Source organism: Ovis aries, chromosome 11, assembly GCF_016772045.2.
Source record: "Ovis aries strain OAR_USU_Benz2616 breed Rambouillet chromosome 11, ARS-UI_Ramb_v3.0, whole genome shotgun sequence".
Classification (NCBI taxonomy): Eukaryota; Metazoa; Chordata; class Mammalia; order Artiodactyla; family Bovidae; genus Ovis; species Ovis aries.
This window is the reverse complement of record NC_056064.1, coordinates 34836006-34889491: the sequence shown is the minus strand read 5'-3', so window position 1 is coordinate 34889491 and position 53486 is coordinate 34836006. Positions and strand designations below refer to the sequence as shown.

The window sequence follows — 53486 nt, the reverse complement described above, 5'->3', positions numbered from 1 at the left end:
CTCAGCGGACCGCTACCGGGCCCCGCCCAGCAACCACCCTCCCCTGCCCGCCAGTCCCTGCGGCAGCCCAGCCGGCGCAAACCAGCCCTGTCTCCCCTCCGCCCGCGCCCCTCCTCGGACGGCGGGAAGTCACCAATTCCCGTCAGAAGTCTCCTCCGCCGACCAATGGCGGGGGGACGGGGCGGGGCCTCCGCAGCCCCACCCCGCCGAGCCAGCCCATGGGGGAGGGGCTCGCCTAGCGCACGCGCGCCGGCCGCGATGACGTAGCGCCGCCCCGGCCTCGGCGACCTGCAAACGCCTCGCGGGCGGTGCCCGCCTCTCAGTCGCGCTGCTCTGCTTTGTCCCGGGCCCGTCCGTCAGCCGGGCCGCCTGCAGCCTCGCGCCGCGCTGGCGTCGTCCTCGTCCCCGTCAGCGCCCCGGCCCGAGCCGGACGGCGAGGCCATGGACGCGGAGCTCGTGGTGACGCCGCCGGGCTGCGCGCACCTGGGCAGCTTCAAGGTGGACAACTGGAAGCAGAACCTGCGCGCCATCTACCAGTGCTTCGTGTGGAGCGGCTCGGCGGAGGCCCGCAAGCGGAAGGTGCGCCCCGGCGGCGCGGCTCCGAGGCGGGGGTCGCGCCTCCGCCGTCCCCTCCCCCGCCGCGGCGGGGGTGGGTTGGGCGCGGGCGGGCGTCGGGGGCGGTCTTTCCCGGGGCTGCCGGGTGGGAGGGGAGGGTCTCAGACGTCGCCGCTCGGGGCGTGTCCTGGGGACCCTCTGGTGGGGGCGGGGCGGGGACGCAGCCGCGGAGGGTGCGGCCTGTGCCGCCCACGCTGAGCTAATTCTCCGCGGTTCTGGCGGGTACTTGGGGGTCGCTGGGCCGGGGACTGGGGGTCGGGCGGGGTCCCCGGGACGCGAGTACAGCCGCCACGCGCCTGGGGTGTGCAGAGACGCGCGCCACTCATTTCAGCTCTGGGCGCAGAGTTCACAAGGACGCCCTCCCCCCATTTCAGCTCGGGGCTCAGAGTCCACAAGGACGCCCGGCCCCCCGCCCCCATTTCAACGCCGGGCGCCCTAGGGACGCAGGGTCCACAAGACACCCAAACCCGCCATTTCAGCGCGAGGGACCTCCCTGGCCCAGATCAGCGGGGACTCCCGCTCCTCCATTTAAGCGCGGGCCAGAGTCCGCAAGGACGCCCACCCCACCTCATTTCAGTGCGGGGCGCCTCCCCGGCCCAGATCAGCAGGGACCCCCACTCTTCCACTTAAGCGCGGGGCTCCCTCGGGTCGCAGGGTCCACAAGACGCACCCCGCCCCCCATTTCAGCGCGGGGCGCCCCCGGCCCAGGTCCGCAGGGACGGTCCAGGATGCGGCCCCTCCCTCCAGGTGTGAGCGAGCGCGGATGCGGAGCGCCGCTGGCTCTGCGCTTCGAGTCGCATCGCTCTTGGCATGAGGGGTATTTGCAGGTCACCTGTCGCTGCGCAGGAGCAGTGTAAGGGGGGCCTGTCTGACGGCACGGGGGGCCGAGGTGCTTCCTATCTGACGCGGGCGCCTCCCGGAGGGAGCTGTACTCAGTGTCCTGCCTTTGGGCTTGTTAGCTATTTGGAAATTAGAAAATGGCGTTATTCCCTCCTCCTACCTGAAGAAAGTATGTTGTTTCGTGTATGGCGATTTTGCAGTTCGCAGCCCGAGGGCAGGCGCCGTTAAGCAATGTCCACCTTGAATAACATTTTTTATGGTAAAACTAACATCTGCTGAGCACGTAGGGAATGTTAAGCACCAGTTTTCTTTCTTTTTATCAGTGTGGGTGTTGGGAAGAACTGACTCTTTGGATGAACCGAAATCGGAGATAAAACAGGCTTCTGCTAGGATGGGAGTGAGGTTCTTGTTTATGGGGTTGTGTGCCTTTAAAATGAATCTTGGTTGATTCTGTTGTAAAGGCGATAATTTGTTACTTACTGCTCCATGTTGTTGGTTAAGATGTGTAATTTTTCAATATCGCTTCAAGGAGTCAAGTTTAACCCCTCGTTAACTTTGCCGAATTTCCTGAGGAAAGATTCACTTTTGTTGTTGTTACGTGTGACTTGGATTAATCTTCTAATGTTAATTGCTTAGTTTGAAAATTGTTGACACACGTCTGTATTACTCGCTAGTGAACTTGAGCTGCAGAGAGACAAGAAGTGAGGTATTAGCCTCTTTCAGAACTCGGGTCTGTCCTGCTGCCATGCATTATGGTCATATACCGCCAGTGAATCCTTGTGTCCTCCATCCATTATTCCTTGAATTTTGGGGACACCGTGTACTTCTAGAATCTTGGTGGCCCAGCCAAGGCGGAGTTTGGTTTGAGAAACAGTAATGTCCGTTTGGTAATTTGCAGAGGTTTCTCAGAAGAGGTGCAAACTTAGTAGTTTGGTTTTAACACTGAAAAGTTGCCTATAAAATACTTAAACCTAAGTGAAACTTCACTGAAGTTGCTCAAAGAAGCTCCAGTGAAGTCTAAGCTATAGTGTAACAACTACAGGAGTTCAAACCCTCCTTTAAGTAGAGGTGGGTTATGACTTCTGTATCCAAACTCTGCTTCTTCTCTTGGTGGGCTCTATCAGATTTGAGAATTGAGGACTCCGTGCTGCTGTGCTTTTCTGGCATGGTTCTTGCCGATTGAGGGATCGTATGCGAAGACGGAAACCAGCAATGAGGACAGCAGAGATTTTCAGTTCCCCTGGTGGTTATGAGTTAGCCCTGTCTGTTTTATATTTAAATATATAGACATTGGGTGGGGGGATAGGTAATGTTTTTTAAGCAATCATTTCTCTCTCTCTGAACTGTTTCTGCGATTCTGAAGTTTTCCAGCAACTTTTCCTCAAAAAACACAGCCCTTTTTGTAGTCATGATAAGTGTTTTTACTGAAATACTTCACCACAGGTGAGGAAGCATCAGCACTCGGGCCTTTACTGATTCTGGTGTAGTTTGGACAGTAATCTGGGGGATGGCAAACTACTTTTGCAGTCTTCTCAGTACAACATTTGGTGACAGCATTCCTAATCCTTTGGGTTGGAAATCTCTGAGAGGTTTTTTGAGAAAGGGGGCTGGAACCATTGTCTTTTTGTTTCTGGGTAGTCAATATTTTAGAAGCATGGTTCAAGGCTTTGGTTGAGGGAGGCATTTAAGATGGAAAATGGTCTTATTTATCTTGAGTCAGTGTTACTTTACTGTGAATTTTAGAAAAAGGTTTACTCCAGGGTTCTTACTGGTCACCTCTTTTAATCAGTGCTGCTTCAATTCTAGAGTCAGAGATCTGAATAAATCTCTTATGTTTTGAACTTTTTAGTAGAAATCATCTTTGGAGAGTAACAGTTCTGCTGTCACTGGCTTAGACAAAATACCTGGAGTGACAGCATACAGCATCTGGTAGATAGATGGTAGACTTAGCTGTTAAATGTCCAGTGTTACTGACTGCAGTGACTAGTCTTTTTCGACCAGGCACTTGGATGATGGTGAGAATGCTGCAGACAGCTGTCTCCTGTCCATTCAGTTTTGGTTTTTAGTTCATTGTTTGGATATGTCCATTCTTTTAGGTATAAGGTTTTCTTTTTCAGAACTTCTTGCTTTGAGGAATTAACTTGTGCTTTACTTATTGACAAATTAGTTCTTTCAGGTTAGTACACCTGAGCACTGCAGCACTCACAGGGAGCAGGAGACAGGCAGTTCCAAATAAAAGATCAAAAATGAAAACATTGTTCCTTTTGAGGTAATGTAGATTAACCTGCTGTTGTGAAAAATAGAGAACCTTTGGGGTTTATCCTTATGGTAACATCTAGCAAGACTAATTCACTGTTAAAACCAGTTGCCCACATGGATACAATCCACAGCTTTATTCATAATTTTCCTGGTTTCCACCTTTGCTCATTTGTGTGTGTGTGTTTAGTTCTGTGCAGATTAATAAATAACAGTAGGTTTAGATTCAGATTTTAGGTTTACAGAAAAGGTACCAGAAATAATGCAGATGGAGAAGGAATGGCAACTCCAGTATTCATTCTTCCCTGGGAAATCCCATGGACAGAGGAGCCTGGGGGGCCCCAGTCCAGGGGTTGCAGAGTTGGACACGACTTAGCAACTAAATAACAGCAGTGACAATGGAAGTTCTAGACAGTGTACGAGAACAAAAAGTTATAACGAATTGGGAGTTGGGGCTGAAACAAAAATCCTGTTGTTTACAGATATTATCTATTTAGGAAAACCAAAATGTAAGCGAATATTTTTTAAAAAATGATAATACAGAGAGGTCCTGTATCAATCCCTGACATCTCACTGATGGTGAAGTTTTTACATTTCTGTGGTACGTTTTGTTACAACTAATGCACAAGTTTGATATATCATTATTAATTAAAGATCATACTTCAGTCAGCTCTGATTATTTTTTCTCTCGTCCTGTCTCAGGAGATATTTAGTCCATGTCTCCTCAGGCTCCTCTGTCACCTCTGCTTGTGGGATCGTAGTTCCCGGACTAGGGATTGAACCTGCACCCCCTGCAGTGGAGTCCTAATCACTGGGCCACCAGGGAAGTCCTTTAGTCTTTCCTCTCCCCTGTTTTCCGCCCTCAGCTCCTCTGGATTGTGATGGTTTTTCAGATTTGCCTTTTGTTTGTTTTTAATGACCGCAGTGGTTTTGAGAAGTATTGGAGTATTTATTAATCAGGTATTTTGTAGGACGTGTCTCAGTTTGGATTTGTCTGATGTGTTCTCAGGGTTCGCAGCTGTGGTTCCAGGTTTGCAGGGAATCCTGAGCCCTGTTTGTGAATGTCCGAGCTTTGTGCGGCCGGTGTAGGGTCAGAGCGCCTCCCCCCTGCCCCCACCGCCCCAGCCCGTCCTCCCTGGGTGCTGCCCCAGTGCGGCTGTTGTGTCTCGGTCTCCTTGACCGTCTCATTCCCACAAGGACCTGCTAAAGAGCTCCCGGCTTTGCCAGGATCATTCCCAGGTCTGGATTTGCTGGCTGCAGGGTTAGGTTCCATGTTTTGTTCTATTTCCTGTAAGCTGGCAGCCAACTCAGAGCCTCCATCAGACCTGAGCTTGGTCCTCTGGCAAGATCTGGAGTGGTGCTGTGTCTTTCCTGAAGGTTCTACTATCTTGAGTACCCATACTTAAGGGGGCTGGTGTCCAGCAGATGTTGAAAGGTGAGGTACAAATAAGGGAACTTGGTTTCTAGGGACCGAGCTGACCTGCCTCATCTTAACCTTGGCAGCTCCTGTGGCAGTGGGCCTGTCAGTCACTTTCATCACCTGTTGAAGGTTCTAGGGAATGAAGTGGGACCAGCAGGTTACATGAGGTTCTAGGAGAATCCAGTGGCTCCCTGGAGGCACTTGTAATTGACAGTGGGGAAGGTGATCAAAATGTGAATTAAGGACTGATTGAGGTGGTCAGTACTGAGGTCGGAGGGTGGGTGTTTGCCTGAGTCTTGCTTCTGCCCAGGTGTGTGGCCTTTGACTTTGTGTGGTCCCACATCTCTTGGGTTCACAAATTCCTCATTTCTAATACTTCTACGTTGTGTTTACATAGTAGTGCTTTTCATCTTACAAAACATCTCTCACAGTATTACATGTTGATTTTGGAACTCAGGTTACAGTTAAGTCTCCTGACCTGTTCAAGGTTGCAGATTAAATGCCAGGTTTGGGCTTTGAAATTAAGTCAGTCTGACTCTGAAGTTTGTGATCCCACTAAATTATTTGGACATGCTTTCCAGCACAACCAAGTAATTGTCCAGTCTATACCAACACCAGCTGGGTGTCACACAAACCTGGCCTAGTCTGACTGTGCCCACCTGGAGTTAGTGTCTGATTCTGCAGGTTCCAGCGGACACCCCCACTTGAGTCTCCAGTCATAAGACTCTGCTCCCCTCCTGTGGCTCACAAAGCTCAGGGAAACATTACTCAGTTTTACATGTTTGTTGTAAAGGTTATTATGAACACAGATAAGCAGCCGGATGAAGAGATACTTGAAGTGAGATCTGGGGGACCCAGAGCAGAGGAGCTTGTGTCCCAGTGGGTTTGGGGTGCGTGTCCCAGTGGGTTTGGGGTGCATCCCCCAGCACAGAGATCCATTCACCTCCCCAGAAGCGCTCTGAACACCATTATTTAGGGGTTTTATGGAGGCTTTATTATGTAGTCAGGATTAACAGGCAGTGATCAAATCATCACACAGGTGTGGCTGATAAAATTATAGGCTGATGAGAGGGTGGAACTGGACATCAAAAATGAAAAGATAATGAGCAGAAGAGGTCCTTGTTTTCTGGTGTAGCAATTCTGTGTTGGTAACAAAGAAGCAGCAATTGGTTGTCTTACAGTAGCCAAGTAGCCTAGCCTGTGTACTAATGAATGAACCATTGTGCAATGTTGGTGGCCCACAGCTGTTGCAGTCCTGTTCAGATGGTGGTGTTAGAAACATTGTTACATTTATGTAACACCACGGAAAGACTGTGCAGTGTGTGTGTTGGTATAATTTCAGAGTGGACTTGGGTATTTTGTGTTGTTGGGTGTATAATCCATTCCTTTTGTTACTCATTTTTATTCTCAAATGGGGCCAGAATTTCCTCTGCTGCTGCTGCTAAGTCGCTTCAGTCATGTCCGACTCTGTGCGACCCCATAGACGGCAGCCCACCAGGCTCCCCCATCCCTGGGATTCTCCAGGCAAGAGTACTGGAGTGGGGTGCCATTCCCTTCTCCGAGAATTTACTCAGGGAATTCCAAAAGCAGCTCCCATTCCTTCTCGGGCCCAGGAGCGTCAGCTAGAGTCAGTGGCTTGTAAGAGGTGCAGTTTGTGTTTGTGTTTATTTGCGGAGCACCAGTTAATCCAAGAGTTGTTTACTCAGGGGTATGTGGCAAATCCTTGGTGTTTACAGGAAATGGATTCGTGCTTGGGACTGCCTGCCAGGGGAGCCCTAGTTGTAAAATCTGAATCAGGGCCTTAAAATGAGTCCTGAGCATGGGCTTTATTGTGTGTGAAAAAGACTTAGTCAAATTGTGTGTGTGTATTTGTTACCTCAGGCCTTCTTCCCCTGATCTTCATAGTTCAAGGATGTGGCCAATTTCCTTCTAGTTGTAGCCCATCTGCCTGTGTTTAATTCTTGTAGTTCCCTTTTCGTGTAGCTAAAATTCTTGATGCCTTTTTTCTTTCAGCAGATTTTTCTTTTGGGAGGTGCTGCAAAAGAACAGGTGACGCAGATTTGGATTTAAAATTCAGGGGTTAAATTTTTATCTGTTCTTAAAACTTGTGTGTGTTTTAAGGGGAAATAATGTGTTAAAATTATGTACTTAACCTGATATGCTTGTATTTTAAGAGTCATGCTGGTCTTGAGTTTGGCTTTTTTTTTTTTTTAATAAACAATTGGATTTTTTGTTTATTAAGGTCATAGAAGAGGGGTTTTTTTGTTTTGTTTTGTTTTGAATAAAACCATGGTCATACATTTAATGTATCTGGAGTGATAAAAACAAGGAATACCTTTTAATCTTTTCTTTATATCTGTAGCCATTGGGAGCAGTAAACAGATTCCAGGAGTCTGTTCCTAACCTTATTTTTATAAAAGGAAAACTTCCAGACTACTGGGAAGCCTTCATTGTTACACATCAAGTAACCATTATGTAACTTAAAACTTCCCTTGTGTTCTGGAGAACAATTAGAATTAGTTAATTCCTTAGATTGATCTTTGGCAGAATAAATAGGAGATAGAATTACTTTTTCTTGTATTGCAACATTTCAGAAGTCTTTCCTTTGAAGCTCCTACTCCTATGGAATTGCCCTGGAGCAGGGCTTCCTGCTGGGAGGGGAGAGATACTTGGGTGGAAGAGAACTGTTTACCACGGTGCTCATGATTGCTGAGGTTATAAAACTTCAGGTTTCTGTGGTATAGTTCTCACCCACAAACCATTCTTTTTCTTGTTTCTGTGTATTGCTTTGATTCATATCCCTGTTGATTGATTATAGATTTGCTGTGGTCTCGGAACCTGGACTATCAAACTTGAAACGGTGTGCTGGTTACGGGTGCCCTGGGGGTGGCGGGGCCCTCGGATGCAGAAGGACCTTTTCTGCTCCTGAAGCTTCACATGCTTGGTCTGAGTGGCTTCGGATTGGTGGTTGAGACTGGGCTGAGTCCTCTTTCAAGAAGCCAGTCTCAGCTAAGTGACCTACATGCCTTTTGGGTCAGTTGACAAGGAAAAGATCTTTTAGGTGGGGAGACCTTGAGAGGAAACCCAGGCTTCTGCTTCCTCTCGAGCTGCACCTGTCGGAATCACCTTGCTCCGGTGACTCTGAGAACCCCGGGTTCCCGGTTCTCTCTTCTGACTTTTAGGCGAAGTCATGCGTCTGCCATGTGTGTGGCCTCCACCTGAACCGGCTGCACTCCTGCCTGCACTGTGTCTTCTTCGGCTGTTTCACGAAGAAGCACATTCACGAGCACGCCAAGTCCAAGAGGCACAACCTGGGTAAGACCCTCCTGACGCACACCTCGGGGCTTTGGGGTCATCTTCCCAACTCGCCTCTTTGACCTTCCGCTCTCCCAGGAGTCTGCCCTTATCTGAAGTGGTCTGTGCTCTCCTTGGAACTCCTGTGGGGAGGGGAGAGAAACTGAGCCCACAAGTGTTACTGTCCCGCTTGCCTGAGGTCACGTAGAGCTGTGTGACCCTAAAGGACGACTTTTTCTGAAGAGTGCGTTTCCTGCACGTCGGAGACTTGTCTTTCCTTCTGAAAAGCATGGTTAGGTGTTAGATTAGGCAGAAATCTGCAAAGGCCTTCCATGCAGCTTTAGGTTATTGGTGTCATTATGGGGTTGGGGGCACTGGATGAGTTTAGGGCTGTCTGTGAGGGATTTGCCTTGTTCGTGGAGAGGCTGGAGGTGCTGGCATCAAGATGGGGTTACACGAAGCTGAGTTTTGCTCTAGTCTTTATTTTCTGACTGCTGTCACTAAGTTTTTCTCTCCTTGTTTTCTGTCAAACAATGGTGAGGTGGTGAGGATTCCTGTAAGGAACTCGCTTTCACAAGGTCCAGGCCACAAGCCCTTTCCTACAACACAGCTTCCTGTGACCCAGTCTCCCTGTGTAGAGATGGCATCCGAACTCAGTCATTTCCAGAGGTCGTGCTTCATCTCTAGCTGAGAGCTCGAACCAGGCGGGGGAGGGGCAGCCCAGGACGAGGTGTTAACTGGCCTTTTCGGAAGGAGAGCCAATGACACTGATGGTGCTTCAGAGGCTATGGGTGGGTGGCCGCCCAGTAGGGTCAGCAGTCAGCAGTGGGATCTTACCTGGAGGAACCAGAGAGAAGGGCTGATGGTCGCGGTGGGGGGGGATCCTCTGGTGTGTGGTAGAGAACTTCGTGCTTCATTCCATCTCACTCTCAGACGAGGCCATGTAGGGTCTCACATGTGGGCTGCAAGCCTCTGTGGTTACAAGGGTCGTGCAGTCTGACTCTCGGACCAGACCCACGTAGGGCTCTCACATGTGGACTGAGAGTCTCTGTGGTTAGGAGGGCTGTGCAAAAGTGGGAACACTTTTACGCTTAAAAGACTGAAGAATCTTACTGAAGCCCAGTGTCGTCTACAGAAGTCACTTTAGAAACGTGCTATGTGTTCACGTTGTCAGCCTGCTTGGTAAGCTCTGCCTCTACTTTTGCCAGAATGAGTCAGTTTTAGAAAGTTTGCTTTAAGAGACAAAAGCACGGAACAGGAGCAAGATCCCGCCCACTGCTGTGTTAGAACGCGGTTTACAGAAGAGCGTGTGCGTGTGTGTGTGCGCACGCGCGCACGCGCTCTTTAGGTGCTTCAGGTTTACATGTTCACAGAAGAGGGAGAGAGTGTGTGTATGTGTGCGCGCGGCTCAGGGGCTCCAGGTTTATGTGTTTACGGGGGGGAGAGAGAATGTGTGTGTGTGTTCCCTTCAGGGGCTCCAGGTTTACATGTTTACGGAAGAGCGTGTGTGTGTGTGTGCGCGCGCGCGCACGCACGCGTGTTGGGAATCCCTGGGCACGGGTCCAGGTTGTTTGCTCGGTGGCTGTGCTGCCTGCATCCTGGCACAGTGAGGGCTGCTAGGCGCCCGGATCACAGAGCTCTGGTCCCGGGAGTCTCTGTGGGCTGATAGGAATGCAAGTTCCCTTGTTTCACAGGAAAGGCAGAGGGTCCTGATACCCCAAGGGGTTGGGTCCTTTGTAAAGTACGGACAGGGCGCCTCTTTCTCCCTCAGATTGCTCAACCCTTGAGGGAGCTTCCAGGGAGAATTCACGTGCCTCACCTGCCTTGGACACACTGTCTGAAGCGGGGGCACAGCCTTTGGTAATAGTGGGATTTTCTGGTTAGAGAAATGCTACCTAGAAAGCTTACGTGTGTGTTTGTGTCTTGAAGCATTACCTTTCGATCTTTAACTTTTGTTTCTTCTCTCCTTTCTTTCAGCCATCGAGCTCATGTATGGAGGTATCTACTGCTTTTTGTGTCAGGACTACATTTATGACAAAGACATAGAAATCATTGCCAAAGAGGAGCAGCGGAAAGCTTGGAAGATGCAAGGTTTGGTTTTCCGGAGCTCTGTGAGCCTGGTTGTGTCTTAGGCTGCGTCCCCTGTCCCTCGTCTGTCAGGGCACGCGGGGAGAGGGGAGGAGCCCCCATACCTGCCTGGTCCCTCCTGCAAGCTCTGGAGGGGCCCGGGGAGGCACTGTGGTGGCCACAGTTTCCTGGACCTGTGCTTTTGCCTGGGTCCTCACAGGCCTGCGACTGCCCCGAGGGGTTCAGCCCTAGTCCCTCTGCTCAGAGATTAAGGCCGAGGAGATACGGGTCTCAGGACCGCTGACACCCCTCTGAACAGGTCCTGCTCTCCTCTCCTCCGGGAACGTGGCTTACTCAGGGCACATCCTCTGAAGGAAGCTCCTTGAAGTGTCTGGAACAGGGTCTTAGAAGGACCCCGCATTACCCCATCTTTGAAACACTGCCTAATAAACTGCCACCATCACGCTGGTTCACACACGCGGTGTAGCTAACAGCACCCTCCACCGCTTAGGTGTCGGGGAGAAGTTTTCAACGTGGGAGCCGACCAAACGGGAGCTCGAGCTGCTGAAACACAACCCCAAGCGGCGGAAGATCACGTCCAACTGCACCATCGGTGGGTGGCTGCATGCCCAGTGAGGCCTTAGGGGTGTGCCCAGCAGGGCAGAGCCCACAGGTGGGGCTCTTCAGGAAGCGGTTGTGAGTGTGAGCAGTCTCCCTGGCCCTGCCGAGACTGCAGGGGACGCGGCGTAGCTGCTAGCTTGTCGGGGAGACTTCTCTCTGACCTGTGCCCTTGTTACCGGAGGCCTTCAGGCAATTCTGCCGGAATGGTTGATGCTGAAGTTGGAGGCTGAATACTGGGGTCAGCACTCCTCGGGGCCTTTTCCTATAAGAGGAGCACAAGCCTTGGAAAGAGGCTCCGTTCTTCTCACACGAGCGGGACCGTGGGCTGGCGGGGTCCTGATGCTGGCTGACCCAGCCCTCTGCCGCCAGGTCTGCGCGGCCTCATCAACCTGGGGAACACGTGCTTCATGAACTGCATCGTGCAGGCGCTCACGCACACGCCCCTGCTGCGCGACTTCTTCCTGTCCGACCGGCACCGCTGTGAGATGCAGAGCCCCAGCTCCTGCCTGGTCTGCGAGATGTCCTCCCTGTTCCAGGAGGTGCGGGGCAGGAAGGGGGTGGAGGGGGGTTCTGTCACCTCCCCTGTGGTGGGCATCTCATATACGCCTCTGTTGTGAAACCACGTGTTCTTCCCAAGGGGGTCTCCAGCTGAGAGACTCGGCGTCATTCTCAGAGGCTCACTGCTGCCATAGTTGGGGTGTGAGCAGCGGACACTGACCCCCTTCCCGCCCCCAGCCCCTATCAGTCACCTGCCGCTTTGTCCACAGGGCGGTGGGTCTCGTTGCCAGCCTTGCTGACTGTGTCACCAGAGGTCCCTGTCCCTGATGGGCTCTCGAGCTGACCCTCCAGGCTCAGGGCCTGACTGCAGGACAGGGTCCGGCTCCTCGGGTGCTGTAAGGACCCAGGTGTCTTCAGGTGTTGGCCCCAGGCATTTGATTGCATCCTCTCATTTTCCCTGTTGTACCCTGGCTGCCTGGAGCCTGCCTGACTGCGGTGCTGGAGTTATTTACTCTTTGGCCCTTTTTAGAAGTCTCCTGATCCCTGGCCTGGCCCATTCAGTCCCCATGTTCCTGCAGCCTGCCAGCAGTGGCTGGCGTTACAGGAGTGAACAAGCTGAGTGGTATCATTGGGCCAGAATAGTCTGGTGGGGGTCTCATTCAGGCACTGTTGGTCAGTTCATCTTGTCACATTGCTTTTTAGGCTCCGGTTTATGGGGGTACAATTTACACAGAACAAAAGTCATCTTTTAGTGTATATGTGTGAGTGTGTGTTTAAAGAAAGCTTTTTTTTTTACATTTTTTCACATTTAGTCGCTTCATTGTGTCCAACTTTTTGAGGACCCTTGGACTGTAGCCCACCAGGCTCCTGTGCCAGTGGAATTCTCCAGGCGAGAGTACTGGAGTGGGTTGGCATGCCCTCCTCTCTGTTTCGATGAAAGTTTGCCACAGTTCATCACTTTGACATATTTCTAGAAAACGGATGGTGGGAATGGAGAAAACTTATGTGCAGACTCCAAATAAAAACACAGTTTGCGTGAGGAGGAGAGGAGACGACCACCTTGGCCCACTCATTGTCGGGTGTGCACGTGGGGGCTCTGTGTTGCTCCTGACGAGGATGCCGCTCCTTCTCTCTGCACAGTTCTACTCGGGGCACCGGTCCCCCCACATCCCGTACAAGCTGCTGCACCTGGTGTGGACGCACGCCCGGCACCTGGCAGGCTACGAGCAGCAGGACGCACACGAGTTCCTCATCGCGGCCCTGGACGTCCTGCACCGGCACTGCAAAGGTGGGGCTGCAGGGGTCGACCTTCCAGGGTGGGCTCTGCAGGGGTGTGGGCTGCAAAAGTGAGGGCCCAGCAGGGGTAAGGACAGGGCTGCTCCTGGACCAGTTACTGGACGTGAGATACATTTAGTGTCAGCAGATACATTTAGACGGCAGGCAGGTCTTCTTAGGGAGAAACAAGAGGAGAAAACGGAACATATGGCAGGTCCAGGCCCTCCTGCTGTAACCTGCCCTAGGGGACCAGCCTTGTCCCTAGGCTCAGCGGCTTGATGGCAAGCTGCCTTGGGGCCCAGGGTCACAGAGCCGTGGTCTCCCCAGGTGACGATAACGGGAAGAAGGCCAACAACCCGAACCACTGCAACTGTATCATAGACCAGATTTTCACAGGAGGGCTGCAGTCTGATGTCACCTGCCAGGTGTGCCAGTAAGTGCTCTCCCCACCCAAGGATTCTGGGGCCTTGTCGCTCTGCTGCTCGCAGAGCCGTCCTTGGTCACTTGTGCCCCTGCTTGCTCCTAGTGGGGTTTCCACCACCATCGACCCCTTCTGGGACATCAGCCTGGACCTCCCTGGCTCTTCCACCCCCTTCTGGCCGCTGAGCCCTGGAAGCGAGAGCAGTGTGGTAAATGGGGAGAGCCACGTGTCAGGAACCACGACCCTCACTGACTGTCTGCGGAGGTGAGGTGACCACGCCTCATGGACGGGGGGCCCTCCTTGTGGCTGCTTGGGGGGAGTCCTGAGAAAGCCAGACCTCCCCGGGCCCCACGTTCCCACATAGGAACTGAGGGGGCACATTTTAAGAATGTTGTATCAGTGGAATTGTACATCATGTAATCTCTCAGGGTTGACTTTTTCCACTCTAATCTCTGGAGGCTCATCCAGGTTGTGTTATCACCAGTTGCTTCCTTTTAATTGCTCGGTAGTATTCTGCAGTGTGCGTGGATTAACCACTCACTTGCTGAAGGACATCTGCGTTGTTTCCAGGTTTTTCTTGGCCCTTACAAATAAAGCTGCAGTTAGTAACCACTCATACAGTTTTGTGTGAATGCTGGTTTTCACTTTTCAGGGAGTAATTTGACTGCTGTGTCTTACAGTAGTTAGAAAATCATTACTTAGGATGAGAATTCTTTGTGATAGAGAAAAGGAAGAAGTAGCTTTTTTCTTTTTTCGTTGTAACGCCATAAGCGTGCTTAATTGTGCATGTGTTTAGGAATAAAATGAACCCACTGAAAATGATAAACTTTTCTCTTTCCTCTCTTAGTGTTCCCTTTTTTTTTTTTTTTTAACTAAAAGTGCACGTTTTTGACATGTTGCAGATTTACCAGACCAGAGCACTTAGGAAGCAGTGCCAAGATCAAATGCAGCGGTTGCCATAGCTACCAGGAGTCCACCAAGCAGCTCACCATGAAAAAGCTGCCCATTGTGGCCTGCTTCCACCTCAAAGTGAGTTCCCTGAGCACGTCCCGGGCCTGAGGTGGGTGTGCAGCGCCCACCTTGCCTCTGGAGCACATAGGCCAGTGCCTCCTGTAAGTGACTCTTCTGTCTGTTGTCGGGAGGTTTGCTGTGAATCAAAAAGGAGTTATTTTGTAACTGAAACAGGGCGAGTTACTCTGGGTTGGGGTGGTTAGGGGTTTACTCCTCCTCCCCTCCAAATTCTCCCATCCTCACCCCAAGTTTCTGATTTACTTAAAAGCAAAGACCCTTTGCACTAAGGTCTAATCCTGGGGTCAGCAGGCCTTCTGTGAAGGGCTAGTAACAAGCGTGAGTCCTGTGTGATGAGCTGAGAAAGAATAGCAGCAGGGTTGCTGGGTTTGCTCTTCTTGGGCATTTCTTAATGGTCTCTGTTGCTTATTCTTCCGTTTTGTGACCTTTAAAGGTGTAAGACGACCCAGAACCCCAGCCCTGCCTTGCTAGTGGTCCAGTGTCCCATTTTGTGGGGAAGTGTCCTATCTGGCAGGGGGCACAGGGCATGGGGTGTGGGCTCTGTTTTTCCTGCCAGACACTATGTTATGTCCACACCTGTCGTCAGGCCCATTGTTTCAGGGGTGGTGGGCTAAGCCCCATGGGGTTTGTCCTGTGAATTCTGAGCTCTGGCTCTGGGCAGAATCAGGGCACTTAAGAAAACACAGGAAGGAAAAAAAGAAAACACAGGAAGGCATGTTGGAAGCCCCAGAGACACAATGGGAGGAGCCCTAACCCGTCTCCCCCATCCCTCCATTCCTGCAGCGGTTTGAACACTCAGCCAAACTCCGGCGTAAGATCACCACCTACGTGTCCTTTCCCCTGGAGCTGGACATGACCCCCTTCATGGCCTCCAGGTTTGTTCTCTGTCCACGGTCGGGTGGGGGTGGTGCCAGGTCCCTGGTGAGGCCCCGTGAGCCCTGATGTCATGGAAGCCCCTGACCCCTCCCCGTGTGAGGGAGGCTGGCCTCCGACTAGCTGTCGTAGCACTGGCTCAGACTGGGGCTGTCTGCCCGTCGTCAGCATTTCAGCCGCAGGCATTGGGGCGGGATACAAATCAGCAGGGTGGTTCTGCAACTGCAGATGTCATTTGCTTTGTTTTCAAGTCTTTGTTTTCTGGACCACTTAAAATTTACCTTCATAAAACGCCCAGACCCTTACTAGTGTGTCAGACAAGGGCTGCTGTGGTGGACGACTGGGGGGGGTTGTCGAAGCAGCAGAGACCTGAGCCCATGTAGGCCGGGCCCAGGAAGGTCCAGTGAGGCTGACGCCCTGGCCAGGGGTGGAGTGGGGAGACAGGATGGGTTGAGGAACCGTGGGTCCTGGCTGACTCCAGCTCTACCTCGGTGTGGATGGTCCACGTGGCCAGCCTGGGCCTGTTTCCTCATTGTAAGTTGGAGGCCGTCTCTGCCTGAGGTAGAGTTTTTGGGAGAACCAGATGCATGGAAGCCACATAGTCATGGCTCGCAAGTCCCTGGTGAGGGTGATCAGTTAACATTTTGATTGAGGCTGAGTGTGCTGCTGTCCTTACAGCAAAGAGAGCAGGATGAACGGACAGTACCAGCAGCCGACAGACAGTCTCAACAATGACAACAAGTGAGTGGCTCCACCTGGCGGGCGGGCCAGCGTCTTGAGCGAGAGTGGGCCCTGGGCCTTAGGGAGGCCCCACCTGCATTGCCTGGGAGGCTGTCTGTCTTCTGGTCACTGGCTGGCTTCCTATTGTGCTGCCACCCCTCCTCTGTGAGGGCAGGGCCTCCCCCCACCTGCATCTAAGCTTACCTCCTTTTGCAGGAGCCTGACCTTCCCGGCACCTTGACTAGGCCCTGTCCTCCTTTCTCATCCTTCCTACTGGTGGCTGAGGGGAGGCTGCAGCCGCTCCAGTGTCTCCCAGGCAGCCTGTCCCCTTACCCTTCCTCATCAGCATTCGTTCTTGGGCTGCTCCCCGTGGGGACTGTGGTCCTGGGTGGTGACAGGATTGAGTGATCTCTCTGTCCCTGCTGCCATGCCATCAGGTACTCGTTGTTTGCGGTGGTCAACCACCAGGGGACCCTGGAGAGCGGCCACTACACCAGCTTCATCCGACAGCACAAGGACCAATGGTTCAAATGTGATGACGCCATCATCACCAAGGCCAGCATCGCGGACGTGCTGGACAGCGAGGGGTGCGTCCCGCAGGTCCAAGGTCCCCTGACTGCAGCTCCCCGTGTGCCCATCTGGGAGGCTTCTGCCCTAGATGACCTGCTGTGACCCTGACAGCATCTGGGCCTGGAGTTCCAGGCAGTGGGGCAGCCTTGAGATTCCGTGGTGGCCCTGAGAGGGCGGGGTGGGTGGGACCCAGGGCAGGCATCCTTCAGAGAGGGACCCCCAGCCAAGGGAGGGCGGTCTCAGGCTGGGGCATGGGCTGGGGCCCTCAGCTCTGTGGGGACAGGTGCCCCACGGCCGCCCCGGGTGGGAGGTGAGCTTGCCTTCTCTTCCACAGGTACTTGCTGTTCTACCACAAGCAGTTCCTGGAGTACGAGTAGCTCCGCGGGAGCCCCCGCACGCCCAGGGCCACGCTGTGCAGGCGCTTGGCAGGAGGTGGGCCCAGGGCTTGGAGGCAAAGGAGACAGTGCCCGCGTGTCTCCCATGCCCCTTGGAGTGCCAGCGGCTCCAGGCTGGGGGCTCAGAGCGGGCCAAGAGGAGATGCAGGCCTTGCAATCTCTTTCTTGGTGAATTTCGGGTCTTGAGTGTGCGTAGCGTGGATCCAGGGCCCGGAGCCTGCGGAGCTGACAGCCCCGCGCGGCCTCCAGCTTGTCTGTCCTGCAGACGCCAGCGTTGTCCTGCATGCGGAAGGACCTCCCCGTTTTCTAGAAATAGGCATTTTCTTATTCTTGCTCTTTCTCTCTTCTCCATGATCGTGAATTTCATGAATGCAGTGATAGTAATGTGAATGAATCACCGAGTTCAGACTGAATCTTAGATCGTTTTCCCTTGATTCTGGAGAGTGGGTCTTGCTTCTTCACTGGTGCTGCTTTTGTTGCCCCCGCCCCTCCTCCCCAGGGACCTCCGTGTCTGTGTCAGAGCCGAGGGTGAGGAGCGGGCTGGGCAGGGTACAGTCTCTGTCTTTAAGTAACTCAAGTGTGTCTGGTGGTTTCACTGCTTCTCTCCTGTGTCTCCTTCCTGGCCACCTGGCCCACGAGCTCTCCCAGTCGCTGCTGGGCAGTGGACGTGTTGGATGGCGTCGGGGGGCCTTGCAGGGTTGGGGGTTGTTGCTGCATTCTACGCTGGGGGTCTCTGCTTTCCGTTCTGCTTGTTTCTGTTGCAGCAGGAAAGACGACTGGGACAGAGCCAGTGGGACGGGCTGAAGGAGCAGATGCACCCGTCTGTCCGCACCCTGACTTAGACTGTCCATTCTGAGAGTCCAACCTGGAGACGGGGATAAGCCCATCTGTCCTGAACTGTGAGGGCTACTTCCTGGAGAGGAACACATCCCCTGCAGCTAGGTCCGCGGACTTTCCGCAGAGGGCCAGGTGGTCGGTGCTCCCGGCTTGTGGGCCCTGTGGTCTCTTTCACAGCTGACGCAGAGACAGATGTAGCTGTGTTCAGGAGAACTTTACAGGAGCGTGGGAATACGAATATCACATACTTTTCGCATGTCACAGGGTGTTAACTTTTTTCACTCTGTAAAGGTGTGAGCATAGTTCTCAGCCAACGGGCAGTGGACTGGGTCCAGCTCATCAGCTGCTTAGGTCCAGGAGCGGCATGGTTGCTGTGCAGGGTGGAAGGTGCTGGCTGGGCTTCCTAGGTCAGGACAGCATACCCGATGGATACAGCCCAAGCACCTGCCAGGGTCACTTAGTTGTGTTTCTGTATTTCAGGAACACAAGTTGTTCAGCTTATTTTGAAACAGACGTGAGCATCACCAGACATGCAGGTGGGCACCCGTTCTCAGAAAGCACCCTGCGTGGCCCGTGCACTATGCCTGCTCTGAGGGCTCTGGGCAGAGGCCTTGCGGGCTGGGCCCTGGGCTGGAGGTGACTATGGAGCTTTGGGCCTGGGGCCTCCGTGTTAAGTGGGGACAGAGTGGATATTCTGGCTTTGGGTTTCTGTTAGGTCACTCTGTCCCTCCCTGCACCCCTTCTGGGTCCTGCACTCATGTCCATAGCTCCTGGATGGGGAGACAGTGAAGCCAGGTTTCTCTTTTCTAAATGTTATTTTTGAATTTTTATATCCGGATTAATGCTCTTTACTCCCTCTGGCCTGGTCTTCTGAGCACTTACCTCTGTGTCTGCTGACGAGATCGCCCCTTGACTGTTAGAGCCACGTGGGGTGGAGGCGGGGTGGGCGTGGCGCTTCGGCTGTGCCGAGGTCCTGCTGTGATGGCAGGAACAGAGGCTGCGTTTGGGAGTCCTTTCTCTCAGCTCCCGATGCAGCTGCTGGAAACAGCTTCCCGTTTCTCACAACCACTCGCATCGACATCCGGACCACGGAGGACTCCTGGGCGACCCGTCCCCCTGCACTCATGTATCAAAGCGACTGTCTCTGAGACATCGGCTCTCTCTGGGGTGTCCTGAGTTGGGGAGTGGGGGCCCTCCTGCCTGCACCAGAGCGCCTGGGACTCGCCCTTCTGCCGTGTGTACACTCGTGCTATTGTAGCTTGCTCGGTGTAGATGCTCCGTCGTATCCAATTGCTGTTCTTTTGACAGTTCAGGTGACTGATTTACTGTAACTTTGACAGCGAAATCATAAGAACAAGATGCCAGTGATCGTGCTGTGGGTTTTCTCATGGGGATGTCTCCATGTCCCTTTCCTTGCCGTCCTGAGGGACTGTTGGGCTCCTCTCCTCCCTAATGGCTTGTAGTCTTTCCTGTGTCGTAATAAAGCTACATTTTATTCTGAAGACTGGTGGTCTCCCATTTCTGTGGGCCCTCCCGAGCCCCTTCATTTGCTCCAGCCCCGACCTGCCTTGGGCCAGGAAGTCCCATGTCGTTGGCATCTCCTCATCCCGGCCACGATGGTGACTTGAGCCTGGGGCTCAGGGCCATGTAGTCCGTCAGATTTTGAATTTAATGTCACCTGAGGGGCTTTAAACGCAGGACTCCTTGGAGGCTTTGAGCACAGGACCTGGGATGTGGGAAACGCCACCCTGCTGTTGAGCAGGTGGCAAGTGTGAGTCAGTGAGCAGAGAAGATCCCTAGCCTGGTCAGTGCTGTTTGACTCTGCGCTTGTCATGGGCTATGGCCCCTCTAGCCCATCCACCCTTCATTTCTGAAGCGTCCCTTTCAAGATGCCTGAGGTGCAGTCGTCTTGAGTTCCCTCACGCGGAAATAGCAGGAAGCGCCAGCAAGTCCACGGGGTCCAGAGTAGCCGTCCGTGCCTTCCCCCACAGTCTCTCCCCATTAACCAGGACCACTACTGTATCCCTGCAGAAAGGCACCACCCCCCTCCCCCCGCCCCGCCCCCAACTGCCCCCAGGGTCCTAGACCTTCAACCCAGAGTTGTCCAGGCTGGGAATGAAGACCTGCAATGGGGTTGTTGGCATAAAGCTGTAGTGTTCCGGGCCTGCCCCAGCTTTTGCCCTCCGTTCGGAGATCTGTGCGCTCTGACCATGGTCTGGTTAAAAGTGTTAGATTGTCCTGGAAGTCGTGCCTTCAGCAGTCGGGCTCTTGGAGCGTCGTGACCTGGGGAGTGTGGACAGGCAGGGCAGGTGGAGCCGAGTCCAGAAGATGGGTCCTTCCCACAGAGACATGCTGACCCCTGTGTAGTCGGCCAGCCAGCAGGTGGCCACCTGCTGCTGTGATAGGGGAGGTGACCTCCAGGCTTCAGAGCTGGTTTGGGAGCTGGGCTGGGCAGGCATCCCACAGGAGTGACTGGTGAGCTGGGCCCGGGGCCTGACATGGAGCCTGTTCAAGTATCCCCCGCTACCCCATTTTGACGGCTCCTTTGTTTGTGGGCCCTTGGAGCAGTGGCATGGGGGCAGTGAGCCGTCGGCACCCACAACAGGCAGCTTCATCCACCCGGTGAGTGTTCTCTGTCAGGCTTCTTGGTGAGCACAATCTGTTCCTGACCTGAGAGGTCTGTCCCCACCCACATCTTCTGTCGCTGGCCTTTTAATCCTGTTCCTTGAGTCTTTAACTGTCCAGTGAGCTGTTGGCGCTGCCCCAGGCATCCACATAGGTCAGTACCTGTGGCCAGTCTCGTTCCTGACAAGGTGGGTGATGAGATACAGTACTCAGTTCTGCTTGGAGCGAGGACTTCCCTTTGTTGCTGTCTTTAGGGATGCCCCTCAGGACCCTGGTTACAGGGTGCGTGTGGATGCTGGAGCCACCACGCCCGCTGCCCATGCGTGTCCACTGCCGCACACTCGCACTCGGGCCGTGTGGTTGCTGTGTCCGCGTCGTGCTCGGCCCGAGCGGCGGCTCTTCCTATGGAGGAGGATGGACCCTCCAGGGGGGTGAGGTCAGTGTGCTCGTAGCACCTGTGCTGGTGCCCCAGGATCCCTGCTGGACTCTTGATGCGTCCTAAGGCTCAGTGGCCGTGCAGCACGCTTGTGCTCCTGCAGGTCCTGCTTTAACTGGGAGCCGTGTGCTGCCAGTGTTGACGGGTGGACTTAACATGGCCAAATGTGTCAGTAGGGCTGCCTGTTCACACGGGGGGTGTGGGGTGCGGCACCTTGTCTCCCTGCTTCAGACCGTGGAATCCCTGGAAACGCCACCAAATCGGGGGCCCCGTGAGCTTGGGGATTTCTCATGTATTTATAATTTTTTAAATTCTTACTTGCTTTTTTATTGGAATGTGGCTGATGTACAGTGTCATGCTGGTTTCTGCCCTACAGCAAAGTGAGTCAGTTATACATACTCATATACCCTCTCTCTTTAGATGACCTTTCCGTGTAGGCCATTACGGAGGATTGAGGAGACTCCCTGTGCTCCACAGGAAGTCCTTATCAGTCGTCTAGGAGTGTGTGTATGTCAGTCCCAGTCTCCTAGTTTATCCTCCTCCTTTGTTTTCTACATCTGTGACTCTTATTTCTGTTTCATAAATAAGTTCACTTGTACATTTTTTTCAAAATCGTGCTTTATTTAGTTCACTGTTACTAAAGTAGCAACTAGTCAAAACCAGTCTGCAGGACGTTGTCAGCTTGGGGGCCAGAGTGATGCTCCGTGCAGTAGAGATGGTCCATGTGTCTGTGGACTCCAAGCAGAAGCAGGGTCAGTGTGGCCCTGAGGCTCCAGCAGGCGGGACGCTGAGGGCTCCTGCTCTGGGGGGGTGGGGTGGCAAGCAGCCGAGACAGGACCCCATGGGGGGAAGCGCTGAGTGACGCGGTGTGCACTGTTGAGGGAGGCAGGAAGGCACACAGCAACTGGGGAGCCGCTCCCACCTGAGAGCATGACCCCGAGGGCGGGTGAAGCCAGGGGCCCCAGGGTGATCCCAGCAACAACCACCCAGCCAACTCAGCCAGTGACTCAGCGACTCGGCCCCTCACTGAGGGCCGGGCAGAGAAAGGCTGGCCAGTTCCAGGCATGGAAATTTCGTATCTCAGCCTCTGGCGTCCTGCAGAGATCTGGGGTTCGGTAGGCAAAGCACAGGACTCACAAAAGAGCAAGTAAAAACAGCTTCCTGCCAAGAGACAGGGCAGCAGAGCCAGAGTCCGATGACCTGAATGTTGAAACTGTCAGGTGGAGATTCTGAGTCATTAGGGTTAATGTGTTGAAGGCCCTCGGAAACCGTGTGGAACAGATGGGCCCTCAGTGGAGTGGGGGGGAGCTGCTTGGAAGGACCTTCTAGGAGACCCGATCATGGTGACAGGGACACCCTGGACAAACGTGACGGCGCTGCGTGACAAGGGCGTGTACTGGCCTCAGCCAAGGGAGGCGGCGCTGGGACCACTCAAAGCGAGGGACGGGGCGGAAGCCCAAAGAACAGGGTGCCTGGGGTGTGGGGCAGTACCCAGCAGTTTGAAAGGATGACAGCACAATGAAAAACAGAAAAACTGCAGATGCAAGCTTTCTCAGAGAGCCCCAAGCAGGGTAAATAACAAACCTGCCCACAGCAGAAAACTCCAGGATACATTTTCAAACTGCTAAAAACCAGAATTTATAGGTACACATTGCGAAGAAACAAAAGTGGGAATTCTAGCAGCTGTCTCATCAGAAACTGGGAACCAGAGAGAGTGGAGCAATGTCTCTGAGGTGCTCAAAGGAAGAAACTGGCTTCCCAGAATCTACCCAGAAGAAATCTCAGAAATGAGACTTTCAAACTGAATAAATTCATCACCTGCAGACTCGCACAAGAAGTGCTGAAGGAAGCTCTTTGGACACACCTGGGTCTGCACACAGAAAATGATTTCTAGACTTGAAGGTAAATATACACGGTGTCGTTTTTCTTGTTTTTAATCACTGTTAAGATACTGAGTTTCTAAAGCAAAAATAATACTGATGGATCATGGGCATCGGGACAGCGACACGAAGTTGGGGCAGCCAAATGAAGTGAGGCTGCTTGTGGGTTAAGTGACATCAAGTAAAGGTGTATGTTGCAGATAGCTCTTGGAAAAACGTAGAGAGGGGTAAGCGTAGAGACCAGTGTTTAGAGAAAGTGCAGAGTGGTGGTCACCTGGGGCTGGAATTTGGGACGGAGGAGATGCTAGCCAAAGGCATGAACTCTCAGGGGTGAGACTGACCCGCTGTGAGGCCGTGTCACATGAGAGATCATCTCACGGGGTCCGGAGGGTTGTGGTTGGGGGTCCAGGTATTCCTGACGCCATGCAGAGCATATCCCAATGTATAAATGTGCCATATACAAACTTGCACAGTGTTACCTGTCAGTTACATCTCAGTAAAGCTGGACCTAAAGATGGTGAAGTGGGGCAGGCAGTCAGAGCTGGGCTGAGCCCAGGCTGACCCACTGCCTCATCCTTGCCGGCCAGGTATAGCCACAGGAAGTGGCCACAGTAGGTGGGTGCTGAGTAGTCGCTGCAGACTCTGTCATCCCTACCTTCTCAGAAGAGCTTGCTGAGCTCTGGGCATGGGAGACAGGGTGGCCTCAAGGAGGCCAGTGAGGACTGGTACCCCGGGAACTGGGCTGGAGCTGCAGCAAGCAGCAGGAATCAGATCCATCAGAACAGAAAACATGGATAAAATGGTACTTAAAGTTTCAGATTTTCTTTCCAGCAAGGAAACTCGGTCTTAAAAAGGCAAGGGGGAGAGGATGCCAAAAAACCCCACATAAACTTATACAAAAGACCAGCGGGAAAACTGACCAAAAGGTTTTTGTCTGTGGAAAGCTATATAATCAGGCATGCATTTCCCTGTGTTTTCAGCAGCTCCCACTCCTCCCCTACCCCCCGCTTCAGAAGTCTCTCCTTGGGTTCAGAGAGCTGCAGAGGGAAGGGGAGTCTGCACACCTTTGGAACAAGCCTACCTTCACGTCACGAGCACATTGGTGCAGCTCAGAGCTGTGCCAGGACTCTGCCGGCATCCAGCAGGGCTGCCCAGAGATGCTGCACCAGGCCGTCCCCATTGCCACAGGGGCCCCTCTGAACAGCAGGTCAGAGCTCTGCCTTCAGACAGCTGAAGCAGAGGCGGACTCTGGAAGAACCATGTTTTGGGCAGGATGTATGCCCCCCACTCTCAAGGGCTGAGGTCCTAACCCCGAGAACCTCTAAGTGTGACACTATTTGCAGGTTTACAGACATGATCAAGTTCAAGTGAGGTCATGAGAGTGACTGGTGGCCTTATAAAGGGAAATTTGGACAGAGACACACATTGGCCGTTTGCAACCCAGGATGAGGGCGGGGCAGCCCCTCCCGTCACTGCTATGGCAGGAACAGCCCTGCGACACCTGGGTGGGGAGGCAGGAGGGTCCAGAGCTGAGACCGTCCAGTCTGGGAAGCACGCAGGGCCTGTTAACAGGGGATGGGGAAAGAGGGAGTGTATTTCCTGTCTGCACCTCCAGGAATGTGTGTGTGAACCTTTGGTGCATGTAGGGGTGCCAGGCAGTTTGGGATACAGGATGAATGGTTTGCATAATCTTGTGTTTATCTACGTAGCTGCTTAGAATAGTTTTGTATTTTCAGGTTTGAACGCTACTAAAATATAGGTTTCATTGCTCATGTAGATATTGATATAAAATATATGTATTATATAGAGAATATATATATCATATAGATATTGATATAAATATATGGGCTTCCCCAGTGGTTCAGAGGGTAAAGAATCAGTCTGCAGTGCAGGAGACCTGGGTTCAATCCCTGGGTTGGGAAGATCTCCTGGAGAAGGGAAAGGCTACCCATCCCAGTATTCTTGCCTGGAAAATCCCCATGGACAGAGCTGGTGGGCTACAGTCCATGGACTCACAGAGTCGGACATGACTAAGCGACTGCACAGACATAAAATATATGTAACATCAAAAATTTGTGAATGCTCAAATACAGTGTTACCAGTCAAAATCCATAAAATTTACCAAGTAGGTCTGAAAGAAAAGTTGATGTAAAGAAAAATACTAAACAGTAGTGCAGGTTGGTGTCTAAATGAGCACACTCCCGCCCGTGAACCTGTGGCACGGTCCCAGGCTTTATAAGCAGCTTGATGCCTGGGCTCAAGCTTCTGTCCACCCCACGCCCCTGACTGGTGGGGGCAGCGCTGCACATACACATGTGCAGGGCACACAGGCATGCTGCTTCACGCCTTCCCAGGAGACACGGAAGGGAATGGGTTTTGTGAGGTCGATGCAAGCTGGCACAGCCCTAGTGCACCATTGTCGGCCATGTGCAGAGCCCGCCACCTCCGTCCACATGTGATTTCAGGCCCGCGGAGACCAGGCCTGGAACCCAGGGGCAGCAGGAGCCATGAAACTGGGTGGTCACCACAGGGAGATGCGACCCAAACCAGGACAGTGAGGAGCGGGCAGTGTGGGAGGTTTTATTTCCGCCAAGGGGCCCCGGGGCTGAGTCCAGCAGGGGTGGTGCCTTTACCGCAGGTGCGTTGAGGTGACGGTGACCTACAGGGGAGACCTGGGGTCAAGAATGAGGTCCCTGGCCCTTTCCCCCAGCTCTTTTCCCCGCTGCCCCCATCACCTCTTCCTCCCCTTCTGCCCACCCCCGTCCCCCATTTCTCTGTACCCCCTCACCATTCCCCCAGGTTCACGTGGCCAGGCCTCCTTCCTGCGCTGGTGTGTACACCACCTCGATCCCGCCGTTCGCAGCGCGCACGCAGGGCTGTCCGGCTGCTCTCTGTTCCTGGCTCGCCCTCCTCCCTGTGCGCTCGGACACGGGTGTCGGGGGCGCGCCTGCACTCTCCTGGGTGGGCGCCCTGCACTCCGGGAAGCAGAAGCTACAAGTCTCCACTGGCTCGGGAGGCGTCCCTGCCACGCGGCCGGCTTCCATCCAATCATCTGTGCAGAGAGGAGAGGGCGTTGGCCTCGGCGCGGACCCCTCCTCCTCCGCCTTCTCCCCGAGGCAGCCCGGCCACGCCCTCCTCTTCCGCTGGGGCGGATGTGCAGGTGCGGGTCTTACAGTCCCAAAGCGCCAGGAGACCCACCACCTCCGGTTTTAGCCCTGCGGACCTCACACCCCCATCCCATGCTCCACCCCCCCCCCTTCCTCAAGCCCCTTCTCTTCTCACCTTGCTGTTTGACCTTGTTCATCTGGTCTGAGCGGGTGCTGCACTGACCAGCTCCAGGCCTCCCCAGGAGGAGCTGCCTGGCGCTGTCCCCTTAGAAACAGGGCAGGGCCAGGACAGAGAGATGCCTGGGACCCCAGTGAACACTCACCCTTGGAGGCCTTGGCCTGCGTGGGACACGGCCCTGGGCGGGTCGGGAAGGAGACCTGGACCCCCCTCCTCTTGAGGAAGCAGGCCACGGCCAGCAGGAAGCAGCAGACGATGGCACAGAGACATAGGCCCAGCGTGCTGTAGACCAGGGCCAGCTGGTCAGCGCTCAGCTTCAGCCCTGCAGGCGCTGCCGGACAAGGCCGGGGTGAGAATGAGAAAGGCCTCCCTGAGGCGCCTCTCCTCAGGGAGCAGCCCCTCCTCCTCCATGCTCGCTCTTGCCCTGTCAGCCCAACGCAAGCTCTGTGGTTACCCTTCACCCCCTTGGAGGGTCAGGCTTAGCCTGCTCCCACCCTGGCCTGGAGCAGCCTCTGAGATGGTGGAGCTGGACACCGTTTTTGCTCTCGTCTCCTTTGGCGTGTGACTTGCAGCAGTACCAGAGGTGGCTGGGTGAACAGGGAGATAGCTATCCAGGGAGGGCGTGTGCCTGTCTGACCTGTGGGCACAAGCTTCGAGAGAGAGACAGTGCAGCTGCTTCCGAGTTTGGGGGGCAGGTGTAAAGCCAGGGGCCCTAGGGAAATGGGGTGCTGGTCCCTCTGCCTCTCAGGGCCTGAGCCAAAGCCCTGCCCTCGTCACCTGCCCTGGGCCTCCCTCCACCTGGAGGAAGGGCTGCTGGCCGCCTGCTGCCTTTGGAGCACGCAGTGCATTCTTTAGCATCTCCCAGATCCTCGTGCTCTGGAAGTGAGGGCTGGTCACCTCTTTAGAGACTGAGGTGTAGTCCATGGCTGCATAGCTGTAAAGCGGATGAGGCAGGGGTTCAGTGTGTTCACAGGGTTTTGCAGCCGCTGCATGTGTGCCTGGGGGTGGGCCTAGTCCCGCACCCATCGTGGTGACCCCCCTCTCCCAGGCTCCACTAGGCTGTCTCTGCACCAGTTCTGGCCACCGACAGACTTGCAGCACGGGGCCTTTGTGTCAGCCCCTCAGTGTGTTCCCGAAGCTCAGGCCTGTGGTCACGTGTCATTTGTCTGTCCACAGGGAACACTGGAGTGGTGTCAAACTTGCAGGTTTCCATGTGGACCTTGTGTTCACTCTCATGGATGCATCCCAGGGGTGGAGTGTGGGGCAGATGGCAGCTCCGTGTTGAGCTGTTTGAGGAGCCTGATGGTTTTCAACAGTGGTTGCACAGTCTTATAGTCCATCTTGCAGAAAACAAAACTGAGCCTCAGAATCACCGTGGTCCCAATTGCAGAGCTGGAATCAGTGGCAGGCCTGATGGACTCCAGGCCAGGGCCTGGCCAACCACACACACACATGATGAGCGTGGACACTGGTCCTCTTCCTTACACACACTCCCAAGAGAGAGTTGGATAAAGTGACTGCTGGCCTGTGCTGCCTTGATGTTTACAGAGCTTTGAGCGGGCTGGTGTCACCACCTCAGGCCAGTGGTGCTGACCAGAGCTCAGAGAGGTCTTGGGTGGGGGAGGGAAAGCAAAGACCCTGAGTGAGGCTACAGATCTGGAGGCCGAGATCCTGAGAGGTGAGAGGATCCAGGGAGAGGTCACAGGGTGTGCAGAACCAGGTGACACCATGTTTCCCAGTTCCCAGGTCTCTCCGTCTGCTCCTATGCACCCCGGGATAAAGGGAAACTATCAGACCGGCTGGACAAGCCTTCCCGTCAGAGGCAGAATTACCAGCCACCAGTGTCTATTCTCTGACACTGCTCAGTACACAGGACCGCCAGGTCAATTCACAACCACACATCTGCATATTTCAGGTGTTTTCAGCGTGAATTCCAACACTCAGACTGACTGGAGACTAGCTGCTGGCATTCGGAGATGGTTCCTGATTTCTGCCCTCAGGTCAGGCTGGGCTGAACCGTTGAACGTGTCACCTTCTAGCTGCACCCAGGCTGGAGACACGGGCATGCTTTCAGAGTCCCACAGACTCTGCACTATCACTTCCAGTGACGTGGATGCACTCCTTGACTGGGGACCAGCTGCATGATGGATACTGAGATGGGCCGGACCTCAGGGGCAGGGAGTGAGGAGGGAGGGGAAGGCGAGCACTTGGGGTACAGCCTGGGATGAGATGTGCTTCGATGGGAACACCTGGGAATCGACAACCCTGCCTCCAGCAGGCATTGCTTCTGGGGAGCGTGCCCCAAACCTCGGTCTTAATGCCTTTTCTCTCCCATCACAACTCATGCATGTCACCCCTTCCAGACAGGAAAGAGGGGGGAGCCTGCTGGCTGCCAGATGGGAGCACAGGGTCCCCGCCTCTGCTCTGCTTCCTGTGCTCAGTCACCAAGCCATTCAGGTCTGCAGCTTGGTTGCTGCCCTGTCTCGGCCCTAGTGACCTGGCCCTGGGATGGAGCAGCCTGGCCCAGTGCCTCGCTGTCTGCTGACCCCAGGCCCAGGGACTTCTGTCTGGAAAGGAGGTGACCTCTGTGCTTGCCTAAGAACCAGGCCGGCAGGCGCAGTTCTGAGCACTGCCACCAGGGGCAGTGCTTGGTTCATTTCCAAGCAGGTTTTCCAGCAATCAATGCAAAGAAATAGAGGAAAACAATAGAATGGGAAAGACTAGAGATCTCTTCCGAGAAGGCAGTGGCACCCCACTCCAGTACTCTTGCCTGGAAAATCCCATGGACAGAGGAGCCTGGTAGGCTGCAGTCCATGGGGTCACGAAGTGTCGGACACGACTGAGCGACTTCCCTTTCACTTTTCACTTTCATGCATTGGAGAAGGAAATGGCAACCCACTCCAGTGTTCTTGCCTGGAGAATCCCAGGGACAGGGGAGCCTGGTGGGCTGCCGTCTATTGGGTCACACAGAGTCAGACACGACTGAAGTGACTTAGCAGTAGCAGCAGAGATCTCTTCAAGAAAATTAGAGATACCACGGGAATATTTCATGCAAAGATGGGCACAATAAAAGAAACAGTATAGCGTAACAGAAGATATTAAGAAGAGGTGGCAAGAATACACAGAACTGTACAAAAAAATCTTAATGACCCAGATAACCACGATGGTGTGATCACTCACCTAGAACCAGACATCCTGGAATGTGAAGTCAAGTGGGCCTTAGGAAGCATCACTATGAACAAAGTTAGTGGAGGTGATGAAATTCCAGCTGAGCAATTTCAGATCCTAAAAGATGATGCTGTGAAAGTGCTGCACTCAATATACCAGCAAATTTGGAAAACTCAGCAGTGGCCACAGGACTGGAAAAGGTCAGTTTTCATTCCAGTCCCAAAGAAAAGCAATGCCAAAGAATGTTCAAACTACCACACAATTGCACTCATCTCACACGCTAGGAAAGTAATGCTCAAAAATGCTCCAAGCTAGGCTTCAACAGTACATGAACCAAGAAATTTCAGATGTTCAATATGGATTTTAAAAAGGCAGAGGAACCAGAGATAAAATTGTCAACATCCATTAGATCATCGAAAAAGCAAGAGAATTCCAGAAAAACATCTGCTTTATTGACTACACCAAATCCTTTAACTGTATGGATTACAACAAACTGGGGAAAATTCTTAAAGAGGTGGGAATACCAGACCACCTGACCTATCTCCTGAGAAATCTGTATGCAGGTCAAGAAGCAACAGTTAGAAATGGACATGAAACAACGGACTGGTTCCAAATCAGGAAAGGAGTACATCAAGGCTGCATATTGTCACCCTGCTTATTTAACTTATATGCAGAGTACCTCATGTGAATTGCCAGGTTGGATGACTCACAAGCTGGAATCAAGATTGTTGGAAGAAATATCAATAACCTCAGATATGTGGGTGACACCACCCTTATGGCAGAAAGCAAAGAAGAACTAAAGAACCTCTTGATGAAAGTGAAAGAGGAGAGTGAAAAAGCTGGCTTAAAACTCAACATTCAGGAAACTAAGATCAAGGCATCTGGTCCCATCACTTCATGGCAAATAGATGGGGAAACAGTGGAAACAGAGACTTTATTTTTGGGGCTCTAAAATCCCTGCAGATGGTGACTGCAGCCATGAAATTAAAAGATGCTTGCTCCTTGGAAGAAAAGCTGTGACCAACCTAGACAGCATATTAAAAAGCAGAGACATTACTTTACCAAAAAAGGTCCATCTAGTCAAAGCTATGGTTTTCCAGTAGTCATGTATGGATGTGAGAGTTGGACTATAAAGAAAGCTGAACGCAGAATTGATGCTTTTGAATTGTGATATTGGAGAAGACTCTTGAGAGTCCCTTGGACTGCAAGGAGATCCAACCAGTCAGTCCTAAAGGAAATCAGTCCTGGATATCATTGGAAGGACTGATGCTGAAGCTGAAACTCCAATACTTTGGCCACCTGATGCAAAGGGCTAACTCATTGGTAAAGACCCTGATGCTGGGAAAGATTGAAGGCGGGAGGAGAAGGGGACAACAGACGATGAGGTGGTTGGATGGCATCACCGATGCAGTGGACATGAGTTTCAGTAGGTTCTGGGAGTCTGTGATGGACAGGGAAGCCTGGCATGCTGCAGTCCATGGGATTGCTAAGAGTCGAACACGACTGAGCAACTGAACTGAACTGAACTTTCCATTTGATTTGTTCAACCCTTTACACTGTTCTCAGAACCAGTCTCGCCTGGAAACTGCTGCTGCTGGGCTGGAACTCCAGCCGGCTAGACTGGCAGTGCTGTGACCATCCTGAGGGCCCTAGTGGCTTTGGCTTGGCTGGTGTGGCCGAGGGAGGACAGGATTTGAGCCTGGACCCACGGCCACTGGTGCTCATGGTCAGGTCTGCCTTCTGGGGGAATGGGGCAGATACTCCACCTCCATGCTATTGGCTGCCGCCGGACCCAGTGGAACATTTGGCCAGCATCCCTGCAGCCCTGGCCCAGCAAGTGGGCCAGCTGGGGAGGAGTGAGGTAGGTGCACAAGGCTGTCTGCACCTCTTCCCTGGCTTCAGGCCTGGGGGCAGCCCTCACAGTGGTGACGTCGCATGTGGCAGTGGCAGGGATGGGAAGAGAAAACACTCCATGCCCCAAGATAAGCAAAAAGCCAGGGACAAGACCGACCACCAGGCTATATGCCAATGTGCCCCCAAGGAGCCCCCTGGGCAGGCACCCTACACACACATGTGACCTGATTTGTGAGAGAGGAGCCTTTGTGGATGTGACCAAGTTAAGGGTCTGGGGAACTTCCCTGCTGGTCCAGTGGTTAAGAATCTGCTTTGCAGTGCAGGGGACAGGGGTTCGATCCCTGGGCTGGGAAGTTCTCACATGCCATGGAGCAACTAAGCCCATGGGCCACAACTACTGAAGCCCGTGCCCCACAACTAGAGAGCACCCCGCAACTCGCCACGAGAGAAAACCTGCTGGCAGGGGCAGAGGCCTAGTGCAGCCGAAAATAAATAAGTAGAGTTGGGGAAAAGAGAATCCAGCTTACAATGCAGGGGGTGGGGGTTCAGTCCCTGTTTGAGGAACTAAGATCCCACATCCCACAGAGCTATTAAGCCTGAGAGCTGCAGCTACTGAGCCCTGAAAGACCCTGCAGGAGGCAGGAAAGATCCTGTGTGCCACAACTGAGACCCGATGTAGCCAAAACAAAACTTTTAAAAAAAAAATGTAAGGATCTGGAGGTGAGGCCACCTTGGATGAGGGTGGCCCTGAATTCAATGACAAGTGTCCTTAGAAAGAGGAAGACAGACCCACAGAGAAGCCCCGTGAAGACAGAGACAGGAGGGAAGTGGCCACAGGTGTGGATGCCTGGAGCCCCAGCCCAGCTAAGCTTGTACTGTTCCCATCAAACAAAGGAATGGCCTTTCCCAGAGAGGTGGAGTGGGCCCAGGTGGGGGTTGGCAGGGTGCGGAGTGAGTCGGGGGGCAGGAGGGAATGGAGAGAGGTCAGCTCCGCTGTGTGACCATCCTCCACGCCCCACCCCCACCCTCAGGACCCGGGGTCTGGACTCAGCACCTTCTGTTTACAGTCCTTGCCAAGCCCAGCTCTGGCCTCACCTGCACACACACGCTTCGGGACACAGTGGGACACGTGTAAGTCCCAGACCTCCGGAGGGACACTGTGTGGAGCAGACATGGCCTGTAGGCCCTGATGAGTCTCCGTCTCTCTGAATGGGCCTGGGGGTCTTGCTCACAGATTGGCTGTGCCGGTCACTTGTGGCCCTGTGTTCTGAGAGCTCATTCGGAGGCTGTCAGGAGACTCCTGACTGTCTGGTCTCTTTTCTTCTGCTGCTTTCCTCTTGCCCACAGACTTCTGTAAACTTTGCCTAGTTTCTCTTCCTGTGACGCCCAGCCCGCAGCCTGGCTCCTGGTTATCTGCATGCACTGGACTTGCTGCTTCACAGCCCCTCCTTATTGAGGCCTGGTGCCTGCCTTCCACCCACTTGGACCTTGAGCCAAGTGCAGGCCACACACAGCAGGTGGCTTACCTGGACCCGCATCCAAGCCTCTGTGCTCTGGCACCTGGTGCTTCCCCAGGGTGTCTGCTCGGGTCGGGGCCTCTCCGGCCCGCTGTCTCCTGAACTCTGGTAGGAGGCTCACTTGGCTCCTCAGCGTCTTCTCACAGTAGTGTGTGCACTGCTTGGGGTGACGTCCGCAGATGGAGGCACAGCTGATGCAGTCCCTCAGGAGCAGGTCATAGTACCTGCCTTGCTCTTCGCGGCAACTGAGTGACTCTGGGAGACAGAGATCAATGATGTTACTGACGGACACACACAGGACCTGCAGGTTTGACCTCAAAGGGCATCCCAGTGAAAAAAAATCCTAGTCCAGTTCCCCAAAAGCAATTCCAGAGTAGTCCCAGTCCTTTTCCATGATGCAAACACTAGATGGTATCTTGTCCACTGTGTGCTGTTAAGCTGCACTGCATGTGTTTTGATGTGTAGTATTTTTTTCTATATCTAGTTTAAAATGTTCTTGTTTTTCATTAGTATTTGTTCTTTGCTCTACATATTAAAAGTGCATTTCCTAGTACTAACCATATAAAGATTTTCTAGTTATATTTTACCATTGATATCTAAGTTATTACGTTATCACAGGAGTTCTTTATTTCGAATCTCATTTTCAAATCTCATAAAGGAGAAGCATATCTCTTATAAATACAAGGAATGGAGAAGGAAGCCAGCATACCCCTTGGTGAGTTGGGGAGGGGCCTGGACAGGAGGTGGGAAAGCTTGAACGACAGTGTTCTTCCTGTCCTAATAATAAATGAGAGTCACAGGAGCTCAAACAAGTATCACTACCAGGGGCAGAAGTGAAGCAAAACGAAGGCCATTCATACTTGCTCAGAGAGCAGTTCTGAGTGCATTACAGACCTGCCTTTCTGCAGGGCGGGTCCCCTTTGTCTCTAAGGAGGATTCTGTTCCTATGGAACCGTGACCTGCAGGCAGGTTTGCAGGCATTTTGGAGGCAGCACACGACAGAGGCCCAGAAGCCAGACCTTGAAGCTACTCAGGTTTGGGGCACCCTCATCCCCACTTCACGTGGCAGCTGGGCCTCTCTGTGACTCAGTCTCCTGTTTCCCAGGAGAGGGATAATCACAATATAATATGGTGATTTCTTCCAGTTGCTATGAGGATTTGAAGCCCCCAACACAGTGCCTGACACATAGTGAATAACGCTCAAGGTTTAAGTAGGATATTCACCACGCCTCTTTGCAATGCAGACATGCCAGCCCTTATGTCCTTTTCAAAGTAGAGGACAAGACCAGGGAGGCATAGATCTGGGACCTCCCCTTGCCCTGCCCTGGCCCTGGGCCCCCAACCCCAGCACAGGGGGAGGTAGCCTAATGGCGGCCTTGTCCCAGGGTTGCCACGACCTCCTGCCCTCCTCGGGTCCCCCATGTGCCTGTGTAGGTGACAGCTCCGCAGGCCACCACCCTCACTGCCAGACCTCGCAGACTCCCCACAGGGCCTGAGTGTTTCTGCTATATTTTCTGGGTCTTGGGCCTTTGTCCACACTGGTCCCTTCTCAGGGGGCGCCCTTCCCCCTCACCTGGCCTCCACATCCTCAGCCTTCAGTGATCAATCTCAGGTGGTGCCTCCTACAAGAAAACCTCCATGCTCCTCAGCCCATCAGCCAGTGGGTCTCTCCCAGCCATGGTGCTTTATGGTTCATCTTTTAACCATGAAATGTAGTCATTTCCATTCCTCTTTCCAGGGTTTGTCGGTCAACATAATGAATGACCACCTCGCTAAAGGATAGTGGCTCAGAGTCATGGTGTTGGTGTCAGAAAGTCATTTTTCAAATCCTATCTCTTCCACTGTTATGCTGTGTGCTCTTGGGCAAGTCACTTAGCCTGTCTGAGCTCCACTCCACCAGTATTTATATGAAGCACTGTGTGTCAGGCACTGTGCTAGGCTTAAGAAAGGAATTGAGCCCACAGTCTAGTGGTTGAGACACACATAAAACAAACCCACAGGAAAGAACATGATACAAGTCATGATGAGTTCCATCAGGCAAGCAAAATACACTTGTCAAGACAATCAGAATATGGCGTGAGTGTAGACGATGTTAAAGAATTACTGCTGAGAGTGATAAAATGTTGAGTTTGTATTTTGAAGGCCTATGTATTAAGGATTCATGATCCACTATGCACAGGTAAAACAATACGAGTTCTTGGATTTACTTTAAAATACACAAGTTAAAACAATGATTGGGAACCGAAAAAGCAGTATTCCTAAAGCTGCTGATGGGTAGACGGGTTTGTTATGCTGTTCTCTCTCAGTTTGATAACTTCTATAGTAAAAAGACTCAGAAAGAAGTGCAAGCAGAGAACGGAGAAGGAGGGCCCACTCTCCATCTGGCAGTCAGAGAGGAGCTCTGACTTGGTGCTGAGACCTAAAGGTCAGGCAGGAGGGAACCCTGGTTAAATATCCCTGTGCAAAGGCCCTGAGGCAGGAAGGAACAGGGCACCCTGGGGAAGCTGCAAGCTGGCAGGAGGGTCGAGAGGCAGAGGGTCCCACACTGTCTGTCCTCCTCCACCCCCTCAGGCCCCATGTGTGAGGAGTAGAGGCTGCTCGCCTGCAGCGAGGGCCTGGGCCCCAGAACTCACTGCAGAAGGCCGCACAGGTGCGCGGAATCTGGCTGCTGCAGATGGGTTTGCAGGAGACGCAGGTGTTCAGCAGCGAGTCCCAGTACTGCTCTTCCGGGCAGGGCTCCATGGCCACCCCCCGCCGCGGGCCCTGTGGGGCTGAGAGGCGGAAGCGTGAGGGCAGCTGGAGGCCGGAGCCCAGGCGGCCTCCCATGTGTGAGTGGAGGGGGAACAGACAAAGCTGGCCTCCTCCCCAGCAATGCTCGCTGGGCAGCCGGGACCCGCCACACTGAGCCTCAGTTTCCCAGCCGGGACTCGCTGGTTCGGAGGCCCCTCCCGAGACAGTGCGCCCTGCTCGGCCCTGTTCTCTGCCCTTGTGGACGCACGCCTTCACGGGGTCCTTGCGTGCTCTGGTCCCTCCGCATACGATGCTCTTCCTGCTCCGCGGCTGCTCACTTCCTCCTGACCCGTCGGATCTGTTTCAACTTCGTTCTCACGGGGAAGCCTTTTCTGACACCCTGTCCTCGCCCCCTATCTGCATGTACTCTCGTCACTGAGCTCACCTCCCTGATGTCTCCCTGGTAACCAGCAGTGCCTGGCAGGCACAGGCGCTACTTGTTTGCTGCGGGCCCGCAGGATCTCAGTGATGCCTCGGACATCCTAGGTGCTCATTAAATGAATGAATAAGAAAGATAAGCAGACCGAGCCAGAGCCTAGCAAACAGCAGGCACTCAATAAATGTCCTTTCCCGTCCCTTCTGCTGAGACACACGGTGACACGTCTCAAAAGCTCAGCCTGACAAACCTCTCCATGTGTGCACACCTGTGCCACAGCCACTGTGCCAAGGTAGTGAATGTTTCTTGCCCCTGGTGACTCTCGTGGGCCCCCCAGCCAACACTTGCTCCCAGCGGTGACTCCTGGTCTGAGCCTGAGAACTAGAGGCCCGCAGGATGCTGGCACCACCCAGTCTTGAACTTCTGTGTCTGGTTCTTTGGCTCCGCAAGGCGCCTGGGACTTATCCCAGCTGGTCGTGTGTTGCTGAGTCTTTTCTAAATTTCTGTCTGATTTCATGGCGTTTGCATCCCCAACAACTTCTCTTAAAGGTATCTTGAGGTTTTTGCTTATTCTTTAATGAAAAACCACCAAGCAAAGACCAGTGGCTCCCACTTGACTTGGCAGCTTAAGCACAGGGGCTTATCTTCCTTCCCTCCTGAAACCAAACTAAAAGGACAGGGCAAGAGAGTTGTCCTCGGGGGCCTCCCTGGTGACTCTGGTAAAGAATCCACTTGCCAGTGCAATAGAGGTTCAATCCCTGACCCAGGAGGGTCCTACATGCTGCGGAGTAGCTAAGCCCGTGCACCACAGCTATTGAGCCTGCGCTGTAGAGTCCGGGAGCCACAACCGCCGAAGCCCGAGTGTCCTTGAGTCTGGGCTCCACTCGAGCTCATTCTCCACGATGAGAAGCCCAAGCACCACAACTAGGGAGTAGCCCCCGCTCAACGCAACCAGAGAAAAGTCTATGCAGCAATGAAGACCCAGCACAGCCAAATAAAAGAGTAAATAATTTTTTAAAAATAATTGAAAGAGACATGTGTACCCCAATGTCCATCGCAGCACTGTTTCTAATAGCCAGGACATGGAAGCAACCTAGATGTCCATCAGCAGACGAATGGATAAGAAAGCTGTGGTACATATACACAATGGAGTATTACTCAGCCATTAAAAAGAATACATTTGAATCAGTTCTAATGAGGTGGATGAAACTGAAGCCTATTATACAGAGTGAAGTAAGTCAGAAAGAAAAACACCAATACAGTATACTAATGCATATATGTGGAATTTAGAAAGATGGTAACGATAACCCTGTCTGCGAGACAGCAAAAGAGACACAGATGTATAGAACAGTCTTTTGGACTCTGTGGGAGAGGGTGAGGGTGGGATGATTTGGAAGAATGGCATTGAAACATGTATAATATCATGTGAGAAACGAGTTGCCAGTCCAGGTTCGATGCAGGATACAGGATGCTTGGGGCTGGTGCACTGGGATGACCCAGAGGGATGGTACAGGGAGGGAGATGGGAGGGGGGGTTCAGGATGGGGAACATGTGTACACCCGTGGCGGATTCATGTTGATGTATGGCAAAACCAATACAATATTGTAAAGTAATTAGCCTCCAAAGCTGGGGACAAATGACAGCAACATCTTGGAAGATGGAAAGCAGGTGGCCTGGGGTGGCTGGCTTCAGGTGATGTCTCTCTCTCTTGAAGTTCACAGGGGAGGAAGCAGAACTGGGTCACCGAACCTTAGGAAGCTCCTGGAGCTGGAGGCTCTGGTGCCTCTGACAGCGGGGATGGAGTGCAGAACCGTGGAATAGGGTTGGGGGAAATTTACACAAAGAGGGCTTGACCCCAGGCAGGTGATGGCCCCTCACCCACCCAAGCAGGAGGTTGGGGGTTACCTCAGACACAATTGAGGGTGGCTTTGAGGTCCACTCTTCCCCTAGCCATACCTCAGAAGTGTCATGGCGAGGTCTGTAAAAATGCATCCTTCCCCATTCTGCAAGCGGGGAAAACCAGCACTTGGCTCTGGAAAAACTGACCCAAAGGAAAAGGCCTGGAGGCACTGCCTGGGAGATTCTCTCAAAAAACTGACCACTCTGCTGCCTGACCATTCGGAGCAAAACTTCTACATGAAAACCCCGTCTGCTTACCTACAACTTCCAATCAGCTGTCAGTGCCACAGTCGGAATTGTAAACCACAGCCAGGAGTCACTCGATATTGGAAAACCACCTCTGCATGAAAGAGACCTGGGACAAAGCAAGCACAAGAAACCTGCCGCGAGCCAATGGAGACAATGCAGGGAACAGAGGAAAACTAAGAGACAATCAGCAGACATCCTCAGAAAGAGAACTTTTGCATCCATGAAAAAGATAATGTGCTACTTTTATTTTAGTTAGGATCTTAGTTCCCTGATCAGGAATCGAACCCAGGCCCAAGGGAGTGAAAACGCGGAGTCCTAACCACTGGATGCCAAGGAGTTCTCAATGATGTGCTACTTTTAAAGAATAATATGCGTAGAACAAATAAGAATGACTAGAAGTTTAAAAATATAATGGCTAGAATCAAAACATCTATAGAAGGGTTATAAGAGGTGATTAAAGAAACATCCCAGAAAACAGAGAAAAGATATGAAAATATGGAATTATTTCAGGAGATATAATGTTAGTCGATGGCAGTTTCAGAGACATGTTTGAAAGACATTAGCCTCCAGATTCAAAGAGCCAATCAGGCCTCCTGCACAATAAGTTCTCTCAAACCAAGACCCATCATCATGAAATTCAGGAGCAACAGAGACTTGGGGAAAATCTTTGTCAGGTCACTGGCTAACTGCAGAGATGAACAGAAACTTTGGTGACCACACACAAGGAATACATACTTTACAAAAATAGTTTGGAAAAGTCACAAACAGACTCCAGCTCTCAACAACAACAGCAAGATCAGCAATCCCTGAGGAATGAGGGAATTAAATTTCCAGAGTTACCACAACATAATGCTCAAAATATTCAGTTCTCAAAAAAGAGTACAGAACATGCAAAGAAACCGGAAAATAGGGCACATTCACAGACGGGAAAAAAAAAAAGGATTTGACGGAAACCATCCCTGGGGAAACCTAGACATTGGAAATACTATTCAAAGATGTTAGATCTACTGTCTTAAATGTGTTCCATGAGCTAAAGGAAACCATAGAGAACTAAAGGAAATCAGCAAAAGGATGTATGAACAAAATGAGGATATGAATAAACAGAGCAATTGTAAAAAGGAACCAAAGCTTGGAAGCAGCCAAAACGCCTTTCCGTAGATGACCTGATAGATAAACTGTGGCTCATCCCAACAACGGAATTTATTCAGCACTAGTAAGAAGTGAGCTCTCAAGCTATGAAAAGACACGGAGGAACCTTAACTGAATATGACGAAGTGAGAAAAGCCAAGCTAGAAAGTCTACACACTGTGATTCAGCCATATTTCATCCTGGAAACGGAAGACAGATCAGTGGTTGTCAGGGGCTGAGGGGAGGGAGAGGGAAAGGTGGGGCAGAGGGTCTATCCAGAGCCGTGAGACTCTTCTGTGTGATCCTGCCATGGTGGGCGCAGGTCATTATACGTTTGTCAGCAGCACGGAGAGTGACCCCTGATGTAAACTGCGGAGTTTGGGTGAAAACAATGTGTTAATGTAGTGGTGTGCCACTTTGGTGCAGGATGCTGGTAGCAAGGGAGGCTGTGCTTGTGCGGGGGTAAGGAGTATATGGGACTTCTCCGTAATTTCCACTCAACTTTTCTGTGAACCCCAAACCATTCTCAATATTCCATTAAAAGATGGAAATGAATTCTGGTATGGAGAAGTCCAATAACTGAAATGTAAAGCCTCCCCAGAGATGTTCGGTAGCAGATCAGTAGCCAGAAGAAAGGATCAGTGAGCCTAGAGATAGGACTACTGAACTATTTAGAGTGAGCAGCAGAAACAAAGAATGATGGAAAGTAAACAGAACCCGAGGGACTCCTGGGAGTCTATCAAATATACCACCGTATGGAATCATTTGGAATTCCAAACCCCAGAGAGAAGAAACAATGGCTTGAGACTTCCCAAAACTTAGGAAAGACACGTATATACACGTCTGAGAATCTCAGTGGACTCCAAGCAGGATAAACTTAGAGACCCACCTTGAGACACAGTGTAATGAAATTGTGGAGATCCAAAGACAAGGAGAGAATTGTGAACTATGAAAACAACAGCAAAGAAACTAACTCCTCCCTTATTCGAGGAGTCAGACATTTAAGGAAACCTTAGCTGGACTGACTAAAAAAGAAATAGAGGAAACCCAAATTACCAAAATCAGAAATGAAAGTGGGACATTGGTACACATTTTGTAGATTTTAAGAGTACCGTGAACAGTTGTGTACCAAGCGATTGGGTAATCTAAATAAGTAGACAATTCCTAGAAACATGCAATCTACAAAAACTGATTCAGGGAGAAAGACTATCTGAATAGACCTATAACAAGTAAGCAGGGTGAATCAGTGATCAGAAACCTTCTGGCAAAAAGCCCAGGGCTCGCCGGCTTCACTGGAGAAAATCAGTTGATGTACATTATTACAGTACAAGAATGAAGGGAAAAACTACAGGGACATCTCGATGCAGAAAAACCATTTAACAAAATTCAGCACCTTTTCATGATGAAAGCATTCATTAAAGTGTGAATAGACGAGAACCTCCTCTACATAACAGCCATATATGACAAATCCATAGTTGACCTCACACTCAGTGATGAAGGATCGAAAGCTTCTCTCCTGTGACTGTTAACAAAACAAGAATGCCTACTCTTATTACATCAATTCAACATAGTACTGGAAGTTTCAGCTAGCGCAATTAGGCAAGAAAAAGAAATAAATGTATTCAAATTGGAGAGGAGGAAGTAAAATTATCTGTTCATAGATGACACGATCTTATATGTAAAATCTCTAATAATTTCAAACACTGAAAACTGTTAGAGATGAAAGCTCAGCAAGGTTGCAAATACAAAATCAACACACAAAAGTCAGTTGCATATACATATATTTGCAATGAATAATCCTAAAAGGAAATTAAGAAAACAAATCTATATACAGAGGCATAAAAATAAGTTAAATACTTAGGAGTAGGAAGGACTTCCCTAGTGGTCCAGTGGCCAAGACTCCATGCTCCCAATGCAGGGTACCCAGGTTTGATCCTTGGTCAGGGAACTAGATCCCAGATGCTGCAGCTAAGACCCGGCACAGCCAAATACATATATAAATAAACAGTTAAAAAATACTTAGGAGTGAATTTAACCAAGGTGACGAAGTATACCCTGAGAACTAGAAAGCACTGCTGAAATTAGAGACAATCCAAAAAAAGACATCCCATGTTCATGGGTTAGAAGAGTTAATGTTGTTAAAATGTCAGTACCACCCAAAGTGATCACAGATGCAATATAATCCCTAAGAAAGTCCCAATGACTTTTTTACACAAATAGAAAACCCCCCCTCCTAAAAATTGCATTTGACCCCGAATAGTCAAAACTACCTTGAATCTGCCACAGGTGTACATGTGTTCCCCATCCTGAATCCCACCCCGCACCTCCCTCCCCATTCCATCCCTCTGAGTCATCCCAGTGCACCAGCCCCGAGCACCCTATCTCATGCACTGAACCTAGACTGGCGATTCATTTCACATATGATAATATACATGTTTCAATATGTACACCCGTGGCAGATTCATCTCAATGTATGGCAAAACCACTACAATTAAAAAAAAGAGAAAAAAATTTAAAAAAAACACCTTGAAGAAGAACAAAGTTGGAGGACTCATACGTCCTGATTTCAAAACTTACTACAAAGCTAAACTAAGCAGTGTGATGATGAATAAAGACAGATGCTCAGACCAGTGAATAGAATGCATGCATGCTAAGTTGCTTCAGTCATGTCCGACTCGTTGCAACTCCATGAACTGCAGCCTGACATTCTCTGCTGTCCATAGGTTTGTCCAGGCAAGAATACTGGAGTGGGTTGCCAGCTGGGAAGCCCACTGAATAGAACAGAACCCAGAAGTAAGCTCTCTGTCTGCGTACAGTCAATTGATTTTCAACAGACGGAGGAGAGGGAAAAGCAGGTTCATTGCAGCCAAGAGGTGCAGGTAGAAATTCTGAGAGTGGTGGTGGAGAAAGTCCCGGGACTCGGCAGGAGGCCGAGCGGGAGCTGTAGCTCAGCTAACATAGGTGGGAAGTGGGAGGAACATCTCCAGTGGAAATGCGACTGTAGATAAGGGAGTCTGGTGGCCCAGCTGAGAGTCTGGATCTACCGCGGAGCTGGGGATGAGTTACTACGGTGAGCTGTACGTGGCTTAGCTATGAACACAGTTTACATCGTCATAACGATTGAACACCAGTCAGGGAATAACTCAGACTTTGAATTGTGTCTGCTGTAGAACAGTCACTCACCCGTGACAGGGGACACCCTTCGACCACTGTTGTAAACAGGGCAATGACAGGACTTTAGTGACAGGAAGGAAGGAGGGAGAAAAACTGCAGGGGGTTTTGCATTTGGGGCAAATGGCTTAGCTGGCAGCAAAGTGAGCGGTCTATCCTTGAGCACCTGGTGGGCTGGGGGTTCCGAGAGAATTTGAGCAGCTTCGTCATTTGGGGCAACACGTGGGAGAATGACAGTGTTTACAGTCCCTCTTTTATGAATCAGGAAGAAGGAGGAAGAGGAGAGGAGGAGGATAAGAAGGAAGAGAGAAAGGTGGGGATGACCGTTCCTCCCCGTTCCTCCTGTTGTTAATTTCGGCCTCCTGTTGGCTCATTCTGAAACCTGATTTGCCTCGTTTCAGGGACAGAGTGTGTATGATAGCAGCGGCGCCTGTGGGGGGGTGGGGGTGGCTGGGGGGCAATGCAGCTGAGTCACCACAGTCAGCTTGAGAAAGCCGGTCAGCACCGCCCTGGTTTTCCTATTCTGTAAACTGGACTGTGTGTGCTCCTTTGCAGAGGAGGTGTCCTTATGGACATGCATGTGACATGCACAGAGTTGACCCAAGACAGTTGCCAGGTGGTAGTTATTATTTGGATAAAGTGGTTTAAAAACATAATGGATTAATTATAATCATTTCATAATCACCAAACTCATGCCCCAGACCTGAGAACTTCCCCCAGAACCTCAGCTTGTGGCTGAAACACTGTAACTTCCCAAAGACATTTGTCCCTGCAGCTGCCATGTGGCCTGAGGCCTCTAAGATGTCTCAGGTATGCCTTCCTGGATAGCCATGTAGTCTGAGCACCCTCTACCTGGTGGCATTTCTTTGTTTCTGACATTTATTTATTTGCGGTCATTGCGGCACTTGGAATCCTTAGCATGCAGACTGTTAGTTGCAGAGTGTGGGATCAAGTTCCCTAGCAAGGGATGGAGCCTGGGCCCCCTGCACTGGGAGTGCAGAGTCTTAGCCACTGGACCACCAGAGATGTCTCAGCCTGCTGATGTTTCTTATTTTGAGTTGGATATTCGGGGGTGTAGCCGTCTGCCTCCTTACACTGTCTCATCTGTCTCTGAGCCCACTATAGTGGGCATCCATAGTACCGGGCATAAGTGGGTCCTGAGCAGATGCTCACAGAGCCATCCTCAGGGAGGACGGGTGGAGTGGGAAGCAGTCCTTGTTCCTGCACGGTGCATCCACTGAGGCACTGATTGTGATGCTGCTGAAGAGGAGGAGTGAGGACGCTCTCTCTCTATTGCTCTGGAAAGAATTCTAAGATATAGTAAGTGGAGAAAAAAAAAAAAAAAAACAAGTTCCATAACAGCATGGCTTATAGGCTCCCTTCTTCTCTTTCTTTTTGCAAAAAAGGGAGAAAGTTCTAATCTACATTTATGGGTATGTACATAAAGAAACACTGTAAGGAAACAGGAAACCAAAAACAGTGATTTAGGTAAAATAGTTAAGAATACATTGAATGAAAGAAGTGCAAAATTTGTACATTGAAAACTACAAAACATTCCTGAAGACCTAGTTAAATGGAAAGATATCCCACATGCATAGATGGAAAGGCTTAATAGTGGTAAGATAGCAATATTCTTGAAATTATTCTACAGATTCAATGCAATCCCAGTCGAATTCCCAGATAGCTTTTCTGCAAAATATGACAAGCTGATCCCCTAAAATCATATGGAAACGCAGGAGACCCAAAAGAGCTGAAACACTCTTCAAAGAGAGCAAATTTAGAGGACTCACACTTCCCAATTTTAAAATGTACTACTAACCAGCTGTAAATAAGACAGTGTGGTGCTGGCAGAAGGACAGACATGGGTCAACGAAATAGAATCGCAAACTAAAGCCGAGCATTTACAGTCAGTTAGTTTTCAACAAGAGTAACAAGAAGATTCAACAGGAGAAAGTATAGTCTTTTCAACACATAGTGCTGAGACAGCTGGATAGCCACTTTCATAAGACTGAATGTGGACCTCTGCCTCACACCAGAAAGTAACTCACCGTGGATCATAGACCTAAATGTAACTAGACAACTTTTAGAAGAAAACAGGAGTAAGTCTTCATGCTTTGGGGCTGGGCAGTGAGACCAGATGCACAAATGGTTAAAGAGAAGATTGAGAGATAAGGCTTAATAAAAATGTTAAACTTTTGTGTTTCACAGAACACCATCAAGAAAATCAAAAATGGTTCACGGACTTGGAGGAAATATTTGCAAATTGAGTATCTGATAAGGGATTTGTATCCAGATTATAGGCAAAAACTTTTGCAACTGAATAATGAAAAGACAAATAACCCAGTTTAAAAATGGGTTTGGGAGTTAACGAGACATTTTCCCAAAAAGCTGTCTGAATGGCTAATAAGCACATGGGAAGATGCTGAACAGCATTTGTCATCAGGGAAACAACCAAAACCGAGCTGAGCCACCTGCTGGGACGGTGGAAATGAATGTACGGACAAGTGTTAGGGAAGATAGGGAGGAACGAACTCTTGTGTGTTCAGCAGGATCTTGAAAACAGTGCAGCCACTTTGGAAGACAGTCTGGCAGTTCCTCAGAATGTTAAACACAGAACTGCCATCGTAATGTAGGAGTGTGTGCTCTGTCATGTCAGACACTTTACAACCCCATGGACTGTAGCCCATCAAGCTCCTCTGTCCGTGGAATTTTCCAGGCAAGAATACTGATGTGGGTCGCCATGTCCTCCTCCAGGGGATCTTCCTGACCCAGGGATCAACCCTGTGTCCATTGCATCTCCTGCGTTGCAGGCAGATTCTTTACCACTAGTGCTACCAGGAGTCATGAGTGATGCGGCCCACCCGTACAATGGAATGTTACTTGGCAATAAAAAGGTGTGAAGCACTGACACCCTGCCACATGGATGAACCTCAAAATCACTGTGCTTGTGGAAGAAGCCAGTCATCAAACAGCACATTCCATTTTTAGAAAATATCCAAAATAGGCAAATTTAGAGACAGTGGTAGCCTAGGGCTGGGGGTGGGGAGGACTGTGGCGTGATGAAAATGCTCTAAAATTAGATGGTAGAGATGTTGCACAACTCTAAATATACTGAAAACACTGAGTTGTAGATTTTAAACTGGTGAACTTTATGTCATGTAAATTCTCTTAAGAAAGCTGTTTATTGCAGGAGACAGGAAAACTGGGCAGATGGAGGACCTGGAGGAGAGGAAGGCTGTGTTCTGTACCTTTTATACTTTCTGGGCTCCCAACCTGGGACTGGCATCTATTCATGAAGCAAAGGACCTAAACTAGGGGCTTGGGGTTAGCAGATACACACTACTCTGTACAAAGTAGATAAACAACAAGATCCTACTCTATAGCATAGGGAACTATATTCAGTATCCTTGTAATATCCACAGTCATTTTGCGATACAGCAGTAATTAACACAAACATTGTAAATCAATTATGCATTAGTTAAAAAGCAAAAGGGCCAAACAGAATTGAAGGGAGACTCCTAATGGTCCTTCCTTCATCTGGGGAGAAGGGAGGGGGACACCAGCCACCCCCCAGCCCTCTGGGAGGTGATGGCTGGTGGACAGAGGTAGATGGGAGCCACCTAGACCCACTCATGGTTGAGAGGCTCTGAGCCACTGGGCCAGATGACAGCCGCCCAGCTGACCAAAGGGCGCTGTCCCTGCGCACTCCTCCTCCACCCCCGGGACCTACGTAAGGTTCCAGAACCATCCTCAGCCCCAAAGAAGGGCAGGAGACACCCTAGATTGTTCCTGGCTGGCAGGATAGGGAAGGAGGGAGGGCTCTTGCAGGCCTGGGCTCCTGTGCTCCCCAGCTGTCTGCAGTCTCCCTCACTCGCCTGGCCTCATAGGCACTGGACCAAGAAAGGCCCCTGTGGTCAAGTTAGTTTGAAAAATGCTGGGCTAAGGAAAGTCAGTTTAGTTTTGTTGTTTCCAGCTGCAGTCCTTCTCAGAGCCTTCGCCTGTGGCCCTTCAGATGGGGCTCTGGTGGGTTCAGGGCCCGGCTGCATTTTCTCAGGGATATCTGATAGGGCAGAGGCAGACCTTTGTTTTACAACCGAGGAAGAGGAGCCCAGAGAGGTGAAGGGGGTCCTCCAGGGTGAGATCCTAACCCCCGACCAGGCATCAAACCCGACCCCCTGAGTTGGGAGGGGAAATCTTAACCACTGGACCACCTAGGAAGTCCCACCCCTTAATCCTGCAGAATATCTCTACTTTCTTTAATGTCCTTTGGGGTTTTACCACTTCTACCAAACAGGTGGGTTAGATCATTTAGAACGTTTTTTTCCCAGGCAAATATACAGGCTTTCCTAAGGACTTATAATTAGCAACACAGCGGGTCAGTGGACTAGGGAAGCCAGGCCCGACTCTGCTGCTCCTGCAGGCTCTGGCAGTGCCAGGCCCAGATCTGGCAGGCTCCTGACTTGTGGACCTGAGGGGTCCACCCTGTCAAAGCGACCCCTGGTCCCTGCCTGGTCCAGCTATCCCAGGAGTCTTGTATATTCGAGCCGTAGCTGGGGACACGTCTTGGGATGTGTTTGCTCCCCACAAAGAGAATCACGGAACGGCTGTGCTCCCTGCATGGCGTGTGAGGATGGAACAGCCTGGCCCGACCTGGGTGCTGCCTTCTGCTTTGGCCTTTGAACAAACCTTCAAAACCTCCCCTGATAACAATTCTACAGGATAAATGATCTGGTTTCTTTGATTAAAGAAAAGCAGCAAGGGAAAACATGAGGCATGATGGGAATGTTCTAGATTAAAACGTGTAACCAGAAGGATGGCGACTGGGTCCTGACTTGAACAAACCAGCTGGAAAAGACACAAGACAGCCAGGCAGTGTGAACCCAGGCGCTTGGTGACACCGAGGAACCATTCTTTGCAGAAGTCGTCCTGGCGTGAGGGCCTTTGGGGTTTTGTTTTTAAGAGAGAGATCCGGAGGTATTTACAGATCAAAACTGTGATGGCCTTTGAAGGCCCTGGCAGGGCCCAAGGGTCCTGGAAAGCGCACGCTGGGTCATGTCTGTGGGAGGCTCCTTAAGCTCTCCTACTTTTGCGTGTGTCTACTTCAACATAGAATGTCTTAAAAGTGTCCTGGCCCACCCGGCTCTGGGTCCTGGGCAGTAGAGGGACTTCGTGCCCGTGTGGCTGACCCTCCAGCCTCGTGGCTGCTCCCCTGGAAAGCAAGGCCAGCCCCCACCCTGGGCCCCCAGTCTCTGGGCACTCCACGTGCAGGAGGGTAGGAAGTCCCGGGGGGGCCCGAGCTCATCCATCTTCCATAGGTGCCATTCCCTTTGCACCCCCAAGGCCACACAGAGCCCCCAGCCAAACCCCCTCATGCCCCTCCCCTCCCCGCACCGCCTTCCCGGCTACTTACTCGGCTCCTCCTGGCTGCGGCCACCTTGCCTTCTCCGGCCCAGGCCACTCATTACTCAGGACGTTTATTCTTAGCCCAGATTTGGTTAGTGCCCGGCTGCACTTCCTGGGTTTTCCCCCCACCTATAGGATGTAAATCAGCGGCTGCCTCCTGCCGCACCTGCGCTGTCTGTCTCGGCCAAGGGGGTGGACTCGCCTGACGCTCCAGGAGCCCTGAGTGCTCTCTGCCGAGCCCCTGGGTGCACTGCACATGCCAGGCTGCAGCAGGTGGCCCAGCCCTCTTTCTCAGCAACCCTGTTCTCTTTCATTGCCCAGTCATCTCCTCCTCTTCCTTCTTCAGGCCCACCTCCTTCAGGAAGTCATCCCTGACTGCCCCCAGGCCAGGTGAATTATGATTCTCTGTGCTTCCCAACCCCAGACCTGACTCCTAGCCAGGCAGTCGTGAGGCTGAACTAGAGACGAACAGACTGGGCTGGAGTCTTGGCTCAGCCACATCCCAGCAGGAAGCCATGGTGGCAATTTAGTACTTAACTTATCTGTGCCTCCGTTTCCCCTTCTGTGAAGTGGGTGTAAAGGCAGCCCCTGGTTCACAGGTCACAGGTGGGGATGAGAAGGGGCTGAGTGCACCGTCAGGCCTCAGGGTGGTTCTCAGGGCTCAGCGTCTGGGACGAGCACTGCAGCCCTGTCAGCGTCACTTTTCATCCCCCCAGATGACAAAGTCTTAAAGTGTGCTGACATGGAGAGTGGAGGAAATCTGGGGAGGCACAAGCCCCGGCCCGTGCAAGTGTGTTGGTACCTCTGTGTGGATGGCAACACCGATACCTCTGATGTGGATGTCCACATCAGGTAACATGGAGAACCTATGCCTGACCCATGAACCAGGAGCTCTTCTCCAGGGGCCACAGGCACCCACAAAGCGTGCCCAGCAGAGCACGGTTGTTGTGGAAACAGTGCCAGTACCCACCAGGCAGCGATGGCCAAGCACACAAGGCTCACAGGCACAGCCTGGAACGCAACGCAGCCATCATAAACAGTGAGACAAGTCTGTACCGAGGTTGTGGAGACTGTTAAGACTGATGGTCGAGTTAAAAAGAATTGTTTGCAGCCTGATTCTTGCAGTAAGAGACCTTTCAGTGAAACAAAGACAAGCAGGCCTCCTCACCCACTTGCGCACCCCCAGGGCTGGGGCTCTCACCACCTCACAGAGAAGCTGGCTCCCAGGAGTGAGCAGATGGTGCCTCCAGGAACAGACCCGTTGCACCGACTGCTGTCTCTATGGCCACACACGGTCTCATCCTTTGGAGTTCTAACATCAGCAAAGTTATGCATGAAATGAAAAACGAGATCCACCCTGGTTCTGGGCAATGAGAGCTGAAGTCTCAGGTACCCCAACCACCAGTGTTACTACTGATCACAGCTTGTTAATGCTTTTGTTCAAACACTGTTTACAAGCAATGAGTTTTGTTGACTCTCTTTTCTTTAATTGGAGGTGTCATTTACACGCAGTAAAATACAGTATTCTCAGCAGGCAGGCCAGCAACTACTTACAAGGGGGCAAACCCAGGGAATGCTCCCCAGATCCAGATCTGAAATGTTTGCAGCCCCCAGAAGGCCTCCCTCCCCGTCACAGGCAGCAGCCCCCTCGCCCAGAATAGCCAGCATTCGGATGCTACCACAGACTCATCATGTCTGCTCCTGGGCAGGGAACCTACAAATAGGATCGCCACTTCTTTCTTCCAGCCTCTTTGCTCAAGGTTAGATTCTATTACACCAGACAGAACAAGCTGGGGGCCTTTGGGAATCTCAGGGAGCTTCATTTCCTTCTGCCCAAACAATGAACATGAAGCTCACATAGGACGGCAGCCCGTGGGACCCCTCCCCTACCACAGCCCCCCGCAGAAGGAACTACCCCACTGTGTGACTGCCCCCAGAGGAGACTGTCACCCCCAAGCTGGGACTACCCCTCTGTGTGATTCCCCCCAGCAGGAACTGCCCTCCCAGCAGGAACTGCCCCCTGTGTGACTCCTCCCCAGCAGGAACTGCCCCCTGTGTGAGTCCTCCCCAGCAGGAACTGCCCCCTGTGTGAGTCCTCCCCAGCAGGAACTGCCCCCCCAGCAGGAACTGCCCCCTGTGTGAGTCCTCCCCAGCAGGAATTACACCCTCCCAGTAGGAACTGCCCCCTGTGTGACTCCTGCCCAGCAGGAACTGCCCCCCTCAGCAGGAACTGCCCCCTGTGTGAGTCCTCCCCAGCAGGAACTACCCCCCTAGCAGGAACTGCCCCCCTGTGTGACTTCCCCCCACCAGGAACTGCCCCCCTGAGTGACTCCCCCAGCAGGGACTGTCACCTCCCAAGCAGGAACTGCCCCCTGTGTGACTCCTCCCCAGCAGGAACTACCCCCCTAGCAGGAACTGCCCCCCTGTGTGACTTCCCCCCCACCGGGAACTGCCCCCCTGAGTGACTCCCCCCAGCAGGGACTGTCACCTCCCAAGCAGGAACTGCACCCCTGTGTGACTCTCCTTGTGCCAGGAGCCCTCAGAGCAGGTGCCCAGATTTCTGCTTCTCATTCTGAAAGCAGCCCTTTCTCAGTGTCTCAGGGGAGACTCGGCATTCTAATTTTAAGCTCCGCCATCAAGGGGATGTGAGAGTCCTAGAACTGGAGCAAAGACAGGGTAACCTCAGGGTTTGGAGCTCGTTCCACTCCACTATGTTCTTAAACAGTTAAACAGGACATGGTAAAGAGAAACGAGCCTGTGCAGGAAGGGCCTCCTGCCAGGTAGAACAGGAGGCTCTGCCACAGCCAGTGAGCTGATCTGGCCTCTTGGCCTCTGCCAGAACCTGGATGCACGTTTCACTAGCTGATGGATTTTGCCTCATCACCCCCCACACATTTTGTTCTTTCAGATTAAACACTGTTAACAGGGTCCTTTCCCCACTTAATACATCTTATCAGTCAAGTCCTTGTCTTTTTAGATAAGCTCTTCTGTGCTCATCCAGAAAAATAAAACAGCTCTGCACGCTCTGTTCTAAATGTCCCCGCCTTCCTTGCACGCGTGTTTTACCTTTTCTGTGTCTCCTGCTAAGGCTTGAGTTCCTTAGGTGGAATTACTCAGCCAGACGGAATGTTCCAGCAAGATGGCTCCACTGTCCACATGTGCGTGTGAGGTTTGGGCCCTGAGGTCCCAGCCCCTAGAGTGGTGTCAGCCCCCCGGGGCCTGGTGGCTACCACTTCCCCAGCACTGTCTGCGGCCCCGCTGCCCCCCGCCCCACGCCTGGAGGCCCAACCCGCTCTGAGAGAGTCCCAGGGGCAAGACAAAAGCAAGAGTATCCAAAAAAGGACATTTCTTAGAAATGCAGCGAAAGCCCTGATTTTCATGATTCAATTTACATACCCGACTCAGAGGTGCTGAATTTCCTCTTTGCTACAGTTTGTGCTAATTTCTCAGAAATGTTGGAGGCCGGCATTTTAGCAAAACCCACTTCGAAGAAGCAAACAGTGGTTTCTTTATAGTGAATATATAGCTTTTTGTGGAAAGACTTGTTTTCCATTAAAAAAAATTTTCCCCTCAAAACTTTTTTAATATGAGAACTTCAAACGTCAGAGAAAGGTTAAAAGTGCGGTGAGATGAACACCCCTGGGACCTGCAGGGGCTGAGCCCTGTTCACGGCAGGGTCTGCCATCTGCAGTCGGTCTCGACAGGTACCTTCTGCTGACCTTAGGACGGCGCTTTTAGACGCCTCACAGGCGTCTCCAGAGAGGCGGACCTTCTTGCACATAGACTGCCATGTCCATAACTAAGAAAATCAGTGATAATTCAAAGGCATCATCTAATATCTCGCTCGTATTTAAGGTTCCCAGTTCCCAGTCCTAAGAAGTTTTCATGGCTGCTTCCTTTTTTTTTTTTTTAATTTTTATTTGTTTATTGTGTTTTTGGCCGCGCTGGTCTTGGTTGCTGTGCCGGCTTCCTCTAGCTGCAGCGAGTGGGGGCTGCTCTCCAGTTGTGGTGTGCCGGCTTCTCACTGCAGTGGCCACTCATGTTGCAGAGTGCGGGCTCAGTAGTCGTGGCTCACTGGCTTAGTTGCCCTGTAGCAGGTGGGATCTTTCTGGACCAGGGATCAAATTCACGTCCCTTGCACTGGCAGACAGATTGCTAACCACTGGACTACCAGGGAAGTCCCGTGCCTGCTTCCTGTGATTCAGGATCCAGCGAGGGTCACGCCTGCCGTTGGTTTGTCTCAGATCCTTTTTCTTCCAGCATCATTCCCTCCCTTTTGCTCTTTCTCCTTCTTTGCTCTCTTCTTTTCCCATCTTCTGTCGCATGTCCCGTGGAGTGCCCTGCAGCCTCCTCTCTGCTTGCCCCTCCCTGCCTGGTTTAACTCTGTCCTCCTCCTCCTTCTGTGAGTCCTGAACGCTGTAAAGTGTCTCTGTGGGCTTCCCTGGGTCAGGCCACAGGTTTTGAGAAGAACCCCAGGTGAGGAGTATCCTTCCTATTGCATCTCATCAAGTGGAGCCCCGTGTCAGCTCACCCGTCTTGCATGACACTGATGGGACCAGATGTCCCCATGCAAAGGCCCCGGCACACCCAACCAGTCACCTGTGGCTGATGCTTTGGCGCCCTGTGCGTCCTGGTCCCCAGCCACTGCGAGTGATGGCTGCACCTTTCACTGATGGCTTTCCAAAGCTGTCATTCCTCCCACATTTCGTAGACTGTTCTCTGTGAAGGAGAGCTTTATTTTTGTTTCCTTTGATGAAAAAAATATACAGAAAATAACAATGAATAATATAACAAAACCTGTATTTTCACCACCCAGAATGATGTTTTGAGGTTGGCATATTCACTTTCAAGTTTTTCTTTTACAAAAGAAAAGATTACAGTGAAAGCTCTGAAGCTGCCTGCCCCCGCCTGACTCCTCCCCTCACCAGGAGGAACCACCCTCATCAACACGGCTCTGTCCTCCAGGCTTATTTTTATGCCTTCAAAAGAATGTGTTTAATCTCTGAACGTACAGTACATAGCACTATTTGCATGTCGTTTTTAAATGTTTTGTATAAATAGAACTCTGTATATATCATCATGTTTTTACCCATTGTTGCAGTCAACTCGGATTAGTGCACACATGGTTGATGCATTCTTGGTGTGTTCCTGGTATGGACCTAGAGTAGTCCTGGTGTGGGCCTGGTATGTTCATGGTGTGGGCCTGGTGTGTTCCTGGTGTGGACCTCGTGTGTTCCTGGTGAGGTCCTGGTGTATTCCTGGTGTGTTTCTGGTGGTCCTGATGTGTTCCTGGTGTGGACCTGGTGTATTCCTGGTGTGTTCCTGGTTTGGTCCTGGTGTGGTCCTGGTGTGTTCCTGCTCTGTTCTTGGTGTTGGACCTGGTGTGTTCCTGATGTGGTCCTTGTGTGTTCCTGCTGTGTTGCTGGTGCGGTCCTGGTGTGGTCCTGGTGTGTTCCTGGTGTGGTTCAGGTGTGTTCCTGGTGTGTTCCTGGTGAGTTCCTGGTGTGGTCCTGGTGTGTTGATGGTGTGTTCCTGGTGTGGACCTGATGTGTTCCTGCTGTGTTCCTGCTGTGTTCCTGCTGTGTTCCTGGTGTGGACCTGCTGTGTTCCTGCTGTGTTCCTGATGTGGACCTGCTGTGTTCCTGCTGTGTTCCTGCTGTGTTCCTGGTGTGTTCCTGGTGTGGACCTGCTGTGTTCCTGCTGTGTTCCTGCTGTGTTCCTGGTGTGTTCCTGGTGTGGACCTGCTGTGTTCCTGGTGTGGACCTGCTGTGTTCCTGCTGTGTTCCTGGTGTGTTCCTGGTGTGGACCTGCTGTGGACCTGCTGTGTTCCTGCTGTGTTCCTGCTGTGGACCTGATGTGTTCCTGCTGTGTTCCTGCTGTGTTCCTGGTGTGGACCTGCTGTGTTCCTGCTGTGTTCCTGCTGTGTTCCTGCTGTGTTCCTGGTGTGGACCTGCTGTGTTCCTGCTGTGTTCCT

The 53486-nt window shown here is 51.8% G+C and overlaps 2 protein-coding genes across 7 annotated transcripts; one reads left to right on the top strand and one right to left on the bottom strand.

Annotated features, from left to right (window-relative positions):
- The first annotated feature begins 285 nt into the window (after positions 1 to 285).
- USP22 (ubiquitin specific peptidase 22) lies at positions 286 to 19233 on the top strand. Of its 2 annotated transcripts, XM_027974750.3 has the most exons (13): positions 286 to 579; positions 8314 to 8446; positions 10403 to 10516; positions 11004 to 11105; positions 11483 to 11652; positions 12752 to 12899; positions 13214 to 13319; positions 13413 to 13571; positions 14210 to 14336; positions 15120 to 15211; positions 15888 to 15950; positions 16367 to 16516; positions 16834 to 19233. In XM_027974750.3, exons 1-13 carry the CDS (start codon positions 442 to 444, stop codon positions 16874 to 16876), a joined length of 1545 nt encoding a protein of 514 aa, XP_027830551.1. In that variant the 5' UTR covers positions 286 to 441; the 3' UTR covers positions 16877 to 19233. The 2 variants fall into 2 exon arrangements, with proteins under 2 accessions (XP_027830551.1, XP_060251489.1); XM_060395506.1 differs by having other exon boundaries at positions 16367 to 19233.
- A 2159-nt stretch (positions 19234 to 21392) lies between these two features.
- Positions 21393 to 50725, bottom strand: TNFRSF13B (TNF receptor superfamily member 13B). Of its 5 annotated transcripts, XM_042255768.1 has the most exons (7): positions 47520 to 47576; positions 37820 to 37916; positions 35130 to 35267; positions 32506 to 32751; positions 26103 to 26288; positions 25461 to 25724; positions 25232 to 25331 (listed from the first exon to the last, which is right to left on the bottom strand). In XM_042255768.1, the coding sequence occupies exons 3-6, from the start codon at positions 35236 to 35238 to the stop codon at positions 25474 to 25476; spliced, it is 792 nt and encodes a 263-aa protein (XP_042111702.1). In that variant the 5' UTR covers positions 35239 to 35267; positions 37820 to 37916; positions 47520 to 47576; the 3' UTR covers positions 25232 to 25331; positions 25461 to 25473. The 5 variants fall into 5 exon arrangements, with proteins under 5 accessions (XP_042111701.1, XP_042111702.1, XP_042111703.1 ...); XM_042255767.1 differs by lacking the exons at positions 25232 to 25331; positions 37820 to 37916 and adding an exon at positions 21393 to 21665; XM_042255769.2 differs by lacking the exons at positions 37820 to 37916; positions 47520 to 47576 and adding an exon at positions 50579 to 50725.
- Between the last annotated feature and the right edge of the window lie 2761 nt (positions 50726 to 53486).

Excerpts from the sequence above, each read along its gene's own strand:
- TNFRSF13B (XM_042255767.1), bottom strand. The coding sequence starts at position 47,571 with ATGAGTGGCCTGGGCCGGAGAAGGCAAGGTGGCCGCAGCCAGGAGGAG. Across the intron at positions 35,268-47,519 it reads CCGCAGCCAGGAGGAGCCGA|CCCCACAGGGCCCGCGGCGG; the intron begins GTAAGTAGCCGG and ends TCCGCCTCTCAG. Across the intron at positions 26,289-32,505 it reads AGGCTTGGATGCGGGTCCAG|CGCCTGCAGGGCTGAAGCTG; the intron begins GTAAGCCACCTG and ends CTTGTCCGGCAG.
- USP22 (XM_060395506.1), top strand. The coding sequence starts at position 442 with ATGGACGCGGAGCTCGTGGTGACGCCGCCGGGCTGCGCGCACCTGGGC. Across the intron at positions 13,572-14,209 it reads CTCACTGACTGTCTGCGGAG|ATTTACCAGACCAGAGCACT; the intron begins GTGAGGTGACCA and ends GACATGTTGCAG. Across the intron at positions 15,951-16,366 it reads AGTCTCAACAATGACAACAA|GTACTCGTTGTTTGCGGTGG; the intron begins GTGAGTGGCTCC and ends CCATGCCATCAG.